The sequence below is a fragment of the Phoenix dactylifera genome, chromosome 1 (assembly GCF_051530095.1).
Source record: "Phoenix dactylifera cultivar Ajwa chromosome 1, Ajwa_hap1_PhDact_Kaust_v1.1, whole genome shotgun sequence".
In the NCBI taxonomy this organism is placed as follows: Eukaryota; Viridiplantae; Streptophyta; class Magnoliopsida; order Arecales; family Arecaceae; genus Phoenix; species Phoenix dactylifera.
Window position 1 is genome coordinate 6713631 of NC_143190.1, and position 66506 is coordinate 6780136.

Below are 66506 nucleotides of genomic sequence, written 5' to 3' on the forward strand. Positions count from 1 at the left end.
ACTCTGATTACTTCTGTTCTTAAATTTATATCCTCGTGGATATCCATGCAATTTGTAGCATTTGTCTTTTGTATGCCCAATTATGCCACAATGACCACACACTGGTCGATCCCTTCTTTGGAACTGACCTGCTTCTGCTCCAGGTTTAGTTGAAGAGGTTGCATTGTGGTTGTTGGTTGATCTACTTAAGAACGCTGCTGTGTTCATGTTTGGATCAACAGAGGTTGTGATTTCTCTTTGTCTTTCTTCTTGTAGCACCAGGGAGAACACTTTGTTTATGGGAGGCAGAGGCTCTATCAAGAGAATCTGGCCTCGGATATGGGAGTAACTGTCATTTAATCCCATTAAGAATTGCATGGTGCATTCTTGATTTTGATATTCTATCAAACGTTTCATTGCTCCACAAGAACATACAGGATTTGGTCTGTAATTCCATAATTCTTCCCAAAAACCCTTAAGTTTGGTGAAGTATGAACTGACATTGGATTGATCCTGTGTCAAAGAAGCAATAGCCTTCTGAATCTGAAAGATTCTTGGTCCATTGCCTTGTGAAAACCTCTCACATAGGTCATTCCAAATTTCTCTAGCCGAATTGATGTATAAGACACTGTCGGCTAGCTCTTTTGAAATTGAATTGAGGATCCATGAAGTGACCATGTCATTACAACGAATCCATACTGGGAGTAATGGATCAGATGGATCTGGTTTAGGTAATGACCCATCAATGAATGCAATTTTATTTTTTGCACTCAAGGCCATCTCCATTGATCTGGACCAACTTGGGTAGTTCTCCCCAGACAATGTTTGTGAGACTAATATGGTACCTGGATTGTCTCCATGGTGTAGGAAGTATGGGCTTGATTGTTCATCCGAAGCACTTGAAGAAAAGGATGAATGAACAGAGTTTGTTGCAGCATTAGCCATGGATACTTGCTCTGATACCATATCAAAATGAAGTAGCTTCAACCCAAAGAAGCATATCAAAGTAAGTAGCTTCTTGTTTAAGAAGCTGCAGATGATCAAGAAAGGTGGATTATCAAGAACTGAAAGGTTCCTGAATTTAGATCACGCAAGAGATAGAAGAAGTGATAGCAGAAGAGAAAACTTGTTTCTTATTTCATTCCAAAAAACTGATTACATTACACCCATCGAGTCCCTATTTATAAACTTACTACTACTGTTCATAGTGTATACAAGATTCATCAACTGAATTCAGTTAACTCAACCAACTAACTGAATTCAGTTGCTAGGTAGCTTCTTCCTTTGCCACGCAAGCTCCAGCTCAGTTCCAGCTCCCTGCAACAGTCCACATCAGCATCTACAGTGGCGTATCAGTGGACTGTCAGGCGTATCAGGAAAAACAGAGCAATAGACAGGAAAACAGATAACAAAGTATTTGAATTGTGTTTCCTCCCATCAGTTGAATTTTAAGAAGGGCTCCGAATTATATTTTGTTTCTTTCCTACTAATTTACTTGGTAGGGTATTTTTGAAATTTTAAAAATATGTTGTTATGGCATGGCAATCATGTGTCCACGAATCCTAACACTGATGGGTGGCTAAGGTGCATTGCAACCGAATCTTAAGTTTTAGGTTCTAATCGAAAAAAATAAAAAAATTTGGATGTATGTGTAAATCGTGAAAAGTTGAAGAGATATTTTTATGTTGTTATATTTTTTTTGTAGAAGACATTAAAGTGGAGAAGACGATCCTAGGAAATCGTGTGGAAATAGCCACCCAAATTCTGAGACCATAGCACAAAACATGACAAGAATATAAAAAAAAAACCAACAAAGGAATAAAAGAAAACGGACAGCAAATTCCAGGCCTTATATAGTTTAAATCCAAATTCGGGCCATGTCCATGGTCCAAAGATGCCAAGAAAGATAATTCATTAAAGAAAGTAAGTTCAGTAAATTCCCTTTATGATATTTATTCCTTGGAGTAATATCTACTCTTTTGAAAAGAAATTCTTCTCTTACTAAATAATTGTAAATCCAATCTAAGAGATCATCATGGGAAAAAAAGAAATCTAAAGCGAGAACCCGATTATAAAAGAAATCATAAGGATCTCTCATCCCTGCATCAAGTCTTCAACCAACAAGTTTTTATAGCTTGTTCTAGTTGGCTTGGGCCAGTCCTTTTTCTTTTTTTTTTGCTTGGGGGCCAGTCCTTCACTTCTCAAGGTTCGGCCTATGGCAAGACATACCTATGCTTTTGTCCAACTTGTAATGTCATGAGTTGAAATTAGCTTAGTCTGATTATTATAAGAAATCTCCATTACCCACCCAATCTTTAATTAGCTCATGTTTCATATCATGTTATCTCCTTATTCTTTTCAGAGTTTTTGCGCCATACAAAGTCTCAATCTGGACAAACATCTGAAGACAAACCTTAGATGTCCAGCATGAGGTATATGACTACTGGGCTACCCCAATTACTCGCTTGCATTGCAGTATTTGCTCTTTGTAATGTGCAAGCAGATGAAGTAGCTGGTGCCCTCATATATTTGGTTGTCATCATCCAATAGGTTTGGGGTCCGAAAAGGCTGTCCTTGGAGTCGGATCTAGCACTCTGACCTGGTCTCAGAGCTCGTACCATATCCGATTTATCAAGAATAATATTCTGGCTACTAAGGCAGGTCTAAGAAAATTGTCACAGGAGAAAATCCCCAATATCTCTTGTTTCATCTTCCATTTTCTCTACTTTCTTCTCTCTGAACTTCTTGTGGACTTTCATTTCAGCATCACAAAACTGCATAGAAGATTTTCCCATGTAGTTTTGTCCAGTCCAGGCAAATGTTTTTGTCGGTCTCATCATTATAATGCACTCAGATGAGAAGGTTTTATGCATTGGATTATTATAATGTAATGTAGTTGGCCTTGAACCAGAAAAAGAAATGCGACCAAGCTTTAGCTAAAAGACTTAAACAAGGACAACCATGTGTTGGGTGCTCTATTAGTGGACCAATTAGCAAAGAAAACTCCTATCTTTGTGATTCTTTGCGACATATACTAACTCTAGAATGGGTAACAAAAGTAAAAGACACACTTCCTCAGATGGCATAAGCCGATGATAAAAGGAAAAAAAAGAAGAAGAACATTTAATCTGATTGGAATTGCTTACATCAAGGAAAAAAGGGAAGAAAATAAGACCAGAGAAAATCTGTGATCACTACAACCAAGCTTATTTCCATCCTGTCATGGAAACCCCGGACATATGCAACGCATACTTCTCGATGTTATGTCGCCTAATGGCTTTGCGAATTAAGAGGAGGGAGGAATATATGCTTCAAGTTTCGAGGAGGGAGTCATGAAGTGATTGGAGGTCGACAGCAACCTCGCTCCCTCCCTCCCTCCCTCTCACACACACACAGCATACACAGCACACGCACACGCGCACAGACACGAGCATAAGGCTGCAATTTTGGGTGGGTGGAGAATCGAATCCACCTGCTGTTTTCGGCCACAGTCCTTCCAAAGGCTGCTCTTTCCCCTTTGGCTCTCCACTTTCACACTGCTCAACAAGAAGACGGAATCTCCAAGCACTACCTCCCATCATCTTCCCTTTACTTCACTCAAGACAAATAAAACCCTGATCAAGAGTCGCTCTCTCTGTCTGCACAATATATCTGATGCCACATGAGTGCCATAAACTACATGACTTCTTTGTATCTCAAACAAAAACACTAAAAAGGAGAGTGAAAGGAAAACACTATCTTTAACTTCGTTCATGATCTTGATAACCAGTACATTTCCACAAACGAAAACACACATAAAACCACTGAAAAACACAACCAACAACAAAATATTCTGCTACTACTCTCGGCGTTTATAACTCATAACACAAATGTCAAAACAACCCCACGAACAAAAGCCACTAATCTAACTTAGGTATGAGAAGAAGCATCCTTAGGGAAATGCACCATTAGTTGTGGGCAGATCAGACCAAGTAAGTGCTGGGTTCCAGTAAGTGAATTCACCTCCTGAGAGGGGGATCGGCTCCATGATCGAAGTGGCAGTACCAGTGCCCACAGTCGTTGTCGCTGTTGTCATAGCAGTAGTAGCTGAAGAACAAGAAGAATCCAAACAACCCACATTGCTCATGACCGCCTGCAGCTGGTCATTGCAGTAATTTGCGGATGATTTGAACCTTTGGTACAGCTCTTGGATTCCGGAGCTCGGTACTTCGCCCAACAACATGTTGCTATGCTGTTGCAGCGGCTGCGTCTGCGGCTGTTGCTGATATGCATACTGGTTGCCATTCCTCCACAAGGAACCACAAGGCGCTACTGGGAGCTGACCTAAAGGGTCCAAGCTCAGGCCTTGTGAGTTTAATGCATGACCAACCGTGTCGGCCGCCATGTGTGTGCCCATCATGGCCCCATCCTCCTTATTTCTTACAGAACTGAGTGTGGAGCTTGAATGGGGGTTAGGGTTAGGGTTGTGGACGGTGGTGGCCCTGAGCAAGGCCATCAAGTGTGAAGTATGCGGCGAAGCCCAGAATAACGGGCTCGACGGGAGCTCATGCTCAAGCCCTCCGCTGATGCCTGACCTTGCCAAGAGATCAGGTGATGAAGGCTTCGCCTTGGTGGCACCTGACTTGCTGGCCCCAGCTGCGATAACTGGGGCAGCCTTGGCCTTGCGGCATCCACCGCCGATGGGAACATTGCGGAGAGCGCCGCCCTTGGTCCAGTAGCGGCGGCAGGTCTTGCAGAAGTGGCGGGGCTGGGTGAGGTTGTAGTTGTTGTAGTAGCAGAATTTGGTGTTGGAGGAGTCGCACCGGGGGCACCTCAGGTTCTGATGTGGCTCCGAGGTGGCCGAAGGCGAGGATGAGGCAGAAGATAGGGAGGTGGAGGAAAGGGAAGTTGAGGAAGAGGATGGATCGATTAGAAGGCTTCCCGGGATGGAGATCTTCCGCTCCTCCACCACACCACCCAACAACTCTTGAATCATTTTGTTCCCTGCCTCCTGAAATCTAGGCTAATTAGTCAAGAGAAAAGGAGTGTGAGGCGCAACAAAGGATGGAAAAGAAGAAAAGATGAGGAGATTTGAGAGGGGAGAAAGGCCAAAGAAAGTGGGTGTTTTTAGTGTAGTTTGCTGCGTGGGGGAGGTCGAAACAGGAATGGCCTTTGGCAAGTAATCAGATGGGGTGGGGCTTGTTGATTGGGTGTTTGCTGGGATGTTGAGGAGGGAGTAAAGGAGTGGAGGAATGGAGTTATGGTAGCTTTTTATAGAGGAAAAGAAGAGAGAGAAGGAGAAAGAAACCACTTTGTCCGATTAGCCAAAGCAGTTTTGGGAACTGGAAACTGATTTGGGAGATATCTATTGGAGCAAGTTTTTGTCTTAGATCACCACTTTTGCAGGTAATGGCCTTCTCATCTTCTGTTACTTTGTGCTAACTTCTTACCTAATTATCTTTATCCATATTTGCTCTGAAAAGATTATCACAAACCGTAGCCTTAGAAGACTATCGTCACATAGCAGTTCAGCCAACTAACAGGCATATACTATTCATATACTTGGGGACGAGCAATGGTGAGATGGACCCTGAAGCAATAGTATTGAACTCTGTTAGATGGAATCCATCAGAGAATGGCGGTTTATGTTGAGGGAATGTAGGAGCAACATGTGATTAATTACGTCCCTGATCAATCAGAATAGAGGGAGCATGATAAGAAAGCTTCTTCAGATGTCAAGGAATTCCATATTGCAGTCAATGGATCACATCATGGATTGGCCACAGACAAAATGCTCTTCTCATGATCCAGAAGCAGTAGTAGCAATCATCAAAGTGCCTGGCTTTCGACTACCGATAGGTTTAGAGAAGAAGTCATCAACTGGCGATCGACAATAACTCGACACAGAAAATCTGGGCCTCTGGCTCATTTATTATGTGATGCATTGATTGGTGCCTTTGGATTGCCAAAGCTATGCTGCAAATTCCCATGGTCGGTGCAATTGGGATTGTCTTGGCCCTTTGTAAATGAGTTATGTCATCATCACCACCGCACATTCATACATTCATAACAGCTGAGTTTTGTCTTCCAATGTGTAACAACCTCTCAAGGTGTTGAACCCACGTATACAAATGATCGATATACTTTCTGTTAGAATTATTGTAGGACCATTGATTGTGCCAAACATAGTCGGCCTCCATAAAGATTGATTGTGTCAAACTTAATCGGTCTTACCAAACTTCACCTTGATTGATTGTACATATGTGCATAAAGATACATACAACCTTAATATATATACATACATACATATATACATATATAGATACATACATACATACATACATACATACATACATACATACATACATATAACATACATACATACATACATACATACATACACATACATACATACATATACATACATACATACATATATATATATATATATATATATATATATATATATATATATATATATATATATATATATATATATATGTATGTATGTATGTATATATGTATATATATATGTATGTATGTATGTATGTATATACATAGATACATATATATATATATATACACACACACACACATACATACATATATATATATATATATATATATATATATATATATATATATATATATATATATATATATATATATACATACATACATACATATATATATATATACATACATACATACATACATATATATATACATACATACATATATATATATATATATATACACATACATATATAGATATACATATATAGATACATAGATATACATATATATATATATATATATATATATATACTGAACCTTAATATCTTTGACATAGTCAGCGAGTATGTTCTATCATCAATTCCACCCAAAAAAAAGGAAAACTTTCTATTTGGATGCATGAAGGGTCATCTTCCCATTAGGCTAAGAGATAAAACCAAATTATGATGAATTAGAACTAAGTAGGAATGCATCCATTATTGTATTATTTTTGAAAGAATAAATAATGGCGAAGCCGAGATGGTCTCTTAGCTCCCAATTGCGGTTGTGATCTTATTGTAGCCAACACTCACTAGCAAAAATTCCTCAAAGAAGTATTAGAAGGATAAGAAATCAGTAAACATACGTGTTGGATTTTGTAGAAAAGTTTAGCAGAGAGTGGGCATCTTGTCATAGTCTCGAGACTAGAGACAGATGTGAACGCCATGTCTTGTCTGGCAATAGGCTATTAGTATAGTTAAAGCAGCATCATTAAGCTATAACTCAGAGAGCTTATTGGTTAATTGTGATTTCGAATGGATACAATAACATATAGTAAATTAGCTACTTTGGTTGTGGGAACTAAGAATAGTGGGATTAGAACAAGAGGATAAGGTACTTAGAATTAGTGGTCTCTCTCTCTCTCTCTCTCTCACACACACACACACACACATTGTCCTTGAAACTTCAAAGACAATGATTACGGCTCGGGGGAAGGAAGGCTCATTGCGTTGAAATACGTGTAAAGGAGAATGTCCCCTATGCCTCTATCTACTCCTCTGTCTATCTAACATCATTAATTAAATGTGTGATTCATTCATATAATAATGTGAGCATAATTAAAGGGCAGGACGTAATCCCACTGACGGAACTTACGGCAAAGATTTAGCCTCCACCTTCCGCCTCTGCGCATTTCGTCGTGCGTTGCAAATGCGCCTGTCGGCTTCTGCTGTCAATGGGAAAGCTCCTTAAAAGGCTTTAACAGTTGAACAAAGTACCAAAATCCAGAAACTTAGACTACCACTGTTGTGCACTGCTTTTAGTGCATTTTCTTTTTCATGCTTAATTTATCACTGCATGCCATCTTATGACCTTCCATCAGATATTGATATTTGGAGACAAAGGCTGCTTGAATCTCCCATATATAGCAGTTGAATATCTAAAAAGAAATTGTTTATGTTAGGTAGCTTAGCAAATGGATTTTGCTTTGCTGAAGCACATAAGCAGCACATATTTCACATGGAAATATCAAGTGCCGAAGTTGCAATTGATGAAATAAGATAATTTGTCAAGGCTGATCATATATGCAATATTCTAATGCATGCAATCTTGTGCAGATCGGCGACAAGATCTGGAGCCATTTCCACCAAACATATCAATTTGCTTCGTTATAAGCAATGGACAAATCTTTATGAGATTGAGCTAAACAATTTCTATCTGCACTAAATCTCACTTTTCTTTCTTTCTAAATATGTTAAGGAATATTACTATATTGTTTATCTCATACATCTTAATGAATCCAAACCATTTTATGAAAAGTTTATCATAAATCCCAGTAGCGTAGGAAAACTTTCTTTGTTCTCCTTCTTATTGCTAAAAAAAATAAAAATATAGTATAAATAAAAAAGAGTATTGGTATTGAATTATATAAATTTTAATCCTCATATTTTTCTTATCCTACTCCAATCTAACCCAATTCACCTAGTAATTTATGAATTAGGATCTTGAAATATATGGGTTTAACTAGGACACAGGAACAAACCAGCCCACACTTCATACAGTGGGTCCCTAGAGATGATTTATCAGGTTGTTATGGGTGAGATAAATGTTAATGGAGTAACAATTTGTGTAGACATTGGACTTGGTAGTTGGTGAAGAGAAATAAATCTTCCACATTATTTTTGGTGTCTACTGTATAAAAAATGTAGCCTTGCTTCTTAAAATTTCAATGATTTGGATCACTACAACAATAATTATTAAACCCGACGAAATTTGCCGACGCTAGAAAGAAGCATCATTAAAAGAAAAACCGCGCCAAATTGCGCCGACTTATTATTGGATTCCGACAATGCTTTAAAGTGTCGGCAAGTTAGAATGAATTTTTACGATGCTTTTAGTTAAACATCATTATTTTATGACACTAACAACTTCTTGTGAACTGAAGCAGGGATTACGTAATGGGAGACATTGGATGCCCATAGTTAGGATGGCCATGCGAGCTCTGTAAGACAAACACTTCTTCATACGGCAATCATATGTGCCGGTTTGCACCCCTCTCTTCAATGCATTCGTTAAACAGAAGTCTATGCTCAACCTAATATGGATTTTTTTCATCAAAAAAAAAAAAAAACATAATATGGATTTTCACATGGCATTAGCAAAACTTGGTTTCTAATGCAAGCTATAAACCAAAAAGGATGCAGTTTGAGTGAAACCCGTTACAACACCTGGTTTTGCTCTGCAAGGCCATTTACAGATTGCTTGTTAGCAGCTACACTTATCATTTACATCATCAAAACGAAGTTCTCGTAATTTTACTCCGACATTTCTCAGGTTCCACAGTAGACTCGATTATCTGGAAGTAAAATAATAGTTGTTTCCATGATATAAGAGTTATATTAGCTTATAACAGTTAGTTATGCCCGTTATAATAATAATGCAGCAGGAGGCCACTGAAACCGTTCTATGACATCTAAACAGCCGTTATTCTAAACGTTGACTAGTCCACCACTTCAGGGGACCGGATTTTTCGAAGCAGAAGCCCATGTGGGCTCCACTCAGTATCCAACTCCTGTGCACCGCAATCTCTGAACAGCCAAACACATGGCGGACGCGCGCCCCAGTAGATCCTGTCCGTTTCCAACGCCGACCCTCTCCTGTGGCCAGCTCTGTACGACCCTCTCCCGTCTCTCTAAACCCCACCTCTCTCCTCCTCTCTCTGAGCGCGCGTGCCGTCCGGAGCCAGGGCAGGGCCAGCGTTTGCCCCGGCCGACCGCCCCGGCGAGACAGGGGCCGATCGACAACGACCATTTAATCCCCCCACTCCCCCCTCTCCCGTGCCTCTGCCCAGCCACAGTGTTCACAGTGTGTGTTTTCGTCCACAAGGCCCGGCCCCCGGTCTCCGTCAAAAGAGAAAAAGAGTGAGAGGTAGATGGAAGAATAGAGAGAGAGTGGCCAACGCTAAAGGCCCTCTTCTCCTTGGGAACTGGGCTCTCTCTCTCTGTGCCGCTCTTTCTTCTTTCTCTTTCTTTCTCTATTCCATGCCACTTACTCTACAACTGTGGTCAGGAGAAGAGAGAAAGACAGAAGGAAAGATTCCGTCTTCCGTTCTTCTTCTTCTTCTTCTTCTTCTTTTTTGTTTTTGTTATATTAAACAAGGGCTTTTAAGGTGACGGTGTTTCGAGTTGTTTGGATTGGATGGATATTTGGGTCCGTATGGGCTGGCTGGCGAGACAAGGTGGCCATGCATGCACGTCAGTGCCCGTTCATGACATGACATAACATGGAAAACGTATATTTCTACATGCATAAACGCAAAAAGTTAAATTCTAGTGGGTGGGGAGATTGATGGGCTTGCCCCCTGACCAGCCGGCAGCGGAACCTTTGCTCGGGTTCCGAGCCATTCCACGCACGCACATGTATGGCTGGGAGCGCTGTGTTGGTGTGCGTGGACTGTGGACTGTGGACTGTGGACTGAGGAGAGCCTTGGGGGGCGGTGTTGTCTCTTTAACCCTTTTCTTCTACATCATTTAATCCTTTCGTAGCTTTCTCCTTTATTCAAGGAGGAAAGAAAAGGTTCAAATGAAGAGTGCCAATACAAAGATCCTGTCCAAGAAGCAGAAAGATGGATGCTTCGGGGGTGGTGGAGGAAGCCTTTTGCACAGGGCTGCAAATGAAGCCAGCCCTGTCCATGAACAGTTTGGCCTTGGCTCATTTGAGCTGGTTTCACTGGGAAGCAAACAAAGCTATCATAAACGAGCCAGGACTTCACATTATGGGCTTGAAAAATATAAATAAGAGCTCAGACAAGTCTCATTTGAATTCCACTCTCCTATAATTAGGCAAGCCAGAGCAATCCAAAACTCAGTTTGATTGGCATTATTGCAGCCCTGTGGTTCTTAGCAATTAATTAAGCTTGGCACATCATGAAGCCACTGTCATTTATTCTCCTATCAAGTAGAGTTACTATAGCATTCGATTGATAAGGAGTCCTACTCCTACCCCTTCCATTTCGATGGTCCCTGACCAAATGATAGCCTTTATAGTCTCTCTCTCTCTCTCTCTCTCTCTCTCTCGCATTCATATGAAAACAATGATATTGGTTGATTATTATGTGGCCCACACCTTGTGCTAAAATTGGTGGGGGGAGCTGCCCTTGAAAGGAATAATATGGAGGGTTGTGAGCTCCTCCTCCTCCCAATGAGGGTCCACCTCAATCAGGATGAGCAGAATAGATAATTGGAGACAGCAACTCCAATGGAGGTTCTCCTGACAGGATGGCCGCGAATCATGCCATAGGCCACAAACCGGTGTATGCTAGGGCTACTATTGGGCAGGGTGGAGGAAAAAATTTAGCTAGCAAAAGATCCAGCAATGATGAATATGGCAGAGAGAATACTCCTCTTTAGCATGGGGAGGACCCCATGATCAATATTCGAGCTTCGACCCAAGCACAGCGACCAAGGCTAGATTAAAGGTGTGTCCTTGTGGCTAAGGAAACAAACCCTAAAACATTCTTGCAGGAAGATCTTGTTGGAACCTTGTTTAATCACCCCATTTCAATTGCTAGCTAGCTTCTCTATTTTTGTGAATCAGCCTCGGGCTCTCTGAACTAGGAACATAAAAGAAATGAGATGCACCAAGAATCTTCCCTTGGAATGTGACATCATGCTCGTAGCATGTTCTTAATTCGAATAATCCATCGGCTGATCTCATCGCCCAATGATCCCAATTGTTATTAAGAACTAACAGAAAAGCTTATCCACTCAGTATATTGTAAGCTAACCTCGAAATTCTTCAAAGTTTATTTAATCAACGTTCTTAAATGGCTCGACTTAGATTTGTAAAGAAATAGTGGAAATAAAGTGCAAGTCTTGAAAAGAAATACCAATAAAGTGTATCTTGTTTATCTATAGACCCAACATAGGGTGCAATTAATCTAGCAAGACAACTCATGACAATGGAAACCAAAACTTAATATCAAATTAAAGGTCGAAGGTGCCGATTGGCTCAACATATTGACTGAGGACCAGAGACAACTCTCTTAATTTGAGATCTTAACAGGTAAATGGGTTAGCCCAACCCATTGCCAACCTAGTCCATAAGCATCATAGCCTAAGAATGCCCTACGGGCTATAGCCGGTCAAAGGCAGTCCAAACCTAGAAGGGGAGGATCCGAGATGAGGTGATTGATGGACGGCGGAATGACACGTATCAGTGAAGACAGCCAACATGAGAATTTTCAAAACAATCCAAAGTGGTCGTTGGCTCTACGTCCCAAGAGGGAATAAAGCGTATCTGTGGGCCCACCACCACTCAGGCTGAGATGACCGAGTCTCCCACGACGCCATCCCTCGGCTTACAAAACCCCACATTGCTGTCCTCAGCGTTGCAAAAATTTCCCGTATTCCCCCACTTTAATAATCTCCCTACTTGCCTACCGAATTCCTCGAGGAATGATGGCATCATGGACGGATGGAAGTGGGGGGGAACAAAAGATCATGGATATGATGATTTCTAGGATGTGGCATCACATCTATCATGATTCATGACATTGATGCGTACATACACGCATTCGCACGTGCCATGCACTAGGAGGGTATCTTGATTAGTAGTGATCCATGATAAAGAGGACGAATTCAATGAATAATTAATCAGATGGGCCACTGTGATGTCACAGGAGAGAGTGTTTTGATGATTTAAGTGGTTATTCATGAACATGATGTGAAAACTTTTCATGTTTTACGTTCCATGATGAGTACACACTTTTCCTTCCAATTGCTGTGCATGAGTCTGTAATTTGTCTTTTTATTTTCCTTTTCCTCTAAAAAAAACTCATGTTTCTTGTTATTGTGATACAGAGAGTAATATACTTACTAATTATCGAAAGTGCATGTTGGGGAGATGCGGAGTTGAAACCAAAGAATTTTGACATATATGTTGGAATCCAATTTGATACAAAAGCTTAAATCATTTGAGTTCTAAGCCTCACTAATATATCTACCCCAACAATTTTTTTTATAGAATGGAGATCGAAAAAAGTGTTTTGGTAGGCGATTTTTTATAGCATCCTATATGCAGTTACCTTCTCACTTGCAGATTTCCAATAATGTCATCTTCATATGTGAACACAGCTCAGATCTTCACAACTCGCCTTTGCGTGTAAATCGTTACTCTTGAACTGATTCCATTCTAGTGCACCACATCGACTACTTGGCCTATTATGCACTCTTTCAGGTATATCATCATGTATGCTTTAATTATACTCAAGTTCGCTTGCTATATTACAAACCAACTCTTCCAAGAGACATTCCACGTCCAAGTTTCTACTCCGACTCAAGTCATGCTCCATTGAGTCCACTTGCCGCTTCAAGCTTGCACTCAAATCCAAAACCTTGCTCTATTGAGTTCACTTGCCCCATCGATAATGTGTTGCAATCCACATGTCATCATTCTAAGAACCATCTAATGCTGACACGCTTTGTTACTTCAAAAGTCGTGCTCGAGATCATCACTATTAACTTTGATACCACTTGTTGAGGAGATAGAGAGTCAGAACCAAGGAGTTTGAAAGGTTAAGCCATCGAGTTTTGTGCCAAACTAGTATATAATTCCTCCTCTTTCTTTTACCATCCAATGCGGGACTATCTTTCACATGTGGATTCTCAATATTGTAGTCAATTTATTGACTCCTTGCTCAATGAATTTCCAATTATCAGATACAAATATGATTTTCTAGTAACTATAAAAAATTCTATTTCATGTGACGAAGCATTTCAGGCTAAGATGATAATTCAAGTAAATTTGCTAAAATAAGATAATATATAGAAAACCTCTAAGCAATATTTGGTTGGAGAACAAAGCTAAGCCTTATCCTTAACAAATAATTTATAAAAAAAATAATTAGGAAGGAATAGTTATTCCAACCAAACTACTTACACCAAGCACAAACATTCCAAGGAAAAGTGAGCATAATCTATCAGATTCCTTTATATATGGACAAAAAAAAATCCTCTTTCTAGAGTTATTTCAAAAAATTTGGGGACATGAAATATATGAATTACCGTTTCAACAAAAATAACTATTCCTATTCCACCTTTTGCTTATTTTTGCACCAAACACTATCCTAGAGAATGCTTGAGATCTGATAGAGAAATTATTAAATAAGTATATAAGAAATAATAAATAAAAAGGTAGTTCCACATGTTTTCGTCATGTAAAAAAGATTATCTTGTTTCTTGCTTTCTTTCATCCACTGATTATGGTTAAAATATAATGTGCCATATAATTTTTTAATTTCTTGAGATAGTGTATGATGAATTTCAAAAAGATATCTCTTTTTGCATTTTTTTTTATCCATGTATGATGAGAATACCAAAAGTAAACATCTGGCATAGCATAATCTGATCGGTTTGGACATCAAGTTAATTCAGATACAACAAGTACATGATGTTCAAAATCTAGATGTCACATAATTATCCCTAACCACAATAGTTGTAGCATTGTTCAGTTTACATGACTCTCATTCTAGTTATCCTTTAGTATTCCAATTCTCACAAATAATTTACCATATAAATTAAAGTAGATGAACAAATATTTTATCTACAAAAATTACAAAATTTTAATTTAGATGATTGAACTTTGAGGGATGTCTCACCCTATAACATCACAAGTTGATCAGTCGATAGCCGCCCTCGAAACTAGATAATAAAGAAAAAAAAAGGATTTTTTTTGATGGAAAATTCCGTTTATTTCATTTGAAATAAAATAATGCATGCATTTCATTATAGTGGAGTAGCTAATAATCAACAATGCTGCTATGCCTATGATCAACATTCCAAATTTTAGAGATGGTAATGAATTCAAATCAAGCTAGGGATTCCCACAAGTTTTCTCAAACTGTTTATCATAACACCATTACATTATCCATCTTCTCTTTGATTCGAATCATCGGCGCAAGTCAGCAGGACCTCTTGAATCTTTATTATTTGTATTGACATTATCTCAAATGGTTCCTAGCAATTTCCGGATGGTAGTTCCTATCAGATCCATTCTATTCTTCCTAACAATGCCAAGCATATGTCACTACATCCGTAATGATGGTCGCACATCCCCCTTCTCTTTTTTTGTTACCCTTTTATTCTGTTTCAACTTTCAAGGGCTCCTTTTGTCAAAAAGCCATACGGACCAGTGAATATGGACTCGGCTGGGGGCATTGGCCCAACGACTGCACCAATTCACTGTTTGCAACTTTGCATTTAAACCACTGCAAGTCTGCATCAACGTGCCAAAATTATTAATGCTCTTTCCAAGTTCATAAACTTATTAATAAGCACATCACATATGGCAAAAACATTATCAAACCTCTTTAAATAGCAAGTGGAACATGTCATTCCCCTAGGCAAACATTTGGTGATACCAATTATCCTAATTCTTTAATTTTGTTGCATATCTACTCACCCTGATGATAATTTTGTCCCACGACATATGTTAATTTCATGCTTGTTGTTTTCTGATTTATGGATAATGCAAACTTGGTGCTAAAGTGAGTCAAACACGATTTCATAATTATAAAACAGGTCTCTCTTTTTTTTTGTGCGCTAAATCAGATATTTCATACACTACGTGTACGAATACATCCAATAAAATCAGAAAATAAAAGATCGCGAAGTGCTCATGGCAACTCTCCCTCTTTAGCCCACATGGTACTTCTGGAATGACTGGCCATGTAGGCAGCCACCCAATCTGCAGCCCTGTTAGCCTCTCTAAATATATGCTTGGCCTAGAAAGCCTCTCCATCTCTGACTATCACCCAAAATAGGGTCTCTTAAGGGACGATCTGTCCATTGTTGTGTGTCTCAATACAAAAAGATAAGTGCAGTGCTCCAACTATCTTTCTTCTAAAGAAAATTTATAGAATCTCCACTCCAATCTCCAATCAACAAGACAAGGGGGATAGAGGGCGGGCCTTGCAACCAGAAAATAGGACTTCAAATGGGTCTGCATAACTCTGATATCCAATTTCTGCAAGAAGAAGGATAACCAAGAACAAAGAAATGTACTAGGGTTTCCTTCCTACAAGTATACCGAGAGACTCATATTTAAAAAATTCTTTCTATCCATCTTTGAATCATGGCCCCCAAAACATTGGATAAGTTAATCCTAATGAAAGGATGATATAGTCCCTTACTTTTTAAATTAAATATTGCTAACTAAGGTGGAAATTTGTGGGCAACAAGCACTTGGTCTCCAAGAAGGTCCAAGCGTCACGCAGGGGTCAGAGTGGCCCTTTGGAAAAGTTCCACATTCCCAAGCTGTGCATGATGTAATGTGGCCTATTTTGGTGGACCCATCACACACGGCAAGTAGACCTCATTGTAGCTAAGTGCTCTCTCTTATTATATTTACCAGTGCGAAGCATCATTAGGGAACACTTTGGAGCAAATTTGGGCATGCCGTTTCATGATTTGAGAGGAGATGTGTACTTGTTTGGATGCTTCTGGCTCAGACACGGAAACCAATGAGAAGAACGATTAGAAATTATCCTTTTGATAGCATGGGTTACTGAAGCATACCTTTAAGTTGAGAAGGCTTTGTCCAGGATTGAGAAAAATAATTATGCCTACTTCTCCAGCTAATCTCAATCTTCTGAATAAAGTATTATACTAACATTCTTTGACTCTGGCTGTCACAACGAGCAATAGGCAGACAAATATAAGATAAACTCAACCATAAAGCCATGTTCTAAATATAGATTCTGATTCCCGTCCTATAGGGTCAGCCATCTTGCTCGGATTGCTTCGGATCATTGTCCTTTGCTGTTCTCGATGGTATCAGGCTCGAGTCACCGTAGCCCATTCCGTTTCGAGAAAGTCTGGCTATCCTTTCCTCAATCCTGGGACATTGTCCGGGGAGCTTGGGGTCTGCCGGTCCACGGCGACGCCATGCAGAGGGTTTCACGAAAACTGGAATTGACCAAGCGACGGCTACGTCGCTGGAATCGGGAGGTCGTAGGTGATATTTTTAGGAAGCTGGAGGATGTGGAGGCTGCGATTGCTGACCTCCAAAGTAGGGAGGATCAGGTGGGCGTGCTCCCCGAGGCTGATATGGTGAGCCTCCGGGGATTACTCGCCACCCACCACTCGACCCTACGTCAACATGAGATCTTCTGGAGACAGAAATCCAGAATTCAGTGGGTCAGAGAGGGTGACCGGAACACTAGTTTCTTTCACCGCTCGACAGTTATTAGGAGGCAGAGGAACACCATTCGCTCCTTGCGGGACGAGCGGGGCCATTGGGTGGATGATGATTCGGCGATTAGCCACATCCTACTCGAGTTCTTTCGCTCCCGTTGGACGGAGGATAGTGGGTCGGATTTCGCCGGCCTGCTCCCGAGAGCTGAATCCCAAATCGGGGTGGCTGCGAAAGCACTATTGGTTCGACCAGTGACGGAGGGGGAGGTGCGAGAGGCTGTCTGGGCATTGGGCGAGGACAGGGCTCCGGGCCCAGATGGCTTCCCTCCTTTCTTTTTCCGGAGATACTGGAGTATCGTTCGGTTCGCAGTGGTAGAAGCGGTCTTGTGTTTCTTTAGTCGGTCAGGTATGCCTGACGACTGGAAGGCCACTTTTGTCACGCTTATACCTAAGCGAACGGATGCATCTGAGCCGAGCCATTTTAGACCGATTAGTTTGTGCACTACTTTGTACAAAGTGGTGGCAAGAATACTGATGGATCGTATGAAGCCCTTTCTCTCCGGCATTATTTGTCAAGAGCAAGGTGCTTTTGTTGGAGGTAGGAGTATTTTCGATAACGTTATGGTGGCCCAAGAGATTATGTGGGATCTTCGACGGGCCCCGAAGCGTCGAAGCCTGATGGCTATCAAGCTGGATATGGAACGAGCCTACGATAGAATCAGGTGGAGTTTTCTTAGGCGAGCTTTGGAGAGTCTGGGTTTCCATGAGACCTGGATTGGTTGGGTCATGGGGTGTGTCCGGAGTCCACGGTTCTCCATCTTGATCAACGGCTCTCCGTCCCCATTCTTTAGTTCTACTATGGGGCTTCGGCAGGGATGCCCGCTATCCCCGTACCTATTCATTATTTGTTCTGATGTTTTGTCTCGATTGCTGCGGGCTGCATGTGCCGCTGGAGAGTTGGAGGCTTACGTCCCAGCTCTAGGGGCCCAGCCGATATCCCACTTACTATTTGCTGATGACTGCCTACTCCTGACGCGTGCCCGCGTAGCAGATGCCCTGGCTATTAGGCGGGCTTTGGCCGCCTATTGCTATGCATCTGGTCAGAGAGTGAATGCCCAGAAATCCTCTATCTCCTTTAGCCCGAGTTCGCCACCCGGGGTTCGACGTGAGATTCGGAGGATTCTGGAGATGCCTGAGCAGGACGGGACCTGGACATACCTGGGTGTTCCGATCACAGGTAGGAGACTGCGTGTATCTGAATGCTCCGGGATGGTGCAACGGGTCCAGAGTAGGCTAGAGGGCTGGCGAGCAGCGTCTCTATCTATGATGGGTAGAGTTTTGCTGATTAGATCTGTTTTGGGCTCTATGCCTATCTATCTCATGACTAGCACGGTGGTACCAAGATCCGTCCTACTAAAGATTGAGCGACTGATTCGGGGTTTCTTATGGGGCTCGCTTGGTGGGGGCCGTGGGGTGCACCTGGTGGCATGGGAGAGTATTTGCCTCCCCCTCAGGGAGGGTGGCCTTGGGGTGTTGTCTCTCCGGGAGAGACGAGAGCTGCTCCTCGCCCGGCATGCCTCCCGCTTCATCCTGGAGCCGCAGGGCTTCTGGAGCCGGATTATGACCGCTCGCTATGGGGGGGTAGGCCGGGAGGGCGGGATTCGAGGAGGGCGGGGATGTTCTTTTCTATGGCGTGAGATTGCGAGATATGTGCCCATGGTGTCGGATCACACTCGATGGCTGATAGGCGATGGCCGCAGCATCGACGTGACCAGGGACTCATGGGTTGATGGCCTCCCCCTGTGCCGCTGGCCGACTACTGTTAGTGTTGAGGCTGGGGAGGGTTTACAGGTCTGTGATCTTATGATTCCCGGGGAGGCTGGTTGGGACGAGATTCGATTAGCCCGCTTCTTCGGGGAGCATCTGGCGGAGCGGATTCGCTCCCTCCCCCTGCCACAGAGCGGTGGACCAGACGTACGTGTGTGGAATTTCTCGACCAGCCCCAGAGTCAGGATGAGCGTCCTTTCTCGCATTCTTAGGCGGGAGTACGAACCTGGTCCTAATTGTGCCTGGATCTGGCGATTGGGCCTCCTCCCGAGGGTTGCGCTGTTCCTCTGGAAGGTGGTCTGGGACCGTCTTCCAACGAGAGCAGTACTAGGTGGACGAGGATTGAGGATCCCCCTCGAGTGTGGGGTTTGCGGTGTGGCCGAGATGGTCGACCATGCCTTGTTTCGGTGCTCTAGGGCGAGGGACACTTGGCGTCTGGCAGGGGTCCCGCAGCCGGTATGGATCTGTAGGGACCAGTTCTTACAGGCCATGCGCCAGGCCTCGGTGTCCCCGGCTCTTCGTCAGGAGGTGACTCGAGTGAGCTGCACTGCCTACCAGATCTGGTTGGCCAGGAATGCTCGTATATTTGGTGAACGTTGTATGTCGCCGCGATTTGTGGTCGAGAGGGCCCGTAGTCAGGCGGCAGAGATGTGTTATGCCTCCACCACCGGAGGGACCTTGACAGCTCGGGACATCTGGGGCCCCCACCATGCTTCGGCAGCATCTCACACGGTGTTCTTCACCTGGGAGCCCCCACCCCCGAGTTTCCTCAAGGTCAACTTTGACGGGTCAGTCTTGGATGGTGGCACGAGGGGAGGTGCGGGTTTCGTCATTCGGGACCCTTTTGCTAGGGTTGTAGCCGCTAGTGGCAGTCACTTATTTGATACCTCGGTTCCGAGTGCGGAGCTGAGCGCTGCCTGGGCAGGCCTTCGACATGCCCGGTGCGTGCTACAGGCTAGGTCTATCACCCTAGAGGGTGATTCTGCCACCGTTATCAGTTGGATCCGTGAGGATCCTAAGGGTGATGGTAGTGACCACCCTCTGCTTCGTGATATATGGGCTATGGCGAGGGATGGAGGGGCCTTTCAGGCCAAGCATATCTACCGTGAAGCCAATGGGGCTGCGGATTGGGTGGCTGCATTTGTAGCTCGCCATTCCGGAGGCACATTGTGGACTGGAGATGGGGAGTTGCCTTTGGCACTCCGAGGTATCCTATTTTTTGACTTTATTGGGTGTATCCGTACCCGACAGTAATGATCCACCCGTATTAGCAAAAAAAAAAAAAAAAAAAAAAAGATTCTGATGTAGTACCTCTAAACACCCTGCATTTTTTACAGTGTAGAAATAAATTTCAATCAGATATACTATGTATATTTTTTCCAAACAAATATCCGTAGTCTGTTTTAATTTGGAATTTTGAATCCATTTTGTGAATCTAACCGGATGGCTCTCTTTTGTGTCTATTTATTGTTTTTAAGTTGAGGTGGCAAGGATTTCTTGTCTTCCTCCTGTGGGAAAGCAAGATCAGGCTGATGGAAGGAATGCCATTTGATTCTCATGTCCTTGATGTTAAATTGCAACATAATTTCTGCAGATATAAACACCTTTTGTAGCTTATAATGATGGGTTCTCTTTTCCTCTAGATTATCAAAGCAACCGTATAACCTTGTGAAATTGTTTTGGGATCTTCTCCAAAAAAAACAGTAGGAAGTGATGTGTATGTCGTTCTAATATCTTGTTACTTACATGCAAATGGAAGAAGACATTACAAATAAGTGTCCATGCCAACCAGCAGTTATGAAATGGAGTGTATTTTTTCTGGTCATTGCTGGCCTCGTTATTGATCCTTCATTTTAATGTACTTCAGCTAACAAGTGGTTTCAGCACTTTCCAGTGAAAGCATTATCTCCAAGATACAAATGTTCATAGTTACATAACGAGACATATTGAAAGAACTAATACAAATTTTGTCTGGAGTTTGCAGCCACAAAAGAAAGACATCAGGGTTGCTTTTGCTTTTCAGAAATGGCTAGGGAACATTTTTAACTTGCTAATAGATTTAGCCCAGTCTGCCTTCTGATACAGATAAGTGAAACCCCTTTGTCAGGTGAATTATTAGAATTACCTCTGAAAGAATCAATGGATGAGGCTGCAGACCAGAGCAAAAGAATTTGACAAAGAAAGTAATAATAGGTGCTCGATGTACCGGGTAAAGCAGAACAACTGAGAGCAAGTATGCCAAGAATAGGTATTGAAACATAAGCTGAACATTAACAGTCTTGACTGCTATGGAAATCATGAAGTCACCTTTGGAATTCTATGAACAGTTCAATTTCTCGAATACAGCATTTAGCAGACAAATTAAAGCTTGCCTTGACAGCAAAGGAGAAACATCTTGAGGATCAAAGACTTTAAGACGAAGAATGGTTCAGTCCATTAATACATTTGAAAGGACCCAATGGGACATTCAAGATGAAAAAAGAAACCCACAAATCAAGGATATTCCGATTAGAGGACCAAAAGCAGTTGGGCTAACATTAATAAATATCACCTTACTGATCAGCAAACAGTTGTTCCAAAAATTGCAAAGGGAGCTGTGTGTTATACAAGCCATATGTAAGTTGCTTCTTCATTTGTTTCCAGAGATGTCACTGGAAGTTTAGCACCTCTTTTCTCTTCAGATTTTTAATGGCGAGCTACGGTAGATTCACTAAAAGAAGGTATTTGCATAATACAGTTTATCTGTGCCATTGTGAATCAACCAAAAAAAATCTTTCACTCCCAAATACTCTTCACCCAAACTGAAGGATCTGGAAGTATAGCCACCACACCCAACCTTTCCCATGTGAACCTAAGTCTATCTCTTTGCGAACTCATTTCCATACCCTATCCTAGACATCTTATCAATAACGAGAATCTATCAAACCTAGTTCTCAATACTCACTATTGTTTTGGCCCACATGAAGCTACCAAATCAAATAACTTTCTGCAGGCACCTTCACTCCTACCCACTGTCTCTTGAATCTCCTATTTCGACTCTACCTTAAATTAGGACTCCACTTATTCCAATATATTTCCCGATAATGGAGGCACACCACATGCCCTCTTTTCCCGATGCTAGAGACCCTATGTTCGACTAAGATTTTATTCCATATATGAACGGTTTCCTTTTCCAAGAGGCACTCACTTTCTCTTTCTTCAAAAGAAAGCTCCAGATTGGTTGATTTCATGTGTAGTTCCCCTTTCTCAAGGAGCTCTCTCTCAAAAAAAGAAAAAAAATAAAAAGCTCCATGCTACAACTCTTGGAATTTTGCTTTATCATGACTCTCGGTTTTCACAACCGCATGCAAAGCACATGCAAAGGTCTAGTTCTTATGAAATGGGTTCACATTGCAGGTTGGTGAGAGTTGAATTGATAGGATAATTCTTGAACCCAACTCAACTCAACCAAGCCCTAATCCTAAACTAGTTGGGTCAGCTACATAAATCCTTTTTCTCCATTCGGCTTTGTTTAGATCAATACTCTCCGAAAGATGTAGCAAGATCAAGTCCTTCCATACTCTTCATGTCATGTAATTCTGGTCTACCTTTGCCCCTCTTTCCTTCTAAATGTATCAAATCACTCCTTCGTGTTAGTACATCCCTCAGTCTATGTTCTATATGTCCAAATTATTTAGCTGTCCTCCCAATTTGTCCTCGATTAGTGCTACCTCTACCTTATTACAAATACTTTCATTTCTTATTCCATCTTTTCTTGTATAACCATACAGCCATCTCAAACTTTCTCATTTCAGCCACATTAATATTGTGCAGATGTTGTTTTTTGACTGCCTAAAATTTTGTACCATAAAGCATAATAGTTGCATGGTTGTCCTATAAATTTTCTTCAACTTGGTAAGTATCCTACAATTACGTAATATTCCAGTGCACTTCTCTATTTTATCCATCTTACTTTAATCCTATGGATAACATCCTCTTCAATCTTCCCCTTCTTAGAATAATCGTTCCTAAATACTAAAACTGGGAAATCACTTTAGGAACTTCATAATCCCCAGATTTTCGTCCACCTTCATCTTTATTTTTAATTTTACTAGAACTATATTCTATGTATTCTGTCTTTGTCCTAGTTAACCTAAACCCTTGGATTTTAGTGCACTTCTCCATAATTTCAACTTATAATTAACACCAACTTTAGTTTCATCCACTAAAACTAAAAATCTTTGGTACAAACTTATTATGATTGAAAACTTACTAGTATAACCACCAATTGTCCTCACACTAGTAACCGCTCCATGATACATGTCCTTAATTACATTAACATAACTAAAGGAGACTGCTTTCTTTTTTAACGCCCACCATAGGAGTTCTTGAACCCAATAAGAGGTAAATCATCTCAAAATTTGATAGCTAACCACCCACTCCTTAAGTCACATTTATATTTTAATGTTATAAATCTGCAAATGGAACTCCCTTCATGTAAATACTCTCCATGGCAGAATATAAAATGTTGATCTGAAGGCTTAATCAATGCAAAACCCTACAGAAATACAAGAAAAGCCATCTAATTTGAGTGAATGGAAGCCTTTCCCCCTTTTTTTTGTTGGGGGGGGGGGGCAGCGGGGGTATAGGGTGGTGATTTTTAATATATAATATCCTTGAAAGCCTCAAGCATTAAAATTCCTTAATCAATCCCCTTGAGAACGCCTTCAAAAGAACCATGCAGAGACCAAACCACAAAAAACAAAAGAAAAAATGGACAAAGAATCGTCCTATATAAAAATCTTAAAGGATCAAAGAAAAACTTTAGATGCTTCAATTACAGAATCAAGATGCAAACTAGCATGAGGATTATAGCATAATCTTATGCTTCATTTTTGGAGGAAAACTAATTCTTCTATTTTTCAGCACAAAGAAACATTATATCACTCCATGCCAAGTATTCGTATCCAATGGCACAAGGTATAACTGATCATGCAAGAAATATGCTTGATGAGTGGTAAACAATCTCATGGAAAATACCCAGGAAACTTGACTTATCAAATTTAGATAATGATCATCTTTGTGATAACAGGTCAAAAACAGAACCACCAATGACTATGATCTATGAATTCTCTGTTTATCAATTAAATAATATGGATCCTTGCTTCATAAAGATGAGACTAAGAGTGATGAAACCCACTATCAACAACCTTTTGAAGACCTTAAGTATTGCATTGAAGCATAGTGAGCTCAATAATAAAATAGTACCTTCTGTAGGCCACACCACTCAGCTATTATGCCCTTGGATTTTCACCACTGAAGTCCCTTGTTAAAATAAATGCCTTTCCTACAATAAGCAGACTGTTTGGTAGAGAATAGAAACAAGCCAAGCCCCAACATCTGAATCCCCCCACCTTGTCAAGCTCAAGCAAACATCTGGGAGGCAATAAATGATCTTTTAAATAGATGAGGTTTCTGTTGTCTTGCTGTGAGGCTCTTTTTTTTAAACTATTCTTTTAATGCATACCCAACAGAAGAGAGCAACTGGAAGCCGATTCACTGGCCGAGTCCTAGGTGGCCAAAGGATCAACTATAGTTGAGTTTCACAGAAGAATAGGAACCTTTTCAGAACCTTTTCATGGATGAAATTTGAACACATTGTATTCTCGTACCCTCCTCTTGCATGCAAAATTGACTTATAGCATTATCAGCTGTTACTTCCGTACTAGAGAGTCGAGACAGACATTTTCAAGTTTCTTAATTAGATTTAGTTCGTGTTCTTGCTATCTAGCATTCCAAGAAATATTTAGTGTTTATCAACTACGTAACGAACATTTGTGCAAATATCTGCACATGTTGCTTGGAGCAAAACACCAATCAACCTACGTGTATACCATACTAAACGCTTGCAAGTTGCGGTGAATAGGTCGAGAAAACATCAGAAAAACCAGTTTGTGCAATAGAACTTTGCTTTGAGCCTTGGACAATGTTTAGAAACTTTCTTACAATACGTTTCATAAGGCAATTCTACTGTTTCCCACCTATTTTCATTCTACTAATATCACTAAGTATCAAAATTGCAAGAGACTCAAGATAATTAGCATGCACGGTGAAAATAATTTAAATCTATAGCTACGCAAGCAGTCCTTTACCTGTGTTTTAAGGATCCATTGATCTTTAACTGCTTGGCAAACAAAGATGTCAAATTCATAAACCGAGGCACTATTTTGCAGATATGACAGAACATCATGGAGGTAAAAATAAATATGTTTTCATAATATCCAAAACAATACAACTAGCATGAGCTATTCAAAATACACTTCTATCTTAGGAGGGGAAAAGGGAAGGAGAAATGGGTAACCTTTCATTAATTTGAATACCTGCTCCACACATCTCACACAGAGGAGGCAACTGATCTTCTCTACAAAACTGACATCAAACTACAGGTTCCTCGATGCAACTCCAGGTTCCACATGAGGCTGTCTATACCACATTAGAGCAAGCCAAACAGTCCTCCATAGTCCACCATTAGCAAAGTGGGGAATGAACAAACGCCCCCAGTATGGGTAATATGGTCCAGGTAATTTGAGCAACGTAAAGAAGATCGCAATCAGAAGCAAATGCCAAGGGAACCCACCTTCCTGCTAACAGAAATCACAGCTCATTACTACACTGAAAATCCAAAATGAAGTTCACACAATGCACATAGATATAGCGCGACATGATATCAGTCGAACCTTGAGGTCTGAAGAGAGCTCAACAGCCGCATCCTTTAAGACCCCAGCAAGAACAAGGCCAATGAGAAAAGGGATTGGAATCAGACCCATCTTTCTTTCATGAGCGCAGTAAGACATCTCGCTCAGAGACGTGACAGCCAGAAGAGGAACGCAGAGATACTTTGAGACGGCCCGAGCAAGCTCAAAGATGAGATTTTGAAAAATGACCAACGCTCTCCTCCATGGAAAGCTCTTGACTGGCTGAGGAAAAGCATCAAACAGCTTCCGTGCAGCAATTAACGCATCCATATATAGCTTCCCATGGCCATCAGAGTTCCCAGATGTTGAACTGAACGCGAGAGGAACGATGACTCTACAGCCACTAGACCGAGAAAACCAATTTGGTGTGGTTCTCGGTGATTGAAATAGCACTGGCCATGGGACCTGTTAAGCGTGTAAAAAGAGAAATATTTCAGTGGAAAAAAAAAAAGCGAATGGAAGGAAGGGAAGGAGATATCGACCGGATTACTAAAAACAAACGAAGAGAGTGGAGGGTTTGATTGCGGGAGATTGAAGCAACTGGAGAGACTTACCGTGGATCTCTGGAGCAAAATGAAGGGGTACGGTCTCGGAGATGGAGTACCAGAGGAAGAGGGCCGAGTAGTAGAAGGAAAGCGGAAGGGTGGAGAAAGAGACGACATCACTCCTCTCCAAGTTGCTCTCAGTAGGTCTTGGGTGGCCGCAGCCCAAGTAGAGAGACGGAGGAGGTTTGGAACCGAGGTTTTGAGGCTTAACAGAGGCCAGAGTCGAAACCGTCGCGCGATTGTTAGATAACATTTTGACGAACGACCGGGCGAGTGAAGTGGGGGCTTCCCGTGTAGTCTTCATTCTTTGAGATTAGTGTGAGCAGTTATTGGAAATGGATCGGGTCCAAATCCAGATCCGATAAAGTCCATGATCCATAGTTCCATACCCTCTTATATGTGAACCCGACCTCGGACGCTAGTGAAATTTTGAACCCCGAAATGGCCCGCCCTTCGCCACTGCCGCCCCGTCCCCCACTCTCTCGACCCCTCGTCTCCTCCCAAATAATCCCTTCTCTCCCCCCACCGACGCCCCAAACGGAGAAGAAGAGGAAGAAGGAAGAATGGAGCCTCGCCGACTTCGAGATCGGAAAGTTCATCGGCGAAGGAAAGTTCGGAAAGGTCTATCTCGCCCGAGAGAAGCAGGTCCCCCCTTCGATTCCATCATCTAATCCTCTATTTCTTGAATCCAATCCCTCTATGCTCATCTATTCGATCTCTTCTTCCTCGATTTCTGCGGTCAGAGTGGGTATGTGGTGGCTTTGAAGGTGATCTTTAAGAAGAAACTGGAGAAGTACCGATTCCACGCTCACCTCCGACGAGAGATAGAGATCCAGCACGGGCTGAACCACCCCAACGTCCTCCGGCTCTTCGCCTGGTTCCACGACGCCACCCGCGTCTTTTTGGTCTTGGAGTTCGCGGCGCGAGGCGAGCTTTATAAGGTCCTTAGGAAGCTCCACCATTTCTCCGAGAGGCGCGCTGCCACTGTGAGTTGGATGCTTATTATGATAAAAAAGATTCGATCTTCGAAGTCCCTGAGACAAGATTATGCTGCCCTTTTTCTGGATTTTTCTGATTTTTTTGTTTATTTCTGCTAATTATAACAAAAGATTTGATCTTTGAAGTCCTTGGGCAGGGTTTACGTTGCCATTTATCTGGATTTTTATTTTATTTTATTTTATTCTTTTACCGTTTTTGTGGCTATTTGGGGTTTGGCAATGTACAGTATATTGCGAGCCTTGCGGGTGCATTGGTGTATTGCCACGAGAAGCATGTGATCCACAGGGACATCAAGCCGGAGAATCTATTGCTGGATATTGAGGTATATTTCTTGATTTATAGTTAAACGTAGTCCCCTTTTTTGTTATCTTCTTGGCTCTGTTTTCTGTTTATAAATGTTGAATTGCAGGCATTTGTTTCCTAAATGAAATTCATTTTTGAGTACAATCAAAAAAGAGAATTCATTTTCGAGGGATAAAAATTCTGTAAATTTAAAACTTGTGTCTTAGGGTGTTGAATGAAAGGCTTGCTGCACGTATGATCTCTTTGCTGTGGGGCATGCATACACTTGGAATAAAACAAAAATTATGCTATTCAGAGTTCCATTTCAGCTTCTCCAATTATTGCAAGTGTACCTGTTGGCAACCAAATATTTGGTTTCAATATTTTGGAAAGTGGCTGCCTCAGCACTTCCTAGGCGCTTGTGTTAGTTGTATTGCATCACTTTTGAATATGGAGGATGAGAACCATGTTATTTTTTCCATCATTGCTATTCTTATTTCTCCTTTTCTCTATTGTTGTTGGCTGGGGGGGGGGGGGGGGGGGGACCTGCCTATTGCTGATGCACGAGTTGGCCCCATGTCTGCTGGTCCGTTACCTACATTCTCATAGAACATTGTCCAAGCTCACAAGATCTAAGATCAAGTGTTAACACCCTCCTACTGAGACAGTTCTAGTCTGACAATTGTGTGACTCAAGTTACCAAAACTATAATGAGATGTATCTTCTTTTACATTAATTACGTATTATTCGTGTTTATGTGGATTCTTCCTTCATGACTGCATGTGTAATCTGTACTTTTCTAGGTTAGTTCTTTGATTTTTGACATAAGAATGATCATTGATTGTTTTGCGCATTACTTATCCCTTGCTTTTAGAGAGAGAGAGATTAAAACTAATGAATGGAAGGCTACTTGTACATAATTTATTAATTACTAGGTGCAGGTAAACCTGGAACCAATTGTTGAGACTGATTTTAATGACCACTTTGTCTTTTGGTGCTAGTTCTATTCTTTCTCTAATATAGTTGTTCTTTCCTACTTTAAACGCACATCTACCTCAGCATTATTATCACTGCGGCACTCATTTTGAGTCACTGGACTTTTTTTACTGCATTTTGTTTGGAACGAAACTACACTGCACTGCAGGCTTAGAGCAGGTTTTAGCAATGATGTTTTTCAAGTTACAAAAGTAGGAGTCCGATTTGATTTTCTTTTTTACCTTTCAGGGTCGACTTAAAATTGCGGATTTTGGATGGGCTGTGCAGTCAAATACTAAGAGAAAAACCATGTGCGGTACAATTGATTATCTTGCTCCAGAGATGGTGGAAAATAAAGCACACGATTATGCTGTTGATAACTGGACTTTAGGCATTCTTTGTTATGAGTTTCTTTATGGCATTCCACCATTTGAAGCTGAAGACCAGAAAGATACCTTGAACAGGTAAATTTCTTTAGTTTGCCGCACCTGTACTGCATGAATTTATGAAATGTTACACTAAATGAGACTTTGAACCAGGATAGTGAAGGTTGACCTAAAATTTCCTTCCACTCCTCATGTGCCTGCCGAAGCCAAGGATCTCATAAGCAAAGTAAGTCTGAAGGCATAAAGATATTTGTCTAATACGAAAGTTTATTAAGCACTTGTGATTTTTGACGTCTGATATTAAATTTGTAGCTCCTAGTGAAGGATTCATCAAAAAGACTCTCTCTTACAAATATCTTGAAGCATCCCTGGGTTGTCAAGAATGCAGACCCCACTGGCAGCTGCTGTGAGTAAAGAGGTGGTGGTATGAAGAAATCCATGAATGAGTGCCGTATTTGGAAGAAAAGATTGATAAGACAGGGGGAGAAAAAAAATCAAGGAACTCATAGGGACTTGAAGGTTGGTAGCAGAAAAGAGACATATCTTTATCTAAAAGGTACTATAATCAGAACAGGTTCAGATCTAGAGCTTGGTTAACATGTATATCTACGACCTTTTCCTGTTTCTGTTTTTCTTCGTTCCTCTGAAACCCACCATGGTTGTTGTAAATAAGAGCAGGTAAACAAACATCTGCAACTGATTCTGCTTGTTAAGCAACTTTAGAAATTACAATGATGAGCCTAAAGTTATAGCAGATGCTTTTGTACACTTATAGTGGATAAAATTCACGGACGATGCTGCAGTTGAATATGTTTAATTTGAATATCTGACTTTCCTCAAAAAGAAAAGTTTGTTAGTCTATCAAATAAAAATGCTTGTAGGCATATTTTATTGGTTGCTCTTAATTGACTACTGCTATGTCCTTGAATCAGATACTACTGAAATATTCATTCACTAACATCATCTAGGGGAGAGCAACCTATTGTTGTATCCTGTTCTTCCATCACTAGCAATGTTTTAGTTTTCTGAAAATCAGCAATAACAAAGAGCATAGAAGGTTGCTTTAAAACAACAAACTAAACATACAAGTGAAGGAATAATTGCAAGATGAATAAGCCATATTGTTCATTGTTTGTTCTGTCTATATTTATGATTTAACTAACACTATCAATGCTGATACAAGTCTGGATAGAGAAGACAGAGGATTCTAGTTAGTTTGACAGCCAGTTGGGAAAAAGTATGTCAAATAACAAAATAAGATCCAAATGTAATATTTGTGGATGTCAGTTGTAATCTGATATAGGAATTCTAGGGAAGGATCCATAAAGCTGATCTTCCATAGGTGGTGCGAGGATTGATGGTTATGATCATGCTTCAATTCCATTGAATTCATATCGTAGATGTTAAATTAGCACAGTGAAAGGATTCCATTAATTGTAAGTCCCAAGCCAGGCTATTGCATGGCTTTTAGTTTGTACTTTCTCCTATAATTGAAGGGGAAAAAAAACAAAAAAGGAACATTGATCATGCATTCCATGTATGCTGTTGAGGTCTCCATGTTGTTGTGGATATGTTAAGCAAGCCTGTTGAGCATGTGCAAACCTATTTATTATGCATGGTAATAAGCATCTGCATCCTTCATAAGCTGTGCCAACAGGGTAACTACAAAGCAAGTGGATAATCACATATGATACTATCAGATGATAATAAAGATGGAAGAAAACCAAGTCTCTCACTATAAAATAATTTTTAAGAATCATAACAAATAAGATTGGTTTACAACATTTTTTCACATTATTTGTTAAATTTGTATTGAAATTTATTGAATGGATCTTACTTGAATAATTTGGCACTATTTTACATTTGTTTAGGTAGATCTTGTTTATGAAAAATACTTGATGTGCTGACATCTTACTGTTGGATCGATCTAAGATAGTTATGAACTTTGGGTAGGGCCTAACAACGAGGGGAGGCAATCGGTCCAGTCATGCTGGGTTTGGGTTGGTTTGAGCTAGTTTTAAGTCAAAATATCCTCAATTCATGCCAATTCCATTTATAAATGGGTTGGAAAATGTTAACCCATACCTAATTTATTTATTTTGCGTATACCCATAGCCTCTGACCAACCCATTTAAGTTTTTACTTGTCAGTTATATGTACAACTAAAGAATAACAACAATATGGTATCTAGAGATTACAAACAATGAAATTGCATATAACTTTAAATATACCAAATCATATTTAACTTAGAAAATTTTAGGACATATTATATTCATAAACTAATTAAGGAAAATATTAGCTAAAATAGAAATCCACATCCCAAAATCCCATGATCTGTCCTACCCATCACGCTTTACAACACATTTTTTTATTAAACCGGACCATATAAAAAAATTAGAGAAGGATGAACTAAGTTGGGTATGGTCTTGGAATTAGTTGTTTTTTGACAGGGTCAAGTCGGGTGATCCAAGTATTTGGAGCTTAAACTCAAACCCACCCATTTAGACTTGGACTGATTTAGGGTTGATCCAAAACTAACCTGATTTTAAAAAACCTCACCAAATCGGGTCAAATTTTGCCGCCTCTACGGCTACAACCAGGCTAATTGGAACTAGCATAACCATGACTCAAAGCCTAACTTTTTTTTTCTTTTTGCCACAATTTAGACAAACCCAACCCATTGATTTGGTTTTATCATAATTCTTTGGACCCAATGATCATTCAAACTAGGTAAGGTCATGCACAATCCGAAACCAACTCAATGCATTTCGATCTGCATAGTGACGGATCTAGGTTTAGGTCCAGATAAAAAACATCAGTTGTTTGCTATATAGAAAGAAAACCAATAATGACAAATTTTGAAAAGGTCTCAATGGGGATTTATGCTATGTGATTGACAAGAACACAACTCAATCTGGATCGAACCTTCAGTCTATAAATAAATAGTCTTGGTATCTTATCTATGGCAATGTGGCGGACAATAAGGGGTTTATGGATTTCTTTATCTTTTTTTTTTGGAGAAAAAGATAGGCAATCAGCCCATCAGACATTTCATTGAGAATATGGAATGTACATAGCTTTTAATAAGGCAGGAAAAAAAAAGAGAGATAACATCCTGTTGATATTTCTCAGATAGCAGTCCTCTCCTATATTTCCCACCAAACAACCGTACCCAAAATGTCCCATCCAAATCTAGACTTCCTCGTTATTCTCTTGTGCCTCCAAACACCCCAAAGTAGCCAAGGATCCTACCCAACCTCTCTACTTAACTCTGACTTTGAGGTGACTCCAAATGTACTCAGAGAAAAAGAGCAGTGAAGAAAGATGTGAGAAGCTGTATCTGAGGCAGAATAGCAAAGAACACATTCTGAAGGAGCCAGCCAAGATCTCTAAACCAACTTATCAGCTGTAAGAATCTTTCCTTTAGAATTATCCCCAAAACACCTTGACCTTCTCTGACACCTGAACTTTCCAACTAACCGAAGTGAAAGCCTCTAGTTTGCCTCCAAAGTTCAAAAAATTGTTGTTCACTGTAAAGACACCATGAGACCCTCTCCAAATCACTGAATCCTTAGCTTTCGAAGGAGATACAAGAGTATGCAAATCCAAAGATCACCATACACCTGCAACAAATCCCAACAACATTTCTCCTAAGAAACAGTATCCAGTGGAAACCATCATCAGTTAGAAAACAATAAAAAACAACAGTATGCAGGGTTAGAAACCAATCTGAAAAAAATTCAAAATCTCTCAAAAAGAAAAGTTTTAGTTTGATCTATCCGTTTTGAAGTCCAAATGATGGAATTTGGTTTTGATTTATTGGTGCACCGCATCCTCTATGGGATAGCGCTACCTCGTAGAGCTTGGGAAATAGCTCGATTTTTTTTATAAAAAAAAAATATCTTAATTGAGCATCATATATCTAAGTTATGGTCGTCTGAAGTTTGACAGATAATCCAGTTTCCCGATATAATGGATCTTACTCCTAGACTCTATCTGATCCTCCCATAGTGGTTAAAATAGTCTACATCTAATGATCCTTTTGGATCAAGTAATGATAATATAGAATTCAAGAAGGATTAAATTCTGTCATTACAATTTGTGAGGAGCGGAGGGCCGAGCGCAAGTAGAGCTACTCTCGGCCCGTGGAAGTAATACCTTTAAATGCACCCGAGTCCAAAGTTGTCTGGCACCACATGGGTGCTTCTTCTGTCTTTTTTTTTTTTTTTTGGCCTTTCCCCCTTTTTTTTATTTTATCTATTTGCAGTAGGACCATTTGCCTCTTTTATTGTACAAAAAATCTACATTATGCATGGATGTTTGATTTAGATGATAAAGATTGGTGGTCTGGATGGACATTCGTTTTCATAGGCATTTCCTTCCCATGCTTTTCATTTTCCGCATCTTTGTGTATGCTAAAACAGTGTAACATTTGTCCACTACAAATACACCAGAGTTAAAATGAATATAATTGCATTGCTTTATAATGTAGGAAGGAATATGAACAAATTGCAGAAGAATCAGCAAAGTCATTTGACCAGCTAATCTTCCTTAACAACTTGACCATCAGAGTACCTTAATTCGTTAGCTAACTGCTAACATGTATAAGTATAACATTTGTTTGCCCGTCATGAAGACGATAAAGATGGAGACGACTCTGATGTGCTTGATGGTAGAAAGTTCTTGTCTGTATTCAAGCGAAATGGTGATGATTGTTGCCCAAGCTCCAACAGCCGAATCTTTTCGCATAATATTTTACACTGCAAAAGAAGCATCCTCAATGTCAGTGTAAATTGTAATTGCATAACCATATATTATAGCTGACAAAACAAAGCACCCTATCCCCTCAAGATATGCACCAATTCAAAAGCCCATTGACATTTGAAACCAAAGCATCTTGTCATTACTCCAAAGTTCATCTGGTGATTCTAGTGCCTTCTATTACATTCTACATAGCTTTGAACTAAACTGTGAATTTTGTGTGGTAGAGAACCAGTCACCTTTAGTTTCAAATATTCCGCTTCATTTTCCAGTTTTCTAATACGATCCTTTATTTGGTCTAGTGCATCTTGTGCTGCCAAGGGGCTTATATCGGAAGCAGACTGTGTCAGTCCAGCAACCTGAAATACCATTTGCATTAGATACAGAAAACTGGAAATCATTGGCCATTAAACATTAAAGAGTCCTGATTATAACCTTCAAAATGCTGGTACATAAGCTCGATAGCTTTTGGGCCAATTGAATTCTGTCCTCTTCACTATCCTGTCATATGTGCACCAAATTCTCATTTTTCTTGAACATAAAAAGAATCCTATCTGCTGGTTTAACTTAGTCAATCCACCAGAATAGACATACCTGTAGTTTCTTCCTCAACTGCTCCTCCTCGTCTATGTCAACATATGGGTTCTTTCCACAAGAAGCTCGATAGCGAGCAAGCTCTTCTTCCACACGTGAAAGGACTGCTTCAAATCGATGCAACTTTGCATTTAGGTCTTCATTCTGTAATCTTAAGAGTCTGTTCTCTTCCTGTCACATTTGGTGAAATAAATTTCATTAAAAAAAAATGAAGCTGAAATATGTATATGGAATATCCAATCTATAAATTCTGAGTTCCTTATATCCTGCCTTAATTTTTGCATGGTGATGAATGCGCTGCTGGATATTCTGTTGGCTGGAGAGCTTTTTCACTTCATCTTCAAGTTCCATGGTCATCTTCTTGTAGTTCACATTCTCCACCTACAAAATTGTATAAGTTGACAGTATAGATTTTTTAAAAATGAAAAAACTTCAACAAGAGGGGGCTAAAATGCTTAAATTCATGGAAGTAACTTCGAGACCTTCAACATTTCATTTTCAGTGCTAATGAACTGGTCCCGCTGATGAAGTTTCTCCACTGTGACACGTGCAGCTACCAATTCTTTGTGTCTTTGATTTATTTCATCCAACCAGCTACAGAATTAACATGAAAGAAACTTAAAATTATACGAGCCAGATACACACAATAATTGCTATAAAATTTCAAGGAGGTAGTTGTTGACTGAAGATGCATCTACCTTTGCCTCTCTGCAATGAATTCGTGAAGCTGCTTCCTCAGCTTGATTACCTCTTGTTCCTTTAAAAATAAATTCCTAAAGTCAACAGCATGAAAAAAAAAAAGATTTTTTTAAGATAACGCGTCTCTGATATGAAATAAACCTTTTCTTGCAATTCATCACCATCATGGCGAGTTGTCTTCTTTACCTTGAGAGTTTGATGGTTATCTAATAATGACTAGCATCAAAACGACAAAGATGGTAAGTAAAATGAGAACACTTCAAAAATTATATGTACAACATGAATAGTATGAATACGCTACAGACTGCAAATTAACACAATTTGAAGTTACTTATAATCCATATTATAACAGAAGTGAAGAGAATATAGAATGGACTAACAAAGATAAAGCGACATGAAAATTAGATATAAGTTGGAGATTCCACAATTCCTAATAGAAAAGATTTAATAACATTTTTAATTGAATCCTCGCTAATGCATAGATCATCAAGACAAATATACCAACAAAGATTACCAGATATGAGAAAAAGTTTGATAGTCTTACTGCATAATTTGTCATGTCCAACTTAACTCCTAGCAGATCCCGGATAACATCATGAGTCATGCTCTCTGCTGCTGCCAGTCGTGTGTTCAGCATGAAGATCTGGGGAAAGAGCAAGGATCCCATTGGAAGGCAGGTAACTCATGTTTTTCTTTTTTTCCTGATAGACAACATTGAAGCATAAATGATTTCAAATTGAAAGAAATACTACACCTCCTTCTGTCGGCTTGCAGCTAAGGCTTCAAGCTCGCCTATTCGATGCCTTGCTGCAATCAGGTCCTCATCCTTCTCCGAATTCATTTGCTGTACCAGTCCCAAGCCAATACATTTAAATGGGGAACCTGATCCCCTGGACTTTGGGGCACTTTTTTCTGATTTTGCTGACATGAAGCTTGTAGCGTTGAAGGAGGCAGGATCAGTCTTAACTTGTTGTGCCATGGCTTCCAATTCCTTAAACTGGAACAAAGTTTCACATTTTATCAGTTATGAAAAGTAATTACACAATTACTGCTTGTCATTTTGGGATATCACACATATGGAATTATAATCCGCATGACTCTGGCAAAGAATACCTTCTGTTTATACTCTCTTGCTTGTGCCTCTGCATGCATGTTAAGCTCAGATATGTGTGCTTTGCATTGGACAATCTGTAGGAAAACAGGAAATCTAGGAATCAATACATGAAACTATTTTATTAAGCACCTTCTTTTTATGTTGTCATGCTCATTCTCTGAGAGCTCTTTGGTGTGGACATTTAAAAAGGAAATGTTATTCACTTCATTGAATCTACCAAAGCCAAATAATTCATTTTTCCATTTCAAAGGGTTCAAATTATTTGCACTATGCACATGAATAATAAAAATATAGTAATACTACCTAAATTTTATAAAAAATAACAAAATGTGGAAAGAAGATCAGATTGATGGTACTGCTTCCACTAGCAGCACTACAATGGAGATGAACAGGGTGGAGGCACATGGGCTCTACCCTAGCAGTTTGCATCGTTATAATAGAGATAGATGACCTGGTTTTAAAAACACTCGCTGCCACCCAGATTGATGATAAAAGAATGACACTGTGCACTTAAACACAATGAAGTGAACTCAGAAATTAGATTCATTGATGATAAAAGAATGAGACTGATGTACACTTAAACATGATGAAGTGAATTCAGAAATTAGATTCAGCTTTCTGTTTTAACTGCCATAAATAAGATTTCTTAAAAAGGCTGTATCATATTTTTATAATTTGTATACAAAAGTCACACCTCTGCATCCTTTTCTGCAACTTCCTTCTGAAGAATTTGTATATTCCGCAAGGCCTCTTCTAGCTCGGTTATTTTCTGTTTAAGGTGCCTGCAGAGAAAGCAAAAGCCAGCAAATTACTCTGATGCCTCAAGGCTTCACTGACATAGGACAAGAAATATTATAAACATACAAACCTTGTTGGGTCATTATTGTCACCTGTTGTATTCCAAATATTACTAGAGGCAGGTACTGTCAGCATTTGACATCTCACTGCCTGAAGTTCCATTTCTAATTCTTCTCTCTGCAATCGTTGTCTCTCAGCTTCTGCTTTTACAATATCCACCTTTCAGAAGCAATAAGTGTGTTCAGTTGTAAAATGAAAACTTGATGAAAGAGAGACTGAAAATATAGTTGAAAAGATTCAGTACAGCTCACCTTGTTTTCCAATGCATATACAGTGCATTCAAGCTCCTCAACAGATCTCTCCAATAGCTTGGCCTCCTCTTCTTTTTCTTCAGCATAAGCCTTCTTTGCTTCTGCTAACTATAGCAAAAATAAAAGGAATAAACAAAAGAAACAACAACTGTATCACAGTTTCAGAAAACTAGATGGTGATTAGGTTCCAGGCACCTGATGAGCTTCTGTAGCGATAGCTTCATTTTCTTCAACAAGAGCTTGTGCCATTTTCAGCTTCTCTTTCAGGTCAAGAACCTCAGAATCAAGATGATCCCTGTCATCTGCAAGTTTAGTCATGTCATTCTGCAACTCTTCAAGCAAATGACTCCTTTGGCCAAGCAAAGAGCTCATTTCAAGTAGCCCTTCCTCTAATCTTTCAGTAGCCTTAATTTTCTCTCTTAACTCTTCATCTGTAGAATTCTTTATCCCTATAATGTTTTCCAGTTCGGCTTTTAACCCAAGGTTCTCAGTAGAAACTAACTTCAATTTACCAAGTTTCTCAACAAGCTCTAACTCAAGAGCAGATATTTTCTCATTTTTTTCAAGTAGTTCAGCTTCCAGCACCCGTCCATGAGCAGTGGCCTCATCAAGTTCACATGATTTTGATGCCAGTTCCTCTTCTACAGATTCCAATGCAGTAGCCATCTCTTCAAGTTCATCTTTTTGGTCCTTTGCAATAGATGCTGACTCCTGCAATAAGCTCAGATCAAATAGCAGGCCTTTTAAGACTTCATCCTTCCGCATCAACTCAGACTTTAGATAAGAAATCTCAGACATTAGTTTTTCAATTGAGAGCTCGAAGAAATTTAACTCATCAACAAACTTTGATGCTGCTTCTTTGTGCTCAAAATTTTCTTGATCCATTCTATCCATCATGAGAACAATTCGGTCATCTATCAAATCGAACATCCTGTCCGCAATGATGTCTATTGATTGAGCCAAATCAAAACCACTCTTAAGCCTGAACCCAAGCACCGCAATGATTTCATCTTTCTTGGTCATAAATGCCCTTACTTCATTTTGCAACAAATCATTCTCAGATTTCATAAACTTTGCTTGCTCAATTTGAACTTTAGTCGTCTCAGTTTTCAAATCAAGTTCCTTAGATATGATAGAATGTGAATGAAGTACCTTCTGAAGTTCTGTATTTTTCCTGTCTAAATCTGTTTGCAGATTTGTAATGTAGGTCTCCAAAGAGAAAATTCTGTCCTGTAACCTGTGATTTTCCTGATTGATAGCATTTATACGGCTAAGAGAAGTTGCGAATCCTGTTTCCTTCTCCTGCAAATGTTCAGTCACTCTGAAATGGTCTTCCTTCATCTTCAGTAGGTCATTTCTCAGCTTTTCATTTTCCAGAAGCAAAAAATGAATTTCACTACTTTTCTGATCCCTGTCTATGTTATTTAGAATCATTTCCATCTTAATTTTATCAATGATTATGATGAAACTGTCTCTCTGGCTTTCCAAGTCAGTTATCTGTGAAGCCATATGATCAATTTCCTCCATATTGTGCTCCATCTCTGATTGCACAACAAGTAGCTCAATATCTTTTGCAAACAAATTAATCACAACAGACTCAGTTCGACAACTGATGAGAATCCTGTACAGTTCAAATTCTTTGATAGATCCCATGTTGCTGGACTTCAGAGCTTCTAGTTTCAATTGACACTCAGGATGGGAATCACCCGCAAGCAGAGGCAACTCTTCAAGGAGTGAGTCCCTAAACATTTCATTAATACCCTGGACACTGTCTAGCATTCTTGATGCATTCTCCAATTGTTTATATAGTTCTTCTTTTTCCCTCAATGTTTTATCCTGAACTGATTTTGCTGTTAGGGCATTTCTGTTTTTAGCCTCCAACTCCTTCACCAAAATAGCAAGTTCAGTGCCCATAGAATTTGACCTAGCCAACATTGATTCTTCTAGCAATTGTAAATGCAAAATTTTCTTTTCAAATGAACTTAGCCTTGCTCTAAACTCTGTTGTTTCATCTTCTTTCTTTGCAATGCGGCTAAAACTCTTATTGATGTCCACAAGTAACTTGCCCTTGAGAATGCTGCACATTTCAAGTTCTTTTTTTGCTTTGATATTATGTTCTCTCAGGTCAGCAATTACAGAATTAGATTCAGACAGCCCACGATGAAGAAAATCATTTTCAGCATTCAGCCCAGTTAATCTCTCTAACAAAATTCCCATGTGACAAAGATGCAACACAGACACAGCACAATCTCTTCCAATAATCTCTGACCAAATTTCTTCCAACCAAGTCCTTGATGACTGTGCAAAGTGTTGAACCTGAGCCTTGAGCCATTCAAGATCACAGACTAGAAATTTGAATTTTTCTGTGAAAGCCATCTGTAGATGCTTAAAACTATCCATAAGCTCCAGAACGAAATTATTTGCTTCCATAAGGTTTGACTGGAAATTCTTCTCCATGAAGTTATATTCCTGTTCCTGCGTATGAATTGAAGATTGCAGAATTTGTACCTTATTCAATAAACTATTCCTTTCATAGTTTAATGTAGTTTCAATTTCCTGATGTCTTTCTATATCAAATTTTGCAATTTCATTTGCTTGCATCAGTGCATTGATCGTAACATCAGCATCTCTCATGGTTTCTTGTGCTTCCTCAATCTTTGTGAGAAGAACGGAAGCCTCAATTGTCTTTTGGGCAGCAACAGCTTTTGCATCCTTGATCTCAAGCTCAAGTGCCTGGAATGAACAATTATAGGGTAAATAATTCATGAATGCTTGTGAGATGATGAACGTAACAACATGGATGAAAAGATAAGAGATAGCATTTGCCAGAAAACTAAACTGAAATTCATCTCATAAGTGACAGAGATACTGGTTCTACATGTAACATATATCAAACTTCAGGGAGGGATCAGAATTTTTTTAAATCCTATACAGTAATTACTCATCCATTGTGTTTTTCTGTCCTCAAGTTGAATAACAGAGACAAGTTAAGCATTTCATCATGATGTCACATTGCTGTTATGTTCAAGCAAGGAAAAAGTATTACTTTGTGAGAGAAACATCCCACAACTTGGCTAAGATTAAGGAATATATAGGGCTGGAAATGGGCCCGAATTACCCATTTGGGCTAAAAATTGGGATGGTCCGAACATGATTGAAGTTTAATCATTCAATCTTTCATACTGTAGCTTCATGTAAGCAACCATCTGATGATCAAAAATATGTTTATGAGAAAAGCAAATTGATAACACAATTGGAAATGGCATTCCTATTTTCTAAGCAATTCACAAACAAGTACCTAAATTTGGGCTCCATTTCAGGCCTAAGTTTGGGCTAGGTTCGGGCTTGAATTCAGGCTCTGTTTCGGGCCTTGTCCAGGCTCAAGCTCTAGCCGGGCCCAGGCCAGGCCAATGATATATATGAGCCCAACCTGAAAAATATATGGGCTCTATATTTAAGCCCAAACTCGGTCCAATTTTTTTGAGCCTAGCCCATAGCCCGACCCGAAGTCAGCCTGGCTCGATGGCCTTGGGTCAGCCTGGACCCACTTCCAGCCCAAGAATATAGGTTTATTAGATCGCTACCACCTAATAAAGATTACAAAAAGTGTAGAATTTATTGTATCATTTGATACTTTTAATGAGTAATAAGTTGCCCAACTAGTCAAACTAAGAATTCTTGCTTGAGTTTTGAAACAAAAAAAAAAAAAGATAACTATGAATCAATAATGCCTCTTTGAGAAGCCAACTAAAACATATATGGAAAAAATGTTCTTAGAATGTCATTATAAACATAATACCTCATATGGATGTTAGAAGCATAGTATATACAATACTGCACACAGTAATTGTTTATAATGTCATAGATTGGAACAATAGCATGTGAACTAGAAGCTATAACTCTTATACCTCTTTGGCTTTGCACCAACATTCACTAGATGCTATTGCATTTGCCTTAACTGCTTGCAGTTTATCTTCCAACTCCTGCAAGCGAAGGTCAAACTGTATTTCTTTATCACTAATATCTGATTTCAATCGAAATACTTCATCAATAAGATGCTCGATGCTTGTCCGGCCTTGTTTCTCAGATTTCTTAATCTCGTCTTTTTCATTTAGTAGTTTAGTCATTTGAACCTGCACTTCCTGTAGTCTGTCAAGTGCAGACTCTAATTCCTTCCTTAGGAGGAGAATGGTTGTCTCTCTATCAGAATCATCTTTTAAAACCATTCTACACTCAGACTCATTTGCATTCTTGCCAATTGCACTCCCTGTGCTACATCCAGACATACATCCAGCATTATGTTTCATGTTGCTGTTAACAACTCGATTTGATTCAATCTGCAAGACACAATAGACATTTGGTTAACAAAACCAATTTTTAGGGATGAGTTAAAATTTTAATTAAGATATAATAAAGCATCTGGACAGATAAATGCTAGGAACTTACTGACAAGAGGAGTCAGACAGGTTCACATGGTTCAGCTTGATTATCAAATAACAAGAGCATTAGCTTACCCGGTCCTCGGAGCTGTTGCCTGCCCCTTCATCAGAGTTCTTCCCAGAGTCATGTACTTCTGCAAGGCCATCAGCCAGATCAACACTATCTCTCATACAAGCATGCAGCATACTCACTCCCAGTTCAAACTCATTTATCACCCTCTTTGCTTTTGAAAGATCTTCTACAATTTTAGACAAAGCAACTTCTTCCTCTTCCTTTTTTAGGCATTCCAAAGCTTGAGGTTGCTCCCTCTCCTGGACATGTCTTAGTATTTCAGCAATTTTTCCCTGAGACTTTTCTAGCTGCCAGCTGAGATCTTGAATTTGTTTTTCTGCATCAGCATGCAAAGACATTTGACATTGTAAAAGACAATCCTTCTGCAACATCATTTCTGTGGATTCATCGAGCAGAAGTTTTACATGCTCAAGTTCCTGGAGGTGCGCTGTGTTTATCTTGGATAATCTGTTCACTATTATGAAGGCAACAGTTGAACAAACCTCGGCTTTCCTAATCTGTTCCTTTTGAAGTTTAATATTATTCTCTAAATCAATTATTAAAGAAGTCTTTTCCGATAACTGTGATGTCAATTGAAGAATTTCTCTTTCTTTATCCATGCTTTCCTGCTGCTGTGCTTCAGTTATAGCCAGTGTTGCTCCTCTTAAGGACCTCAACTTCCACTCCATATCGCATCTTACATTCTGTGCATCTTCCAAACAATTCTGAAGTTCTTCAATCAACATATCTTTCTGAGAAAGTCTCTCTATCATTCTCTCAACCTTCTCACAGATCCAACTTCGTTGTGGAAAGGACTCTGAAATAGAAGCAACCTGTTCAGAAGCTTCCTCAAGAGCTGTATTTCCATCAGTAAGAATATCCGCAATCTCATAAGCTAATCTTTCCCAGTCATTGGTCATGGATCTTAGATCCCTGTCTTTCTCTTCAACCAGTTCACACAGCCTTTCATTTTCCTGCTTCACCAAGCATAGGCTTTCATGAAGATCTTTGATCTCCCTTTCCAGTACCACCATGCTCTGTTTAGCCATTAACTCATTTCTGTTACTATCATCGACCTGTTGTTGAAGTGCCATAAGTTCCTCTTGCAAGCATACGATCACTTCAGCTGTCTCCACCTCAACCTGTCTACGGACTTCATCCATTTCTTGCTCAAGAGATGTCTGAGATGCCTGATCACCTTGGTACCTCATGTTCAGATTCCTTGCTTTTTCAAGGGAATTTTGCATCTTTTTAAGCTTCACCTGCAAAGGGGAGTCCTCATTTTCAACATGTTTAAAAGGCTGATCTGTAAGCTCTTCATTTGCAAAGTATAGTTTCTCTTTCCCTTCAAAATGATCATCAAGCTTCTTTCTCAATGTAGAGATCTCCTGCTCCTGATTCTTTAGTAACTCTGTGTAATGATTATTGTTATCCCTTTGTTTCTCCAGCTCATTTATCAAAAGGACATGTTGGGATTCTTGAGCTTCAATGACAGATCTTGCATCTTTTAGTTCATTACTTATATCTTCATGCTGTTTGCTGATCTGCAAAATCCTTCCATTTGCTGTTATAAGTTGATCATTTGCATGAGTAGCCCTCTTCTCAACCTCTACACGAGATGACTTCTCTTCACCTAGAATTGTTTTAAGTATATCCAACTCCAGCTGTAAGTTCAAAATCTCTTCAGCATGCTTCATTTCAAGTGGGCATTGTACCCTATTTCCATGAGCCTGAGCGTTTGTTTGGGTTGATTCTGAACATGATGCCTGAAATATTTTAGAAACATTCAGACTTACCCTTGCCTATAAAATGCATGATATACAAGTAAAAGAATGAAAAATGACAATCTCAGCAGCCAATTTTAGTTTAGTTGTGCATACGATATTCCGACTATTGACAATAACATGTTGAGCATTGCTTGTAGACTTGATGTTGTTTACTTCAGTGTGCAGATTGCTTATCTCCCTGCCAAAGAGAGCGTTGATCAATTTAGTGAGAAAAAGAACACAGATAATTGCTGCATTAACTGAAAACGATACAAAAATTTAGAGGCAACAATTACCTCGTAAGTTTTTCATTTAGTTCTAAGCAAGATTTCAGGTCAATCCTGCAATTTTCTAACTCTTGACAGGTCTTCTTTAGCTGAAAATGAACAAATATTATTTGGTTAAAAAATAAAAAGATCACACGGCATGATAAAGAATCTGCATTTTTTGCTTTCTTGGAAAAACAAATACACAATCTGCATTTTTTGCTTTCTTGGAAGTCAAACAAATAATACCTCTATAGATAAAGCTTCTTTTTCTCTGGCCAAACTATCCAGTTGAGGTTGTCCAGCCTCCTGGACCATCACAAGATTTTAGTAAACATGTAAAGAGAAGATCAAGAAAAATCAAGAAAGTGTGTGTGGCTCATAAACCAAACCTTTGGTTCCAAATCTAACTTATGGTGCTGCACATGTTCAGACTTTCCATCAAGGTCATGTAAGAGCTGTAGAGACATGGCATTACCAAACATTTAATATTTCAGAAAGAAGATTATTTGCATGAACAGGAAACTATGATTGGATAACTAGAAATTTATGGATACCTGATTGCGTAACTCTGATACTTCGGTTAATAAAAGCTCTCTTTCTCCTTCTTCATAGAAATCTTGGTACCTGTAACACAAGCATAGTGTGAAAGCTATGAGTACATCAGAAAGTTGGTATAATACAGGCTGAACCTATTACTTCAGATGTTTACTTTCTGAGTTGATCCAAGAGCCTGATATTCTCCAATGCAAAGCGAGTCACTTCTGGATTCCTATCCACTCTTGCACAAAGCAACTGTACTTGTTCGGATAAAGCATTATTTTCTTCCTGTAAATATGAGTCTGTTGTCACCACGCCCTTCAGAAGGTTCTCCAATCTGTGAATCTTATCCTCCCGAAATTTTAGCATCATCTTAGTGCACCGAGTATCCTCCTCTCTTTGACGAACCTGCCGAACAATATCAGCAAATATATGCTACAAAGAAAACCTTGCTGCAGATTGCAGCAAAACTTTGATTCCACTTTTAATTTATTAAGGAGTTACCAAGCGGTTCAACTGTTCAATTTCAGCTTCAAGTTGTTTGATAGCATTGTCTGCCATTTTTTCTCTTCGCAGTGCACCGGCCAATGTTGCTTCCAGTGATTTCAACTGCAGCATATCAAAAAGCTCTCTCTGTCTTATTCTAAATATAATGTCAAAGCCTTGCTCATATTGAATGATCAGAAGAAAAATTCATCCAACTCAACAAATTTCCAAGACCTTTTCAGAAAGAAAGAAGGCATTTAGACAAAGACCTCACAAGCAGCAATTCATTCACCAAGTTAGTATTCTTAATACAATGTTACATGCAATTGCCATGACAAGCATACATCTCTTTGATGCAGAAAACTCAAAGTCTAGTGCATATTAAACAACCAAGGTTGCTTCATTTTTTATAGCAATTGAGTTCTAAGATAAGCAGCATACCTGTTTAGTTGAAACTCTTATAATGTGCAAAGTTTCATCGTGGTGGAGCTCATTGGCATCCACTTCAGCCACTCCCTCCAATTTTTCAACATCAGAAGCATCACAAGCTTCATTCTCAAAATCTTCAAATACTGCCTTACGAAATGATAGCGATCTTGAGACTTTTTGATGCTTAAGGACTGAGAGCTCCTCCTGATTCAAGATCCTCAATTTTAACTTTTGGTTTACAAGAAAGATTGATTTTTTAAAAACATAAAAAACCGTTTCAAGATTTTATACAACCTTCAGCAAACGTATTTGACTTTGCAAAGCTATAATATCTCCTGAAGCATCTTCATTCACAACGGCCTACATGTGAAGGACAGAAACCCAATTTGTAAGAAAGCCAAATAAGCCAGATTGAGTACATTTTAATCAAATCAAACAAGAGTACAAACCCAAGCATTTCATAATTAAAATAGCAATTACATTGTTTTGAATGAGCCTTGACCGCTGAGCAAATTTGAGGGTACTTAGTGTTTCACTAGCAGAGCTTCAAGACAAGATGAAGGGGATCGATATGTATTATAGACATCAAGAAGAATTTTACCGAAGAAAATAATGCAGCAATGGTAGGCAAGACCACATACCAGATCGAAGGACTGATGTTTGCAATGATCATGGTTTTCGAGTTGCCACCAAGAGAGTCCTGCGACAGAATAAACATACGTGGCCTCAGAGAGAGTGGTAAGATGACAAAAAAGGAGTGAATAACTGAAATAGGTACCGACCTGGAGAAGAAATGTCAGCCTTGAATCCCTGTATGGAACGTGTCTTTGCTTCCCATGTGCCACATCAGCTAGAACCATTATTACATGACTGAAATCCATAAATACAATAAGATTATCAGGGACCCAGAAACAAGGACTTTTATAACTGATGCATAAAGTAGAGACCATTATGTGAAATGGACAAGAAAACTATTTTTGGATAAAGATTGCAGCATAAATACCCAAGTGTCGACAATGATTTATTAATGTTTGCAGCTTCCTTAAGACGCTCGCCTTCAGCACCTGATGTCTTTTGCCTGTTTCAAATGCATAATATGTATCAAAATGTCTAGCCTTACATGAATTATCCAAAGGCAATTAATTTCTACAACTTTACCATTGTAATTGTTTACCTTTCTGAACCAGCTAGATCCACAAGGTTCAGCCTTGCAAAACGTAAGTTACTGGTTGAATCTTTTTCCCATCTACTCTCAATGACACATGTAAAAACACTGTGAGAACGGCTGCTCTCACGGTTCATGTTCGTTGCCGCCACCTTCCTATTTGCAGCACCCTAATATAAAGGTTTACAAGGGAAAAAGAGATGCAGGATTGTTGATTAAAGTTAAATGATTTTTGAAAGATAAGAACCAATTAATAGCCCCAAGACAACAGGATATGAGGATCAGAAATATGGTTTACCTGAATAAGAAGCTTAAGAATATCATTTACATTCTCAACTTCAAATTCGGTGAGATTTTCAACATACACGCCCTTCCGTATATCTTCTCGTAACTGCTCATCATATGCCATGTTTTAAAGAAATTATATTATATATGAAGAAGAAAAGATGAAAAAGGTTGAAAACAGTCAGCAAAACATTTAGGTGGAAGCATAGAAAGAACTATAAATGCTGAAAAAACAGAAAAAGAGAGCTTACAAGAAGATTGGTAGACAAAGGGTCAAAAAGATCGGTGATTTGTTCATTGTAAATCTCTAGGAAGGAACACCTGCAATTGTATTTAAGTTTCTCGTCCCTCCTGCTTTCCTCTTCCTACAACAAATAGGAAAAAATATAGGCATGGTTGAGATCCGTGTGAATTTAGACAGGTCAACACATTTCAACATCACATGTAACACTTTACCGCTCTGATTCTTGCAAACAAGAATTCAAATATCCGTGGCGTCATCCCACGATCTGGGCTAGGACTCCCTTCCAATTCGTTAATCTCACCGAGCATTGTATATGTCTTCCCACTCCCCGTCTACAGTCAGAGACAAATGTGAAATATCATTACCAGTGAGTACTGATGCTGTGAGAAGTTATACCATGCTAAGCTGTAACAGTTCAAGAAAGGCCATGAAATGAGCAATTGCTGAGGAAATGTATAAACAGAAGTCTAAGAATACCTGACCATATGCAAAAATGCAACTATTGTAACCAGACATACAGTTCTCAACCATTGGCAGACCAGCCACCCGAAAAAGCATCTCCTGCATACAGATATCAAGAACCAAATCGGTTGACAAAAAAGCTGGAATGCTTGAGTTTGCTTCTTAGATGCAGAAACACGGACCTGATTTATTGTTTCACATGCTACATAGTCAAAAGTAAATCTGGTCTCTGGTTGTCCAATCCAAGTAATACTCTGCGCACTCTCTTGCTTCAGGCATCTGTGGTACCCTTGTAAGCTTTGCTCTGTGCTATTGAGAGGACGGACACGGATCACAACCTACAAATATCAAATTAATGTTTAGTGATGCCTATGCCTCATCCATTTTGATTTTCTAAATTGTACTTTTTCCTATTGGGCATGCTGCTTACAAAGGAAAGGTCCAATATCCTTACTATAAAGATGATAGTGACTAATTGCCAATCTTGCCTAGCAATCGGCATGATTGCCAAGTAGCCAGTCATCCCAAAGAGCTCAACACCTAACTAAATACCTAACGCGGGAAACTTGTGTACATTAAATAATTTTTTAAAAATATATAGAAATAAGCTAACATGTCAAATTTAAGATTTTAAAAATCAGTTCCGGTATTAATTGGGTCCCCTGGATAGATCTTCACTTTTGGCGGTTTCACTAGGAATCTCAGAGATTGAATAAAATGTCCGAATAAAATTCAATAAAATCGAAAAAATGTAACTTTCAGCTGATGTAAGTAGAAATTCTCTTTTTTCAGGTGTCAATAAGAGCCATACTATGTCATGCATGTCCAGTCTAAGTATCAACACTCCAGATATCATAAAAGAATGAGTTCACCATGTAACAAAGACTCTAGATCAACAAAATTGGTGCATATTTTGGGGAATGGAACTTCTAGAAAAGAAAGAGATTAAAGGAGGAAAGCAGAAATTCAATCTTTGGGCACATGTATTCTATTGGGAGCCTCTAGGGTTCCCTATAAAACTAATATAGGATAATTTTAGGGGACCAACTAGATTTATATCTTGTTTACGAAATCAGGGAGTACTATTGCAAGAAAAAATCATTGATGGATGGAACAAAGAACAGGATATTTGGTATATGCCCTGTATGCCAACATTTTGGAGGAGATTCCCATGCACAGTCATGACGTATCCCAGATCTGATTCATAAGAGTTTCTTCCCTAGCAAGCCTCACAAGTGATCTCCCATTGGTTCTTCACAAACCTCAGTTAATGTTGGGTTTATCTTCCATTCAATAAATGGAGTACAAAGAGCTTCCATAGTGGACTGAAAACACTTGAACTCTTTATGTTGGAGAACCACAAAAGTATTGTCCGTGTTTTGATATATGTCCTCTGTTCGCATTCTATCTCCACTTGTCCTCCTCTCTATATCTCTTTTGGAGGGTAAGGGGAAAATGACCTCCAAGATTCAAAACCTCAACCACCTCTGATCCTCCGTATACACCAGGATCATGTGACCGCTGTGGCAGTTGCCCAATTCCTTTTTGACTAATAGATTATTATTGATCTTATTGAGAGAAAAATGGACATACTGCACTATGATCTTATTTACATTGGTTGTTGAATGGTCTTGCCAACAAACAATCACGAGATTGATTCAAGATAGATATTTGGAAACTATTGATCACAAATGATAGCCTCAGTTTGACACTAGCACCACTAAATGCAGCCAATATCTTTGAGGTGGATAAATGAAGCATGAAATGATTTCATAACAACTGGGAGACTGGAATCTTCTACCTGGAGCGGATGCTCACTCCAAAATCTTGCTTGTTCTTTGACATCATCTTCCTAATACTTCCAACCACAAACTCAAGCAAGCATCAGAAATCGTTATCACAAATCGTTATAACATTTCCTCCTTAAACTGTATACACAAAATCACTTACAAAGAATAAAAAATGTAACCAACAAATAATTCAATTTTAAATTAACATAATATTCAAAGTTAATTAGTGTAAATGAGAGAATTACTTTCCCACTCTTGCACAAGCTCCCAACTAAACCTATGTTGGAAGTTCATTTTGTCTAAGGCTAGGACAAGAAGTTGAACGGCGACTACTGTGAATTTTGTCCATAAATAGTTTTGACCTCAATTGGAACGCACGAACAAGGTAAATGTAAACTTAGCTCTGGTATTTTCTTTCTTTCTTAGAGAGGGAGCCAATAAGGGATTAAGGAGCAAGGCTAGGGAAGCAGAGCTCTTAGAATTTATAGGGATGTGCAAACACCTAGGAAGCATTTATGGAAATAATAGTATATAAACTTCTCTTTTGGATACTGTATTGTTAGAGATTTAGAGAATGAAAAGGGGAGGAGGGAGTACAGTTGATATTAGACTAAAATTGACTATTTAGTGACAAGGAAAGGTAATTGGATAAAAAGGGGCTTGAGTCATTAATAAGTAGGCAAGGAAGCAATAACAATATCCAAAATCAAGTATGGCACCCCACTTGGTGTTATGTGCATTATGATGTCTGACTAAGAACTGCTCACATGATATAAAATAGAAATGCATACTTCTAATTTCAATGCCTGCTTTCTGCTAAAATTATCATCCATTTAGATTTCAGATTGTATTTTAAATTAACTTATAGCAGGATACATATATGTGGCACAACTGATATTTGTAATTAAGGTATAGCTTTGATATTAAATAGAAATGCATACTTCTTCTAATTTGGACACTTGCTTCTTTTTTTTTTAATGTATCAACTATTCAGATTTCAGATTATATTTTAAATTAACTAATTAACTTATAACAGGATACATATATGTGGCTACTGATATTTGCATTTACCATATATTTTTAAGAGTGAAAGTGAAATAGGTTAAAGAAACTTGAGGAATTATTACCTGTACATTATTGTCCATCCAGAAGGAGGGGTCCTCTTTAAGTTCAAAACGAGGCACTTCAGCTGTATTAACAACTGTTGGTGGCGTGGATGAAATCGGAATCCCTTTTGATGCCATGGAGAAGCTCATCATCCGATTCCCCAAGCCCATAGGAGGGCGGGAGCCGCTGAACCCAGAGTAAGTAGGCTTTGTAACACTCTTGGTTGGTGTGCTCTGAGTGGAACTGCTATCGGAGTGGACCGACGAAGCCTTCCCAGCCACCCGATACGAACGAGGAGTCCCATAACTGCCCCCAATTCCCAAGCTTGGGCCACGGCTCAGGGGCGGCAGCTGGCTGGGACCTTGGTGGCTCAACTCATCACCATTCTCCGCACCATTTGCCCCATGCTCACCCTTCGCGACCCAACCAAATCTATTCCTGGCTGCTGCTGGCTTCTCGGGAGTACGAAACGGAAAGTGCTGCGAATCAGATCCCTTTATCTGGTTCTTCGAAGGGGTAGTCTCCGTCTTCCTCTTCAAAATCGTTCGTTGATCTGCCCCCGGCTTAGGGTTTTGCACACATTCTTGAATCGCGTTGAGAGGATCCCTGGACGGATCGGAGTCCACCTGAGAAGCCGTGGACTCCGATCCACCAACCGGAACGTTCTCATTGTTTCCTTCCTGGAACTTCCCGGAATTTCGACGAAATATCCTCAGATCCCTCAGCATTCTACAGGAAAATCTCAAAGAAGATCAAGAAATGATCAAAAAAAAAACCTAGCAGAAATAAAAATAACTGTAGTCAAAAATTACCTGAACGAGGAATTCAAGAACAAGATCCTGAGCGGACGAAGCCCTGAAATCCTGAATGAGGAATTCAAGAACAAGATCTGAGATCAGATTACTAGGGTTTCTTGTTGAGGAGATCCACGGATCTCATCAGGTTTGGGTGAAGAAACCCTGGAACGGGCAGGAGAGAACGGGATCTATGTCTCGGTCTCGTCAAAAAATGGAAGCCCCCGCTTTCTCTGTGCTCTCTTTTAGCTCACTATGGGAAGAGAGCGAGACTATTGGAATTTTAAACTTAGACGAAGGGTTTCAGGAGATGGACGGCTGCGATTTGATGGGATTTAAAATTGAAGGTGCCGGGTCCCTACGGCCCGGTGCGGGGATTTGAAATTGAGGGTACTTCGGGAAGGATGGGATTTTTTTTTCCGTTTTTTTTTATGTTAGAAGAGATGCCTTGTCCAACGGCTACATCGAGTTTGTCGTTTGAGTTTTTGTTAAGAATACTCCATCTGTTCGTGATGCACTCCTCGTCTGTGTGATTGCATCTTTCCAACAGGTAAATAATACAAGAGTGTAGGGTTATTGAGAAGGAGTATTTTTAACCTTTTCAAATTTATTCCGGTCCGTGCGCTATGGATTGCCCTTCTGTATTAAGCAAAATACAAATAGGCCCAAGTCAGACCTTTTGGCTTGCTTTTGTTCAAACAAGGATATTATGTGCCTTTTTCTGTTGGTGGTTACATTTATGCAATGATTTGTATCTAGATATAAATTATGCCACTGTACTTGTTAATGATACTAGTCATTGTTTGATTTAGGACAAATTCGGCTGTGAGCTAATGAATTGTCCTAGAGTCCTCTAATTCTCGACATATATTAAAAAAGAGCTATTTTTTATTGTAACATTGAATTAAAACTCTTTGAGTACCATGACATTGGTGAGGCTCCTTTCTAGCACATTGTTACGTCCAAAACTGCAACAGTTGGTGTGATCCTAAATAAACATACCATATTTTGATTGTAAGCTTGGGGGAGAGGAATTGACATATGCACATGCCATGATTTTTCCCAAAAAAAGAGGAAAAGCTTAATCATTTGACAAGATTTATTATCCATGATCTCTATAAGTTCTAACATATAGACGTCAAACTCTAGTAGGTGCAATATTGCCCACACAACATTTGGAATCTAGCTAAAAACATCTTTCAAAGTAATCAACAAAAAAGATTGTATTACCCTCAAGCCTATATTTTGTATTTGGTGTTTGGAATAAATGTTTGTGTCTCCACCCATGAATGATAACTTTCCAAGACCATTTACAAAATCATATTCTAGGCTAAGTAGCAATTAGGTCTGTTCATCTTCATGCACTATTTGAAATCTAACTTTAATCAGGCACATGCAATGTACATTTAAAGGAAGAGAGAAGCAAAAGCAAGTGATAGGACTTGAGCCCATCATAATTCTTATTATACTTATTAAAATCTACGGATCTAATTGTCTTTTCTATCCTCCCTTCAATTTATCAAGGTAATAAATTTTGAAGTAATATAGGTAGAATTTGAAGCCAATCAATTGTGAGAACTGCAGTAACTTCACCATTTGATCTAGTTAACCCTTATGATTTTTGGAAAAAGTAAAAGCAAGAAAAATTTGTTTCACCTTTTTAATAAAAAATTTGGAAATCAAATCTTTCTAGCCCCCCCTCTCTTTTCCTTGGTTCCTAAATCCCTTTTCTCCACTATGTAGATCACCACTTTCCTTTTCTTTTATTAATAGCATAATGATTTGCGGCTACCATTACCTTCATGGCCTACTAGCACTTTCCTCTCCGAACTTTTCTCCTCTCTATTGTTCCTAAACATTGTTTTATTATTCATATCCTTGCCAATCTCTTTTTTATTATTATTGTCATTGCTACCACTATTATTTTCATCTCTACAATCTCCATCTTCACCACCACCTTGGCCCCCTCCCCTTTCCTCTTCACTCTCCCCCTCCTCTTTGTTGGCCCTAAGCTTGTTCTCCTTATCCAAATCAACCAAATCACAATCATCCTTTGTGTTATCCTCTTGAGATCATCATTATCACCATCACTACCATCTCAAATCCCTCCTTTCTCTCCTCCATTCTCTTCTTTTATGCCACACTTAACTCCTACCATCCCCTTATCTCTAACCCAAGAACCCTCATTTCTTATGTGGCTTTGCTCCACTCCACTGTTTCCACCACTAATGAATAACTATTACTTAAGGAACACAAAGGAGGTGATCAAGAAAATTGACAGAACTTGCAGAGACTTAGTCATTTTCATGTCATCTAATTTTTGTTATATATACAAAATGAAAATAGTTTATCACAAAATGTACTGGGCATTAAAAAAAAAAGAGAATGATTGTCATGGATTTAACTTGTGCTTAAATCATCTTGATTGCACCTAGTAGATGTCACATGTATTTGCTTAATTTAGGCAACAAGGCTCTTGATTTGAGCTCTTATACTTACATGCTAGCATTGTCCAACTCAAGAAATTATTTGATTGTAGAACTTTGTTTAATTCCATCTACATGTCTACTATGTGGCAATGCTTAACCCTTTTAACTTAATTCAACCTGTTGTAGATCGAGACAAGTTTAATAAAATGTCTAGACTCGAATATAGATTTTTGATCCACGTAATAAGAATATCGGATTCGGGTTACAACTTTTGACCTATCTTGTATCCCACCCAATCTGTATCTGGTCTGACCAACCCTAGTTGCCACCCATAATGTGTACATCATACCATAATTTTTCTTTCAGATGTTATGTATCAAATAAATAAACTAAGCAAATCTCGTGAATCTACAAAACCGTCTATTGAAACTTTCAAAACCAACTTTACCACCTCTTAGACTCCAAATACTGTGTTTTTAGCCTTCACCTTAGCCAATAAAGGTCTATCTTATTCTTAAGGATGGTGATAGCTTGTGATCAATCTCTCTACATAATTCTTATTATCACTATTAAAAAGTTGCAGGTTTCATTGTCTTTTCTTTTCTTTTTCCTTTTTTTTTTTTGTTTTCAAACTAGAGAAAGAAAGGAAAAGAGATCAACTTACATTATAATTACCCAAGCCTAAATACTTGGAGATGGATCAACTAAAGCATGAATTTAGAATCTTTGATTGGTGTGACCATTTAGACAATATAGTTCAAATATTCCTTTATACATTTTCCTCCCCATCTACCCAAAATTGTGTTAGGTTAAGTGAAGTGAACCCTATCTTCTATCATTTTATATCTTATATTCTTCATCAACCTCCATACGGTGAACATGCGTGACGGTAAAAACAACTTTTGATTCATTATCCATTTTAATCATTGTACTTAAAATTATTTGATTCTACAGCCATTACTTGTGAGATTGCTTTAAACTTCCAATTCAAGTAGCCCCTCCTCTCCAAGAAAGTTCATTTTAGTGGGATACCTTGGCATAGGCAACTAGTAGGCTTTGGTCTCCTTTATTGACAAATACAACAAACAAATGTCTTTGTAACCAAGAGTGGCATATGATACTGTCCATAACATCAAAAAGACTTCTTCTACCATCAATCTTCAATGGGTTTATACCTAGCAAATTTTTATGAATTGATTTCAACTTCAGTGCAAATTTGTTCTTCTTCTTTCTTTTTTTTTTTGTTGTCCTCCCACTAATACTTGTAGGGGCCATTTGGTGTGGGGTCATCATCCCAAGATTAAGGGTGATATGGTAGAGGTGCTGAGATCACCGTGTTTAGTTGCACCACAGTGATCCTATATGGCAGCGATCTCAAAATACCTCAACTTTTCAAATCACCACCTAACCTAATGATGGGATACTCATCCTTCAAATCGAATATCCAAGATCATCCTAAAATTTGAGGACAAAAATGCCCCTCAATCTAGCAAAAAAAATTGGTATATTAATATACAATTAATAGATTATATCAATATATAATATAATATAATATTATATTGTATTACATATATTGTGTTTATGATATATTATATTATAATATATTATTAACCATATTATTGCCATATTATTATTTAAAGATAAATTTAAATGATAATAGAGATATATTATTGTGCTTTATGTTTATATAATGAAATCATTTAATATATTATTCTATTTACTTTTTTTCCTAATCAAATAAATATTAGTATTAAAAATAATATACTATAAGCATAAATAAAAAATATTAATTCTATAATAACAATTAATATATCTTTATCTGATTAGTAATTTATTGGATTAATAAATATATTTTTATGAAATATATCGAAGGCAGTTTTGATATATATGGTTAGTGATTTTGGATCCGTATGGAATACGAAATAGAGTACTTGTGGATAGCCGGAGATCTTTATTCACTCAAACATAGCATGCCAAACATGGTGATCTTAAATTATCAAAGATTAAATCACCTCAAATAAGGATTATCAGAAATCTAAGATCACCTCGGTGATCCTATTTGGGTCACCGAACACCAACATATGGTTGTGACTTTTAACAATCCTTGGAAGTCTATACTTAGCAACAACATTTCTCGTGGAATCCAAAATTTTGATTTCTTATGTAGATTAACAAAATATTCTATACATTATTGAAGATTTGTCATCATTGACTTTGCTTGTTCTTTGGCGTGAGAAAAGGCTATATTTTACATGAGCAGTTGAAAGATAGTTTTAATTAATGAGGTCACATGATCGGCAACATTTTTTTTGAGATTAAAAAGGATCAATTCCCACCATTTTTTTACTCTATTTCGATCCCACCTTTAGGGGGCTAACTTCAACTAGAATTGAATCCCCAACTTCTTGCATGAGTGATAAGAATTCTTACTCTCCATGAAAGTAAATTATGTGACCCTGTAACATGGCTTTGCTCCACTCACCTTACTCTATCACACAAGTGTAATTTGTAATGTTGTTATTACATAGCCAACAGAATGTTAGGGTCATGCAACTTTAAAATCCGACATGTGTTGGTCTTGAAAATATATGATTTTTTTTTACAAGAAACATGTTTCAAGCTGCCATCTAATTTGTTGAATAGTAAATTTAAATATACATAAGATTTGAAAGCCAAGTCATTGATTTTAATTATCAATATTTTATCAACTGATTTTTTTTTGGTAAAATTATCAACTGAATTAATTAGCACTTCTAAATCATGATGTTTATGAAACAAATGATGAATGTTATCTGGATCCTGACACTGTTAATGGAGGAAGCAAAAAGACCAAAATATTCTTGATTCAGAAAGACTAGATCTTGGCGTTCATGCGATCTCAAAGTGCTCCATTGTTTATAATTTATCCACCTACATATATCTTAAAGTGCTAAGCCTACCATCATTCATCCACTTGCATATATCTCAAAACTCTCCATTCTCTGTCATCCATCCACTACACAAATCTCAAAGCACTTTATCCTTTGTCATCCATCCACTTGCATAGATCTCAAAAAATTCTTTATCATCCATTCTCCAGCACAAATCTCAAAGCAATCTATTCTCCAACATCATCCACTTGCACAGCTCTTAAAGCATCATATTCTATATCGTTCATCCACCTACACAACTCTTAAAATGCTGCATCCTCTATTATCCATCCACATGCACAAATTTTAAAGCATACCACCCTTTCTCAACCCACCACATGCATAGATCTCAAAGCACTCTTTCTCTATTATTCATTCTTCTGCACATATTTTATAGCACTCTATTCTCTATCTTCCATTCACTAGTACAGATGTCAAAGCATTTTATGCTCTATCATCCATCAACTTGCATAGATCTCAAAGCACTCTATCCTCTCTCATCTATCCACCTGCATGGATTTCTAAGCACTCTGTCCTCTATTATCCATCCACTTGTACATATCTCAAAGCACTCCATCTTCTATTATTTATCGACCTGCATAGATCTCAAAGTACTTATCTTCTATCATTCATCCGTCTGCATATATCTCAAAGCGCTCCATCCTCTACCATCTATCCTCCTGCACAGATCTTAAAGTGCTCCATCCTCTGATGCCAATCCACCTACACAGATCTTAAAGCCCTTTATTCTCTATCGTCCATTCACTTGCACAAATGTCAAAGCATTGTATCCTTTATTATACATCCACCCGTATAGATATCAAAGCACTCCATCCTCTATTATCCATCCGTCCTGCACAAATCTCAAAGCGCTCATCCTCTATCATTCATATGCCTGTATATATCTCAAAGCAATTCATCCTTTATCATCCGTCTACCTATACATATTCTAAAATAATTTATCCTTTATCATGCATCTGCTGCACAAATCTCAAAAGCACTCGCAAATCTCAAAGCATTTTATCTTTTATCAATTATTTACTTGCATAGACCTCATTGCAATACGCTACACATGCATAAATCTTAAAGCATTTAATCCGTTTGCGGTCATCCTTTTGTGTGAAAGATACAATTCGAACCCATAGACGGTTGGGCACGTTTAATGATTTAGAAGTTCTCTACTTTGCTAATTGATATTTTTTAAAGTTTTGGGGCCTAAATATAAATGGTGCAGATTCCGCTAATTTTACCATCAGTTAATTCAGCTCCAAGGAACCGCCGATGGATATGTTACCCTATAATCGGAAAAGACTCATAAAAGACTATAAAACTAATATTGTATTACTCTTTTTGCGGCAACGCAACTCTTCCTTTCCCTTTGCTGCAAGTGCCCGCAGTAGGGCGACTTCATCGTTAACACGTCGCGCTCCATTCCATATCCCGTTCGATTTCCCCAACTATTCATATTCTCTGGCTTTTATGCGATCGATGAGCTAGGGTTCCAAAGTTTTCCCCAGGCCCTAGATTTCTGCGTGCGTCGCCGCGGAGAAAACCCTCAACCATCCTTCTCCCCCGACTTGCTGCCCACTTTCGAATCGAGAGATTCGTCTTCTTTCGATCGTGGGATCCCGACTTTGTCTTTCCCTCTCTGGATCTAACGTGCGTTTTGGTATTTTTCTCGTTTAAACTTTTTTATTGATCCAAAGTCTTGGATTTGGTGGTCTCTTTTTGTGATTCCAAGGTCGTCTGGTCCAGAGCGAAAGCTTGAGGGAGACGCCATGAATTGCGAAGTGTGCGAGCTTAAAGAACTGGTGAGATTCTGCTCTTGGTTCGATCTACGCTATATTTATAACCAAGATTTGATTTTGCTTATGCCGTTTCCATTGGAACTCTTAATTAAGTTGCCTCTAATAAGAATTGTAAATTCTCTCTCTTTTTTTTAATGGTGTTTCTGTCTTGCTATTTGCATAAATCGCTGGTGAAATATCTCTGTTTCTAGCTTTATCGGTCTGTGTCGTGTTTTGGAGGAAAGAAATGATTCTGCTTACTTTTTAGCGTGACCATTCATTGCGTTGCAAGTATAATTTTTGTTACAATTTTTGTACTTTGCCGACCAGTTGTAAAATTTTTGGATGTAGGAGGTGGAGTACTTTGAGATCCGAGAAGTCTTGCGCTGTAAGTGAACTACTTTCAACTGTTGATAACCATATGTACCTACTTTTCTTTTATATCTTTGTTGATCGTTATAGTTTTACTTGACGCAAAAGAATGAAAAACGGACAGAGAATTTTCAATACAACATTAGTGCCTCACAGGTTCTCTTTTTTTTTTTTGGTTTCATTCAGTTCCTCAAAGCTGCCTCTAATTGTGCTATAGAATGCTTGACTTACACATTAGTAGTGCCTTTCATCTTTCCTAATTGCTGTGTTTCTTAGTTCCCATTTTTCACTAGATTTTCCCAAGCGCATTACATTTCTTTCTGATTAAATGTGTGAAGCTGTCTGCAGGTATTCTGCACACTATTATATTTCACAGGGCATTAGGTCTCATCCGGCCAAAAGATATCGACTGCGAACTTTTTGAAATCACTTATGTAAGTAGTGGTTAAACCTTCAATAGCTGCTCACACTGAATGGAATTTTTAGAGTTGCATGTAACTGATTGTCATTCTGATGCATCTATTACTATGAATTTGTTGAAGGTTAATGGTATTTCATCATGTTTGCACATTCAAATTCTCTTGTGAGGTTCTCTGGGCAAGTATTACAGCTTGCAGTCTTTAAAATAATTGTCTGATTTGCAAAATTATTTCTTCCATCTAATATTTTCTTCTATAGATTCTTGAGCTGCACTTTAGTCACTTTTATCACTTAAAGAAACACATGATTAAGAAAAAGAACTTGGCATTTGGACAAAATAGCAAATATTCTAGCTCTTCTCCCCTCCCCCCTATTCAGGGTGTTTGACTAATTTCAGATGCTGAAATTAGAATATTTCCAATGCTTCCTCCCAATGGAGCATATAATAGAGCATTTTTGTACTTTTGTTAATGCATTTGAATACTTTTTAGTTGTCATAATATCTTGGCAGATAAAATTGTCAATTCTTGATCTTAAATCATACAAGAAAATGGCGTCATAAGCATGTGTAATATTATTGTCCCTCATGATGATAATGTGAAACAGCAGTTGTTGTGAAGATTTACATGCATGCCCGCACACACAAAAAGGTATGTTGAAATTTTTGCATGATTCTTGGTCTGAAAGTCTCATGATTCAACTATACTTCTATAGTTTGGGCTCCATCTCATGTGCACTTATTTTGTTATGGTAGATTAAAATTAAGAAAGAACTTTCAAGTTTGCAGCATGGAAACTTTAATTTTCATCCTCTGCCTTTTTATGCCATACCTAATGATTTTGTCATTCTAGTGAAACTTCTGCATGTTTGACTATTTTAATTGAAAAATACCAGTTCTTAAATGAAACAGCTTGCTTCAACAAGTTTTGTTCAGAAAGTGGTTCAATACCTGCATGCAATTTGAAGTATCAGACTGTTACTTAAGGCCCTGTTAGGATTCTGGACCGATAAGATCTTCCCGCAAAGAAAGCTTATGTAAAAACACATTGGAATTGAGGTCTCTAGATGAGTTTGTGGAAGCTGGAAACAGAACTAATCCATGCCTTTAGGGATAACTAAATACTTTCCTTTAATTTCTTTGTTTTTGCATTTCTTAGGGATTGTATACGGGCTTATGTTTCTATTCTGGGATTTCTGGATTGTTGTCCAGCTTGTATTGGGCTGCATGGTCCCCTAATTTTTTCCTTTCTTTATAGGCTTCTCCGACCAACCTTCTCAGGCTATATTGGCTGTGTTCTCTCGTTTCATCTTAATGAAATATTGGTGGGATTTACGCACCATATTGCTCAAAAATAGGATACCTGAATCCTTTTGCCAGGATGATTTAACTTATCCCTATTTTTCAGGGATTGATTTTGCTGTGGCTGCCTGATCTCTTTTAACTGCCCCACTTCTTATGTATCTTTAAAACAGCAATGTTGCCTGAACGGTCTGATCAGGCTGATAATATCTTCCCGCATCCAAAGATGGCTTAAAAAGATAAGATATGTTGGCTGAAATGAAACTTTTTGTTGGAAATAAAGTTTCTTCTGTACTCACTTTTGAGCTAAAATTGCAATCACTCTTTGATGCATGTTTTACCAATTCTATTGCTTTACATTTGCCACTGAGTTTTCAATTCTTATACTTACCAAGAGAAAGGCATGTGTTATGGTGCACCATACTGTCGAATAGAGTGACGACAAGGATGAGTGCAATGTCTATTGCCTAGTCTACTAAAAAAAAGCATCCTTCTGGTACATATAAAAAATCTCTGGTATCTGGGATTTTGGGTGAACATTTTATGAATCAGCTAATTAAACTTAACTTTGTGGCTTGTGAAGATTCCTGTGTTCTCTTGTCTATGCTTCTAAGAATTCTAGCATGTTGAATTTCCACTGTTCCTTATTTACACAGTTACATGTTTCATTGTACTTGATGTTTGTTGAAACCAAACCTGCGTAAACTTAGAATACTTTTGTACAGGTACAATGTGGAGATGCTGAAGTAGAAAGGAAAATTGAGGAAAAGATTGGTGAGTTCATGAATAAAGTGGAGAAACATCCAAACAGGAAGAGCCAGGTTTGTGTTTTTTTAAATTAAATTTGATTTCTATCTCTAAGTAACAATGCATATCTTAGGAAAGCTATTTTCTAGCAATCTGAGTCTATCCAAAGTCAGTGAATTGAGCGATTGGCATATAATAACAGGCTTTTTTGTTTTATTGTTAGCTGTGTCTTTCACTCCCTTATTATCATTTAATATGAAGAGATCATTACTGTGAGACATTGACCTAAGATGTCATTCATTTGAATGACGTCTATCTATTATTTTGACTGCTAGCAACTATGCTTGGTGCCTATTGAGAATTCTGTAAAATATTGTACCAGCTATATGACTGTTGGAGCAATTTATACGTAAATCATGCCCTTTTACTCGTTTAAGTACAATCTTGAATTTTAGTTATACATAAAAAGTGTTTAACATCCTGCAGTTTTCAACTAAGGTTGCCAAAATGTTATAAACAAGTAAACTGTTCTACAGCTAAGTGAAGTTGTCTGTCTCCTTTTGAGTTATGCGTGCATGTTGTTTTCATTATCTGTGAAGATACAGTATATCTGGATTCTATGGATGCCTTCCCTAGTTTCCTTCAATCTTACCTATAACAATGATTGTGCAGATATGTCTATCTTTCTACGAGATCAAGAACAAGCAGGCTACATGGTTCAGCAACAAAGTTGAGCGCCTATATTGGGAGCAGTGGTATATTAATTTGCATGTGATTAATCCCAAAGCACAGGGCAAGTCTCATCACAATAAAGCAACCACAGATCTTGGAGGTAGAGCCTCTTTGTTTGATTTACTAATATCATTAATGGCATCTTTGCTTCTTTTTTTTACATGTCCCATCTATTCATTTTGTAAGATAGCTGCCAATTTTTATTATGGAGATGCTTGCTGTCCTTTGATTTTAGGAGGAGCTTTGGAAGAGAGGACCTCACGACGTGCTGCACTGGAGTCATCACTCCGTGAAGTCTTGTTTCAGATAATAAGATTTGTCAATGAGAAGAAGGATCACTTACCTCCAATACCAAATCAAGAGGGTATATCATTTCCATATGAAATCACAATTCTGAGGTATGTGTTCATCTTTATCTCATATTTTTATTGTAGCAGCAAAAATATGACTTCCGTATTAGATGTTTTTGCTTGACATCATGTTGTACCTAATTTCTCTTCTTAAAAACTTCTCTACATATTTCATTGATTAATTTTTCCCATAATGCTGCCCAGTTCATCGGATTCTCCCTTTGGGTGGCACACGGATGTGCTCAAGAGGATGTTACAGACTGGGCATCCAACCATGATCAGCTGACCATATACGTGTAAGCTCTCATTGTTTGTCATATTTGTGTGCTATCTTAATTGTTCTCCCGCAATATGCTTTTCAGATTGAATCTGTTGTAAAAAGAAATATTAGCACATAAACACCATTTGTGCATCTGATCCAGGATTTTGTGGAATACAGCTGACATTGGCTGGACTTAGGTTTCCCGAGGGGAGGTTTGGCATCTAAGAATTGCTTTCTGATCTCAATACTTCTGTACAGTCTCTGGAGTTTTAGTCTTGTATATATTGGACATAATATATAAAATAAATGAGCTATGAACGAAAAGCAATTGCATGCATGTTCATGACTGATAGCTTTCAGCAATTTCTTACACAATATATTTACTAAACCAACCTTTGGAGCTGAGTTGGTTGCTTACTGATTTTGAGAGTGTATTTTACTCAGCATCTGCTGGCATGATGAAATTCGTCATCATGGACCCAGTCATGCTGTATGCAGTGATAATGCTTATTTTGTTTTCCTCTGGCCTCAACATGCATCAAGCGAGTTTCTCTAAATGAAAAACAAAAAAAAAATCAAGTCGGGAGAACACATTGATTCCATTTATCTGAGATGCTGTTTGCTGAGTTTTGTTAGAAGTTCAGTGGCTCGGTCACATCAAGTTGTAGGAATTTGATTCGAGAAGATTGGTATGATGGTCAGCTATAGTCGGTTTGTTTTCAACACTGTTGGAAAGTTTGCACCTAAGGGTTTGTTTGAAAATTCCTACAGGATTGGACTAAAATATAGGATTCATAGATTGGCGTCTATTTAAGCGTGATCTTATATCAACCAAGCATCATCTAGCCCAAATCATATGAGAAGAATAAAAAAAAGGTATTTGTAGGTTTTTTTCTTCTTTTGTATTTCAGAGGTTAGGATCTGGGCTGAATTTGGATAGGCCTAGATGGGCCAATCCGATTTTCATAGGATTTTCAGCTCAATCTTATATGAATATCTAAATATTTGTCTTATGTCGGCACTGCTTGAATAACAATTCTCTGTGTTGGTGCCAAAGTTGTCAAATTTGGTTACTGCAATGCTGGGAATTTTATGCTTTAGATTCTGGATTGCTATCATTGTTGTCATCCCTAGGAGAAAAATAATAGCTAACAAAAGCTTCACACCTGAGGTGCCTAATGACACAAACTTGCAATGCCGATGGTTGGTTTATTTCAGAATCCAGGTCCTATGTTAGCTAGCTTGTATTAACTCCAATCACTTGCCAAAGCTTCGTTCTTCCAAGTGATGGGGTCTTTTCTTAAACAGTGGAATTTGAAGGGGGAGTCAATGTGTTTTACACTGCTGGGGCAGCTAGAAACCTCTGGCCAAGTGTTTGATTACTGTCACATTGATGGGATAGGTAGATAACTTGAGCCAAGGTAGATGATTAATGTCACATTGCAGCTTTATTACATGAAGACGAGAAGTCAATGCAGACATGGTTCCCACAATAATCATGATTCTTTGCGGTGTGCATGCATCGCAGAGTACCATACAACTCTCAATAGCAGCATCAAAAGACGGACAGTTATAAGATAACACACATCATATATAATAAGATACGTGCTTGTGAACCATCTTGTTCGATGGATGTCCATCTTTTGGTGGTAGCTATTGAGGAATGCAGAGCACTCTGCAGTGGGTCCTCATGCACCATAAAAGATCTGTGCTTTTTTTGCGGTGTGCAAATGCATCGCAGAGTACTGTGCAGCTCTGTACAGTACCGTACAGCTCTCAATAGCTGCTATCAAGAGATAGACAATTGTCAGACAATACATCATATATAATGTGATACATGCTTGTGGACCATCTTATTTGATGGCCGTCTATCTTTTGATGGTAGATATTAAGAATCGTACAGTACTCTGCTCATGGCGGATCCGTGCTCTTTCCTAGTCATGGGCACTAGGTGACAAATGAGCCAGTCAAGTTCTGATCAATAGAAAACACTGGCTTCTCCGCAGCAACTCCCTTCAAGAAATACTTTAGTAATTTTGCTAACAGTAATTTGTAACGATTTTTGTCTCTCTGACTCTCCAGAAACTTTCCTGGCTTACACATATCCTTATGAGACTCAAAAGGAAAAAAAAAAGGGGAGAGGATTGGATTGAAATAGAACTTTCTTCTTCTAAGCTGTTCTCGACATTAGGGGCTGGGGAATCCATGGTTGTATCGATCACTTTGAGATATGTGCAGACAGTTTGGAAGATCTGTGCAGTTCATGATCCAACGGTCATGAAAAGAAAAAAAGAAGAAGGATCAATCATCCTTTCGCTGGAAAGATACAACCGAATTAGCCCTGACATAAGCGCTCCTCTCATCACCCTGCCAAAACTTGGCTCATCTAGAATAAAGATGATGAGCTATTATAACTCTGATGGTTAAAAGAGGATTCGGTCACTGCTGGAGCTCGATGCAACCTCTTCTCCTGTAAGCTTGGGCCCTCCTGAGGGTGGCAATGGGGGCATTTAGAAGACTGAGAGTTTATCGAGGAGACAGGGGAGAGGGGAATCGTTTACTGAAGTGGGGGGTTGGTCAACGGCGTATTTTGATTTTGGCTTTTGATGGAAACAGGCAGTGAGAGAGAGAAAGAGAAGGGGTCGTGGCTCCTTGGCAGTTTGAGATTATGCAGCAAAAGACGGGACGGGCTCAAGTAACTTTCTGTTAGAATTATTGTAGGACCATTGATTGATTTGTGATTGATTGTGTCAAACTTAGTCGGTCTTACCAAACTTCACCTTGATTGATTTGTGATTGATTGTGTCGAATATAATCGACCTTATTAAATTTCATCAGCCTCCAAGTAATATATAAGGGCTGCTTTTGTATATTATAATTGATAGGCAGAAATATATTTTTCTTCTCTAATTCTTTCATTTCAACATGGTATCAGAGCCACCGTTCACTTCCAACTAAACTAGGGGCACGTAGCAACATAACTGTGCACTGTATCAATCACACCATCGCATTCCTATAGACCAACCATCAAGGCAAGCGCATGATAAATGGAGCTTGCAGAAATAAGATGGCATCATTGCCATGGCACATGGCCACATGCTGTACGTGGTGCAGAACATAATTTCTCCTCCATCTGGTAGCCATTCCTATCTATTAACACAAACATATTAATAAACCTTTATATCTACCACCATTTGCCATTTCTTTTGTACATAGTTTGGGATTATGAATTGCAGTAAAGATGGGACTGGGCTCTAGATTGCTAATAGACAATCTCCGGTAGCTCTCATGACTAAACCAAGTGGTGCATATGGTGTAGGATATAATTTCTTCTACCTTTAGCCATTTTTTTTCAACCGATCGGGGACAGCCTCCCTGTTGTTTAACAGCCACAAAAGAGTGGGAGAGAAAACCTGTGCCCCTCCGGCTTCGCCGGCGTCCTGTGCTCCGAGCTCTCATACTTGACATTTCTCCAAACCTATCACCAGTAACACACTGCAATTATTCATGAAGGGTGATTTCTGGGCACCTCAACAATGTCTGATTTGGACCCATTCTCACCGAGCTGCCTCTTGACCTCAAGGCCGTGGAGGGTAGTAGTTGAGCGTATGAAGCTGGTTTGATGTTCGAAGTGGCTGGCCATCTAGTCGCTTAAACGGCAGGTCCAAAGTTGGTGTAATAAGCTCGGCAGCTTAAAAGCCAAACTCGTTACACCTTGCTAGTTTAGGCTTAAGGTTTGTTCTGGTTTCTGAGCTCAGGGTTAAGCTTTCTAAGTGGCATATTTAGTTTTCTAAACGGACTGAATCTTACATAAATCTAGGAGGGTATTGAGGATTATTGATAAAGACTTTTAGAGATGAATATTCAATCCCTCAAAGGAGGGGAAGATATGTTTAATCGGAGGGGGAAGATTTTGAGTCCCGCTCGGGTTAGCGCGCAGTTGCAAGGTTGGGAATCTATTAAAGAGAGAGAGTCATCGGCTAAGCTTTTGAACTGCTTTGGAACAACCAACCGAAACCCTATACTATAGAGTTGATCTTTTGAACCCGCTTCAAGACAGGATTAGGAAGCAGTCCCCTCCTACGGTTTGATGATTGCTTTAATCAAGAATGGGTTATGCATTCAATCATCGTGCCCTTCTACGAACGAGGGAACCTATTAATTATATGGCCACCGCTACGAGATCGTCCGGTAAAGACATAAA

General features: G+C 39.0%; 6 protein-coding genes across 12 annotated transcripts; 3 read left to right on the forward strand and 3 right to left on the reverse strand.

The window, feature by feature from the left end:
- Positions 1-3700: 3700 nt before the first annotated feature.
- LOC103709154 (uncharacterized) lies at positions 3701-5362 on the reverse strand. The gene has a single exon (XM_008794377.5). The coding sequence runs from the start codon at positions 4952-4954 to the stop codon at positions 3911-3913; it is 1044 nt and encodes a 347-aa protein (XP_008792599.1). The 5' UTR covers positions 4955-5362; the 3' UTR covers positions 3701-3910.
- Positions 5363-17678: 12316 nt separating this feature from the next.
- Positions 17679-21386, forward strand: LOC149768479 (uncharacterized). Its single transcript, XM_089930550.1, has 2 exons — positions 17679-19703; positions 21318-21386. The coding sequence occupies exons 1-2, from the start codon at positions 17679-17681 to the stop codon at positions 21384-21386; spliced, it is 2094 nt and encodes a 697-aa protein (XP_089786676.1).
- Positions 21387-25149: 3763 nt separating this feature from the next.
- On the reverse strand, positions 25150-26504 carry EMB1273 (embryo defective 1273). Its single transcript, XM_008794378.6, has 3 exons — positions 26260-26504; positions 25688-26110; positions 25150-25591 (listed from the first exon to the last, which is right to left on the reverse strand). Exons 1-3 carry the CDS (start codon positions 26365-26367, stop codon positions 25391-25393), a joined length of 732 nt encoding a protein of 243 aa, XP_008792600.2. The 5' UTR covers positions 26368-26504; the 3' UTR covers positions 25150-25390.
- A 153-nt stretch (positions 26505-26657) lies between these two features.
- On the forward strand, positions 26658-29740 carry LOC103709187 (serine/threonine-protein kinase Aurora-3-like). 2 transcript variants are annotated; one of them, XR_005506446.3, is made up of 6 exons: positions 26658-26895; positions 26994-27236; positions 27476-27571; positions 28756-28970; positions 29051-29118; positions 29205-29740. XR_005506446.3 is itself a non-coding variant. In XM_008794415.6 (6 exons), the coding sequence occupies exons 1-6, from the start codon at positions 26692-26694 to the stop codon at positions 29304-29306; spliced, it is 933 nt and encodes a 310-aa protein (XP_008792637.4). In that variant the 5' UTR covers positions 26660-26691; the 3' UTR covers positions 29307-29453. The 2 variants fall into 2 exon arrangements, 1 of the variants encoding a protein (XP_008792637.4); XM_008794415.6 differs by having other exon boundaries at positions 26660-26895; positions 29046-29118; positions 29205-29453.
- Positions 29741-31888: 2148 nt separating this feature from the next.
- Positions 31889-51246, reverse strand: POK2 (phragmoplast orienting kinesin 2). Of its 3 annotated transcripts, XR_001879599.4 has the most exons (39): positions 51013-51246; positions 50221-50929; positions 47486-47641; positions 47319-47402; positions 47054-47173; positions 46849-46962; positions 46611-46703; positions 46322-46482; positions 46151-46225; positions 45930-46017; positions 45789-45847; positions 45628-45691; positions 45442-45507; positions 45160-45351; positions 44737-44841; positions 44405-44640; positions 44250-44319; positions 44085-44150; positions 43942-44001; positions 43723-43802; positions 43541-43625; positions 41684-43426; positions 41078-41506; positions 37365-39902; positions 37170-37277; positions 36929-37077; positions 36755-36842; positions 36060-36134; positions 35701-35943; positions 35491-35589; positions 35088-35162; positions 34946-35004; positions 34730-34841; positions 34518-34628; positions 34248-34418; positions 34089-34154; positions 33893-34012; positions 33468-33652; positions 31889-32515 (listed from the first exon to the last, which is right to left on the reverse strand). XR_001879599.4 is itself a non-coding variant. In XM_017843360.4 (38 exons), exons 2-38 carry the CDS (start codon positions 50926-50928, stop codon positions 33521-33523), a joined length of 9000 nt encoding a protein of 2999 aa, XP_017698849.2. In that variant the 5' UTR covers position 50929; positions 51013-51246; the 3' UTR covers positions 33349-33520. The 3 variants fall into 3 exon arrangements, 1 of the variants encoding a protein (XP_017698849.2); XM_017843360.4 differs by lacking the exon at positions 31889-32515 and having other exon boundaries at positions 33349-33652; XR_015976848.1 differs by lacking the exons at positions 31889-32515; positions 33468-33652; positions 33893-34012; ... (6 more) ...; positions 35491-35589; positions 35701-35943 and having other exon boundaries at positions 36951-37077.
- Positions 51247-57675: 6429 nt separating this feature from the next.
- Positions 57676-62723, forward strand: LOC103709156 (autophagy-related protein 101). Of its 4 annotated transcripts, none has more exons than XM_008794382.4 (9): positions 57676-58001; positions 58088-58143; positions 58471-58507; positions 58840-58925; positions 60937-61032; positions 61631-61790; positions 61926-62088; positions 62245-62336; positions 62463-62723. In XM_008794382.4, the coding sequence occupies exons 2-8, from the start codon at positions 58111-58113 to the stop codon at positions 62324-62326; spliced, it is 657 nt and encodes a 218-aa protein (XP_008792604.1). In that variant the 5' UTR covers positions 57676-58001; positions 58088-58110; the 3' UTR covers positions 62327-62336; positions 62463-62723. The 4 variants fall into 4 exon arrangements, with proteins under 4 accessions (XP_008792604.1, XP_008792602.1, XP_008792603.1 ...); XM_008794380.4 differs by having other exon boundaries at positions 57683-57952; positions 58074-58143; XM_008794381.4 differs by having other exon boundaries at positions 57849-57991.
- Positions 62724-66506: the final 3783 nt, after the last annotated feature.

What these genes read in the sequence shown, in the direction of transcription:
- LOC103709154 (XM_008794377.5), bottom strand. Translation starts at nt 4,954, where the DNA reads ATGATTCAAGAGTTGTTGGGTGGTGTGGTGGAGGAGCGGAAGATCTCC.
- EMB1273 (XM_008794378.6), bottom strand. Translation starts at nt 26,367, where the DNA reads ATGTCGTCTCTTTCTCCACCCTTCCGCTTTCCTTCTACTACTCGGCCC. An exon ending in TTTTGCTCCAGAGATCCACG is followed by an intron (nt 26,111 to 26,259) that starts GTAAGTCTCTCC and finishes CACGCTTAACAG; the next exon opens with GTCCCATGGCCAGTGCTATT. An exon ending in AGCTCTCTTCAGACCTCAAG is followed by an intron (nt 25,592 to 25,687) that starts GTTCGACTGATA and finishes TTCTGTTAGCAG; the next exon opens with GAAGGTGGGTTCCCTTGGCA.
- LOC103709156 (XM_008794382.4), top strand. Translation starts at nt 58,111, where the DNA reads ATGAATTGCGAAGTGTGCGAGCTTAAAGAACTG. An exon ending in AACTTTTTGAAATCACTTAT is followed by an intron (nt 58,926 to 60,936) that starts GTAAGTAGTGGT and finishes ACTTTTGTACAG; the next exon opens with GTACAATGTGGAGATGCTGA. An exon ending in ATCCAAACAGGAAGAGCCAG is followed by an intron (nt 61,033 to 61,630) that starts GTTTGTGTTTTT and finishes ATGATTGTGCAG; the next exon opens with ATATGTCTATCTTTCTACGA.
- LOC149768479 (XM_089930550.1), top strand. Translation starts at nt 17,679, where the DNA reads ATGGATCGTATGAAGCCCTTTCTCTCCGGCATTATTTGTCAAGAGCAA. An exon ending in CTTCGGCAGCATCTCACACG is followed by an intron (nt 19,704 to 21,317) that starts GTGTTCTTCACC and finishes TCTCGAATACAG; the next exon opens with CATTTAGCAGACAAATTAAA.
- POK2 (XM_017843360.4), bottom strand. Translation starts at nt 50,928, where the DNA reads ATGCTGAGGGATCTGAGGATATTTCGTCGAAATTCCGGGAAGTTCCAG. An exon ending in GTTGGTGCAAAGCCAAAGAG is followed by an intron (nt 39,903 to 41,077) that starts GTATAAGAGTTA and finishes TGTTCATTCCAG; the next exon opens with GCACTTGAGCTTGAGATCAA. An exon ending in GTGATGAATTGCAAGAAAAG is followed by an intron (nt 35,005 to 35,087) that starts GTTTATTTCATA and finishes TTATTTTTAAAG; the next exon opens with GAACAAGAGGTAATCAAGCT.
- LOC103709187 (XM_008794415.6), top strand. Translation starts at nt 26,692, where the DNA reads ATGGCCCGCCCTTCGCCACTGCCGCCCCGTCCCCCACTCTCTCGACCC. An exon ending in ATCTCGCCCGAGAGAAGCAG is followed by an intron (nt 26,896 to 26,993) that starts GTCCCCCCTTCG and finishes TTCTGCGGTCAG; the next exon opens with AGTGGGTATGTGGTGGCTTT. An exon ending in ATCTATTGCTGGATATTGAG is followed by an intron (nt 27,572 to 28,755) that starts GTATATTTCTTG and finishes TTTACCTTTCAG; the next exon opens with GGTCGACTTAAAATTGCGGA.